Source organism: Castanea sativa, chromosome 4 (genome assembly GCF_040712315.1).
Source record: "Castanea sativa cultivar Marrone di Chiusa Pesio chromosome 4, ASM4071231v1".
NCBI classification, from domain to species: domain Eukaryota; kingdom Viridiplantae; phylum Streptophyta; class Magnoliopsida; order Fagales; family Fagaceae; genus Castanea; species Castanea sativa.
In genome coordinates this window covers 30,804,623-30,876,088 of record NC_134016.1, presented here as the reverse complement: position 1 = coordinate 30,876,088, position 71,466 = coordinate 30,804,623, and the positions used below count along the sequence as shown (strand labels likewise).

The 71,466-nt window shown below is 36.2% G+C and overlaps 5 protein-coding genes and 1 long non-coding RNA gene across 9 annotated transcripts; 3 read left to right on the top strand and 3 right to left on the bottom strand.

The window, feature by feature from the left end:
- Positions 1–11,142: 11,142 nt before the first annotated feature.
- Positions 11,143–13,043, top strand: LOC142631017 (exosome complex exonuclease RRP44 homolog A-like). The gene is made up of 5 exons (XM_075805076.1): positions 11,143–11,267; positions 12,021–12,141; positions 12,569–12,628; positions 12,721–12,826; positions 12,908–13,043. The coding sequence occupies exons 1-5, from the start codon at positions 11,158–11,160 to the stop codon at positions 12,922–12,924; spliced, it is 414 nt and encodes a 137-aa protein (XP_075661191.1). The 5' UTR covers positions 11,143–11,157; the 3' UTR covers positions 12,925–13,043.
- LOC142631014 (pre-mRNA-processing protein 40B-like) lies at positions 12,972–16,172 on the top strand. The gene is made up of 7 exons (XM_075805074.1): positions 12,972–13,110; positions 13,681–13,749; positions 14,166–14,234; positions 14,334–14,672; positions 14,760–14,957; positions 15,095–15,171; positions 16,047–16,172. Exons 2-7 carry the CDS (start codon positions 13,717–13,719, stop codon positions 16,069–16,071), a joined length of 741 nt encoding a protein of 246 aa, XP_075661189.1. The 5' UTR covers positions 12,972–13,110; positions 13,681–13,716; the 3' UTR covers positions 16,072–16,172.
- LOC142631015 (replication factor C subunit 1-like) lies at positions 16,068–18,366 on the top strand. The gene is made up of 6 exons (XM_075805075.1): positions 16,068–16,235; positions 16,363–16,484; positions 16,573–16,780; positions 17,254–17,307; positions 17,536–17,707; positions 18,271–18,366. Exons 1-5 carry the CDS (start codon positions 16,212–16,214, stop codon positions 17,653–17,655), a joined length of 528 nt encoding a protein of 175 aa, XP_075661190.1. The 5' UTR covers positions 16,068–16,211; the 3' UTR covers positions 17,656–17,707; positions 18,271–18,366.
- A 2,723-nt stretch (positions 18,367–21,089) lies between these two features.
- Positions 21,090–21,570, bottom strand: LOC142631042 (uncharacterized). The gene is made up of 2 exons (XR_012843494.1): positions 21,395–21,570; positions 21,090–21,288 (listed from the first exon to the last, which is right to left on the bottom strand). It is a non-coding gene; the product is annotated as an uncharacterized LOC142631042 (long non-coding RNA).
- A 24,482-nt stretch (positions 21,571–46,052) lies between these two features.
- On the bottom strand, positions 46,053–53,233 carry LOC142631538 (uncharacterized). Of its 4 annotated transcripts, none has more exons than XM_075805709.1 (10): positions 53,215–53,233; positions 52,974–53,108; positions 51,507–51,680; positions 49,804–50,203; positions 49,389–49,672; positions 49,224–49,292; positions 49,090–49,146; positions 47,919–47,971; positions 47,759–47,834; positions 46,053–47,205 (listed from the first exon to the last, which is right to left on the bottom strand). In XM_075805709.1, the coding sequence occupies exons 2-10, from the start codon at positions 53,015–53,017 to the stop codon at positions 46,281–46,283; spliced, it is 2,082 nt and encodes a 693-aa protein (XP_075661824.1). In that variant the 5' UTR covers positions 53,018–53,108; positions 53,215–53,233; the 3' UTR covers positions 46,053–46,280. The 4 variants fall into 4 exon arrangements, with proteins under 4 accessions (XP_075661824.1, XP_075661825.1, XP_075661823.1 ...); XM_075805710.1 differs by lacking the exon at positions 53,215–53,233 and having other exon boundaries at positions 49,804–49,930; positions 50,042–50,203; positions 52,974–53,162; XM_075805708.1 differs by lacking the exon at positions 53,215–53,233 and having other exon boundaries at positions 52,974–53,162.
- A 3,919-nt stretch (positions 53,234–57,152) lies between these two features.
- LOC142630357 (carbon catabolite repressor protein 4 homolog 3) lies at positions 57,153–62,982 on the bottom strand. The gene is made up of 13 exons (XM_075804348.1): positions 62,580–62,982; positions 61,913–62,076; positions 61,736–61,801; positions 61,245–61,297; positions 61,077–61,158; positions 60,892–60,978; positions 60,291–60,383; positions 60,180–60,212; positions 59,914–60,026; positions 59,101–59,212; positions 58,864–58,949; positions 58,693–58,777; positions 57,153–57,615 (listed from the first exon to the last, which is right to left on the bottom strand). Exons 1-13 carry the CDS (start codon positions 62,884–62,886, stop codon positions 57,526–57,528), a joined length of 1,371 nt encoding a protein of 456 aa, XP_075660463.1. The 5' UTR covers positions 62,887–62,982; the 3' UTR covers positions 57,153–57,525.
- Between the last annotated feature and the right edge of the window lie 8,484 nt (positions 62,983–71,466).

Genomic DNA, 71,466 nt, shown 5'->3' with positions numbered 1-71,466 from the left:
TCTTATTCACACCCTTTTACTATAAATTTGTCACTATCTCTTTCATTCTATACATAGTTTTCTCTTACCAAAAAAAAGGTTCTCTCTCTCTCTCTCTCTCTCACACACACACAAAATTTTTGGATGGATTTTTATTTTTTATTTTTCTTGCATCTTCGCTTTAGGTTGATAATTTTTTATATTCTTTAATCTACTTTAGGTTAATGCGATTCAGTTTTTATTTTTATTTTTTATTGTTGTGTTTTTTTTTTCTCTCTTTGATTGTTAAATGTTATCATGTTGCGTTATAAATGATTAAATATAGCATATAAAAACATAATATTATTCTACTACATAGCATGATTTGAATAATTTAATTTGGTAGTTATTGTAATTTGATAGCATGATTTTTACAAGGACACAATTCGAGCCTGAACCCACAGTCAAAAGGGGATGGGCCTGAAATGCCTTTTTACAATAAAATTTGTAGAGAGTGGGCTTGATCACAATGGTACACACAAGGAACCGTTTATATGAATATGAAAGAAATCCTCTCCTCGGACACAAGCCGAAGATGACTTATATTACTTCTTCTCAAGATAGATTACAATTATGGATAGTGAGGTTTGCAATGTTTTTTCTCTCCTTTTTCTCCCCCCCCTTTGCTGAAGGTCCCTTCTTTCTTTTATACTCCCTCCTTCCTTTTCTCTTCATCCTCCACGTCAGGGTTAGATTGCTAATTTAGATACTTGTCCCATCCACCTCCCTTAAAGTCTTTGGAGATAGGAGCAAAGTTCCACACTGATGTTCAGGTCTCACTTCTCCATTAATGCGGCCAAAATAGCAGTTTGCAGAGCATTCAATGTGGGGGTAGTGGTAACAGCTTTATCTCAGATATTCCACCGCCCTTCTCCTTATCCTTCACGTTTACCGTGTCTACCCTTACCTATAGGATTTTCTAGAACATAGCCTGTGGATGTTAACTAACCCTTCTCTTACCCCGGCTTCACATAGCCGAGGTCATAATCTTCCTCGGACTAACTTCTTGGACATACTTGCTCAGATATTATCTCTTTTTTATTTAGTATTTCCTTTATGAGTTAACATTCATACACCCTCGGACCGTTCAATGTCCTCGGACTGGGTCTTTAGCCCAAAGAATACTCTTGGGCCACCCCACACATATTTCCTGGGCCCAATGACCCTACAATAGCCCCTCGAGATTCTCATTTTGTTACCTTGAGAGGAAAGAAGGATCTCGACATCTGTCACCGTTAGCTTATGTATACTATACATCTTTGCTGACATGGATGGTGACTTTTGAACTGCCCGAAGCACATTCTTGACGTATCGGCATGCGGAGCGTCCTCAAATTAAATCCTGACTTCCCTCTGTCCCCCACGCTTAGCGATGTGATGCGCATCCAACGGTTGAGGATAACATAAAGTCATAGGCCGGAAATTTCCCGCTTTATGACTTCCACTGGTATAAAAACTAACAATTCAAACTATCCTACACATTACAACACCCATTCAACGTATCTGCCAACCTTTCGCAACCTACATGCGCCCTCACTTTTACCAAGAACTAGGCTGAGGTGACTTTGTTGTTCTTAAAGTAAGTTTTTCCAGACTCCATCTTTCATTATTTCTCTTATTCTTTCTCTCTATGGTGTTTTACTTCTCCTCGGCTCACTTGTTTTCTTAGTTCTTCTCCTCGGCACACCTCGCTCCCAAAAATGGGTAGATTTGCATCCCTAGTAGATTCAGACAAAAAAATAGAATAATTTAAGGCTAAGTATAGAATTCCATCAGGGGTGTCCCTTAAACACTGTAAGGAAGGAGAATAGCTCCTAAAAAGGCGAGAGGGAGAGGTAGTAATCCCGATGATCACCTCCATAGAGGGAGGGATGAAAATCCCCATGGGGACAGTTATGAGGGATTACCTTAGGGCCTTTGGGTTAGCTCCTACCCAATGCGCCCCTAACATGTTTAGGATTTTGGGTTCCATAGATGCCTTAAATGAAAAGATGAATCTGGGACTCACCCATCACGATGTGAACTGGGTTTACAACCTCCACCACCTAAAGGGACAAGGATATTACTTAAAATCTAGGCATCCCGAAGTTAGATTAATCCAATGCCCCCCTGATTCCAACAAGAGTTTAAAAAAAGATTTCCTAATCATATCAGGGGACTGGCACGATGGTCTTCCCTGTCCGACAAGGGAGGGGGAACCAAGTGAAGTTCTGGATTCAACTGATCTACTTCACAGTTACTCTTTTTTAAACTTGGGTTTATATAAAGCATTTACTTACTCTAACCTATTTTTTTCTTCTCAATGCCTTTGCAGACCCACACGCAGCGGATCGCCATTCTCATCTTGTTGATTTCGCAAGATTAGACAGAATACTGCAGGCTGAAGTGTTTGTACACTCAGATGGCCAACTCCGAGCAGCCCATTTAATCCTCGGCTACGATCCCATCTCCAAAGCTTTCTAGGCGCCGAAGTGTGTGATCAGAGCCAAGGACCCACGCTTACACCAGATAAGCATTGCCGTTGAAGGTTTTCTATTACCTGAGGGAGCTCCTATTCCTCAAGGTACCTTGGTTACACAACCCATACAACCCCTACAACCCATACCAGATGGTGTTCCCCTAGTCCCTCTTCCAACTCAACACACATTGGGCGAAGCAACCTCTTCTCAACCTAATATAAAGGAAGAAAAAGAGATTGTTAAAGTATCTGATTCTGAGGACGAGTACGAGGTTTTCAATCGACCTCACTCCCCTGAAGACCAAATTGCTGTTCTTGGCACATCCTCCTCAACCCTACAAGACACCACCCAACAACCTGATATCATGGGCATCAAACGCAAACCTAGTCAAAGTCTTAAGGATGTACTAGAAGCTCAAGTGGGGACCCAAGAGCTTCCTAAGGTACCTTAAACCAAGGCTAAAGATAAAGGTACCGAGAAGGTCCCTAAATCCAAGCTCCCTCCTCCTCCTCCTCCTATCCAATCTCAACGCACTAACCAAGCTAACCACAAAAGAAAGAGGGATCAGCAGAAAGGGAAAGAAGTGATGGAGGGAGGGAAAGACTCTCTTCCCAAGGAGCTTAAGCTTGAAAAAGGAGGAAAGCAAGCCCGCATAATGCAGATGAGGTCAGATAGACGGACCGAGTCTCATGTGGCTGTACATGCCCCAATCTGGGCCCCTGAGATGACCATGACCATGCAGTCACTACTGACGCATCCATCTGGAATTTCGATGAGGGAACAACCGCCTGCGTAGCAGACGCACTAGAGCAAGCTCTATTGTTACCCAAGGACATGGGTGAGCTCTGAAGAATGAGAGATCAAAATGTCTTCATGACTTTGAAGAAGGAACTTACTATGGTAAGGATCTTCCCTAAGCTTTGTTTACCTCCATTCTTGCTATAATTGAAAATTTTAACCTTGCTTTATTACTTTGCTATTTTCTACGCACAGGCCGTTCAGTCTGCTCACAAGGTAGAGGAGATTGTCATTAGTACGTACAAATCCTTCGAGGCTGAAGAATTAAGGCGCAGCAACGCCCAAAAGATCCTTGACCTACAGGAGAAGAAACTAAAAGAGGTCACGGCTAATTTGGGCAAAGTAGAGAGTGAGAAGTCTGGCTTGGATGCTGCTCTAAAAACAGCCGAGAAGCAGGCCGAGGACCAAAGACTGCAGCTTAGGCAAGCCGATGAGAACTTTGCTACCGCAAAGAAGCTGATTGAGGATCTTAAGAGAGATTTAAAGGAGTCTGAGAAAGCAAAGGAAGAGGCCATCAAGGCTAAAGAAGAGGCGATGCAAGCAAAAGAGGCGGAGAAAGCAAAGGACATAGCTGAACAAGAGGGTTACGAGGTCGATGTGGCAGAGACCACTGAAACTTTCAAAGCTCAAGTCCCTGAGGTATGTAGGCATTACTGCCTTCAAGTATGGAATGAGGCACTTTCCCGAGCTGGAATTGATGCTTCTTCCATCCTTTGGAAGGCAGAGAATGTTTACTTCCCCCCAGCCATCCGAGCCTCTACCCCTCCACAAATCAAGGATGGTGCTGTCATTCAAGGAGCAGAGGACAAACAAGGTGATGTAGCTGAAGATCTTGCCTCTACTGAAAGTCAGCTCCTAAAGCATGCTGAACTAACAGAAGGGGTGGCACCAGAGGATACACAGCCTCCCAGTGATCCCAAGGTATCTTCCAAGGACAAACAGAGTGACCAAACAATGGAGCTTGTCTTAGCAAAAATTCCAATAACTTTGAAGGAAGATCTGAAAGGCAAAGGGATAGCTGCTGACTCTTCGGCACAACCTCAGCTCCCAAAAGATCCCAAAGGGCCCTTAAAGATAAAGCTAAAGCCATGATTTCTCTCTTCTCCCCTGTTTTCCCTTTTACCTTTATCCTATGTAATTTTGACAACTTGCAAGTAATTGTATTTCCAAAGAAATTCGAATCAATGAAAAAGCAAGTTTATTTCTTTTATTTGATGCTTGTTTACCACACTTAGAACAATAGTCTGTTTCCTTTCATAAATTAATTAACAATTCTAAGGAAGCAATCTGGAATGAATTTAGGCAATAAATATGTTCAATATACTTGCAAATGCTTTAAGTGATGCTCATGGGCTTCTATCCATTTATCACTATATTTGGGAGTCTTCAAGTTTTGCAAGTAGAAGCGCAAACTTAGGCCTGGATTCAAGTTAAACATAAATAGGCCGAAGATCAATCATAATTAAATTTTAACCAATGTCCAATAGAATATCAACATACATGAGGTACACAGATAACAAGAAGTGTTAATTTCCCTAAAGTAAATGATCTGAGGACCAGACATAACTAAGGTTTTTGTCCGACACTTAATAAAAATATGAATTTAAACGAGGTATGTGGTCCGAGGAGCCAGACATGACCAAACTTCAGTTTGATACTTAGAAAAATGAACTGAAGTGTTAATTTCTTCAAAGTAGATGATCCGAGGACCAGACATAACTAAGGTTCTGTTCAACACTTAATAAAATATCAATTTAAACGAGATATGTGGTCCAAGGAGCCAGACATGACCAAGTTTCAGTTTGATTCTTAGAAAAGTGAACTGAAGTGGTAATTTCCCCAAAGTAGATGATCCGAGGACCAGACATAACTAAGGTTCTGTTCAACACTTAATAAAATATCAATTTAGACAAGATATGTGGTCCAAGGATTCAGGCATGACCAAGCTTCAATTTGATATTTAGAAAAATGAACTGAAATGTTAATTTTCCCAAAGTAAATGATCCGAGAACCAAACATAACTAAGGTTCTGTACAATACTGAATAAAATATCAATTTAGACAAGGTATGTGGTCCGAGGAGCCAGGCATGACCAAGCTTCAGTTTAATACTTAGAAAAAGATGATAATCAACGCAATATAGTGTCAATAAAAATAAAAATGGCAGAAGTGCCTTTCATTTAATAATAGTATATTTGTAGGTTATTTACATTTCAGGGACGTTGTACAACATATTCATCTAGGTCTTCAAGATTATAAGCCCCTATGCCCGCGACTGAGGTAATACAATAAGGTCCTTCCCAGTTTTCCCCATGTTAGGTTCTTTGCAGTGCCCAAAACTTTCCTCAGTACCAAGTCTCCAGGTGCAAGTGGTCATAACTTTACATGAGAATCATACGAACACCCTTTCCAAATAACGTTACTGTGCAAATGATTTCGTTAGTTGGCCGGTTTTGAAAGTATGTGGGAAACTAACATCTCGAGTTTTAGAAACTCGAGATTTAATTAAAACTCGAGTTTTTAAAACTCGAGTTGTCGTGTTTGTTCTTCGATTATGTGGACAAAGTTTCCACCTGGAGGAATTTAGCCACGTAGAAATCGAGTTTATAAGACTCGAAATATGTATTAAAAATCGAGATTTTAAAACTCGAGTTATTGGGTTTGTCGGAATTTAGCCACGTAGAAATCGAGTTTATAAGACTCGAAATCCACATAATATTCCCCCACTTTACCTTTCAAATGCCTAACTGAAACACTCTCAATCTCTCAACTCTCAGTACTCTCAATCTCTCAATCTCTCAACTCTCAGTCTCTCAAACGCTCTCTCTCAATCTGTCAAACACTTTCAAACACCGAAACCAGTCACTTTCAAACGCTCTCTCTCCTCTTTCAGAACCCTCTCTCTCTCGCTTCTCAGTTGCTGCTACACCGACTGCCGGTCCGCCGTAACACCGCCGGTAAGCCTCTCTCCCTTCTCTCCATTTCCTTTCATCTTTCTTTTCTTTGCTCCATCTTTATATTTAAATAGCCAAACCGAATATCCATTAACATACATTTTTTTGAAAAACATTCAGTTTTTGTGTTTCTTTCAATAATTGTACTTCAGTAACTTTGAATTTCTAACTTATCCATCGCTCTTAGCGTGTAATTTCTTTGAAAAAGTGTGTGTGTGTGTTTTTTTTTTTTTTTAGATTATGTATGAAGAAACTAAAGTTTTGATCTTTAGTACCAATTCTGGGTTGTGAAAATTTGTGGGGGGCAATTAATGTGGGTAATGGGTTTGTGATATTGTTTATCAAAGTGGGGTTTTGTGGGCATAGATGGATTGGGATTTATATTTGAAGTAATAGGTGTGAGAAATTAGGTCTAGTTTTAAGAGGCCCCGCAATTTTTTTGAAGTCATTGTTTGTAGTTTTTGGTTGAAGATTCTATATCCTTAAAAGAAATACCTTAGTGAGATAAATTTTGGGTTTTTGAGTATCTTAGTTTTGCAGGGAAGTGTAGTAGCAATATTCATACTTGCTATGTAGGTCATTGGTTTGGGGACAGAACTAGTTCATTAGCTAATGAAAAAGTAAATGTAAAAAATTGGTTAGATTTGTCAGTTCAACTGCCAAATTTGTTCACATTTATGCAGTATGTGTTGGTTTAGACCAGTTTAGAATTAGATCCCTGTAAAGGCTACCATTTTTCAAACTCGATTAACATTAAATTGTTCTTTGAAACTTTAGTTTCAGCCATCAAATAATCATGGCTTAAAGATTCACTTGGACAAATCACTTTAATGTCAAGCTTTATTTGATATGAAGCAGTTTCACTACGCACCATGTGGTCTCACTCCACATTACTACCCAAGTAGGTTGATATAAGTAGTAAGCAGATTTATTGCTTCCCTAAAAAAAAATTTCTTGTCAGTCTGGAAATTTGTTTTGCCATGTCTATTAGTAGATAGATTCACTCATTAGCATCACTTTGACCTGTCCTGAGAATTTCTGGTTAGTGTTTTGTTTCTCTTTCTTTTTAGTAACTAGACTGAGTGATATACACTACATGTGCACCTTATGACCATCTGTCCTCCTACCGTCCCCATTTCCCTTAGTAAGTATGAGAAGCTTATTATGTAGAATTTGATGGTGGTCTGATTTGTTTGGAAAATGGGTCATGAACTGACAATATTTACATACTGTTAAAATACTATTTTACTTGGAATGCCTTTTATTAAAAATGTTTCAGGGGATAGAAAGTGGTTTTTGGTCGGCACTAGACAAGCTTCTCTGCTTAAGATCAAAATTTTCCACCTAATTATCATTCTTTGGACACCCTCTTCAAATAACTTATTACCATTAGAATTCAATCACTTGAAGCATCTTAGTATCTTTTTAATTATTGTAGGAGGCATCAAATAATGTTACCTTAGAGTTATTTATGAAGACTTAATTCTGTGGAATATTGTTGCACTCTTTGCAGTATGGAGCCTGGGATCGATGAGGAGCCAGAGATTGTGCGCCCTGGTCCAGAAGATCCTTCATTGTTGACGCGACAACGAAATCATCGATCAGAGGACATTTGGAATGGCGAGGTGAAATATCTAGTTTTAACAACTGCTTTAATTTTTACGTTGTCTTTGACTTTTAACAAGTTCTTTGAAAGTTGTATATCTAATTCTAACGACCGCTATAATTTTTATCCATTTTACAGGACTCGGGCTCACTTACATGCCGTGGTCGCGCTAAGGAGATGGCAAAGATAACGATGCAAGATAATCGGGTGATTGATATTATCAAGTTGGTGGGGTTAGAAGGATTGTTTAGGGTCCCTTCCAGAGAGATAGATCATTGCCTAATATCGGCCCTAGTTGAGCGATGGCGGCCGGAGACTCATACGTTCCATCTTCCACATGGTGAGATGTCAATCACCCTAGAAGATGTGGAGGTCATTTTTGGACTTCCTATAGACGGTGAGGTCTTGGTTGGGCCGACTACTGTGGTGGATGGGAATTGGAGGCAACTGTGCGTGGAGTTGCTTGGTTTTGGCGTTCCGGAGAATGACAACAAAACTTTGGTGGGGTAAAGAATTCTCATTAGTCGCCTTGTTGAGCGCATTGCAGAGCCACTGCCTCATGATGCAACGGAGGAGCAAGTACATCAGTATGCCCGGTGCTATATTTTAGCGCTACTAGGGGATAAGATTTTCATGGACAAGTCGAGAGATAGGGTGCATCTGATGTTCTTGGAGTTCCTGCGGAACCTTCATGATCCGCCAAAGTATAGTTGGGGTAGTGGTTGCCTAGCATGGTTGTATAGGGAGTTGTGCCGGGCAAGTGATAAAGAGGCATCGCAGATTGGTGGGGCGTTGCAATTGGTCCAGTATTGGGCATGGGCGAGGTTGCCATTCTTGTGCCCGAGGATAGAGCCTCCACCTGGATGCGATTATGGCCCATGGCCAAAAGCTCCACTTGCATTTAAGTAAGTATTTTCCTGATATTTAGTGTGTTATGCAATGTACTATTCTTAGTAAGTAAGTGGTAATATCTTATGTTATTGGATCGTAACCGTAGGTGGGTGCGGGTGCCAAGCCCGAAGAGTAGGCCATCTGGCACGGCGTTGATCCATTATCGTGAGCAATTAGTTAGAATGCAGCCGGACCAGGTAATAATATACAAAATTTCTGTGGAAGTTATGTTAATTTTCCTTAAGAATATGTTGAAATCATTGCTTTAACATATCTTCTATTTTAATTTTTGTTTTTCCCTTTTATCTATGTATTCTCCTTTGTTTCACATTTTAAGATGTTATGATAATTGTATTTTGTTTCTACTGTAGATTATATGGCAGCCATATGAGGCAGACTTCGGCCACCTTCCTGACTTCTGCGTCGCAGGGAGGGATACGTGGACGTCAAGGGTGCCACTGGTGTGTTTTTGCATAGTAGAGACACACCACCCAGATCGTGTCCTTCGACAGTTTGGGTTGGCGCAAGAGCGGCCCGACCATGTTGTGTACGATGATAGACTGCATAGAATAGACTTACGTGGGAAGGTGGAAAAGAATTGGAGGGAGGAGCATGGACCGTATATCCTTACATGGGATACGAGACAACAACGAGTTTGCCATGCACCTCCTCAGACTGGTGAGATGCCTCGCAATCATGATTATTACCGCTGGTACTGTTCGGTCACTCGAAAGTATGTCGACCGCAACAGCGCTAAATTAGATATAATGGTAATGTGTTAGATTAGATTTTATTGCCTACTTTGTTTTTTCTTCAGTACATGTAGGAACGTAGAATCAATTGATTTCTTTTTTCAGCAAATCTGGTTTGATCTGACTGACCTCCAATTAAAAAGACTTTCTATTACATATAGTATTCTAATAACACTTTTTGTTCTTAGTTGAGTATTTGAGTAGATCAAATCGATTGTCTTGGTTCTTTCTCCGTTTTAGATTGAAAGCCATTTAGCACTGTTGGAGATGCTTCCTGTAGGCGGCCGAGCACACAACCATGTCCGACGTGTCCTAAATAATGTGGCTGGGCTTGGTGGTGGTCTTGCGGCAAATGGGCGAGCAAACAATGGGCATGAGGCGAGTCAACGGCTACGCAACCCCAAGCACAAACCCGGCACACGAAGTACATCAACCCATGGTCAAGGTGCTACCGCAAGCCCAAGCACAAGTGCGGCTAGGGGCCGTGGTCGGCTGCTACGGCAAGCCCAAGCACAAGTGCGGGTAGGGGCCGTGGTCGGCGTGCAACAACCCCTCGGGTTGTAACTAGTCCCGAGGTACCTGCACCCATCCCACACGCATCTCCTCCACCTGAGGTTCCTCCACCCATCCCAGATGCATCTCCTCAACTCGAGGTCCCTTCACCCACCCCTCCTTCGCAGCCTAGTTTTGATCTTGGTTTTGATTTTCATATGACCCCTCCTACGCACCCTGAGACACCCTCATACCCACCCACCAGCTCCAATGCACCCACTTTGCCCATGACAATGATCCCCACTCCTAGCTATACAGAGCATCATTACCCACCTACCTCATCCTCATCCGACCCTTTAGGGCCTCCGGTTGGGATTGACACTGATGTACCGGACGAGCATCCCCCTCAGCAGCCCTCACCCCCACAAGGTAGACCACAACGTACTAGAAGAGCACCCACTTGTGGGACTGGTGGACACAAAATAGGACACAAAGGCGGCTCTATGGTATGATAACATTACCAACAATGTAATGATATATCTTGTGGTTCACTTTATTCTTATCATTACACCGAATATTGATTGTATGCATCTAATTTCTTTGCAGCACGATGATGAGCCTAAGGATGATGCCCCACAGCCTCCTCCCCCCGCGCCCAAACATTACATAAGGGTTAAAAAACGCAAAATTGGTGAATCTTGAAAAAGAAGCAATACCTGAAATGTGGTAAATAATTTTATTAGAAATTATTGGAACTGAAACTTTGCTGAAGTCAAATTTCAAATTGACACTGAAACTCATGACCCTCTAGATATTGGTATGCTGTTTTGAGTGTCAAGTTTTCTTTTTCAATAGATCCAAATTTAGTAAATGGGTTTACTTGTGATGAAAATGAGACACCTGTCCCATTTTCTTGATCAATTTCTAAATAAACGATCTGGATCCATAAAGTATGTACTATTTATCAATGGCCCAATGATGCTTTAAAAGCATGGAGTTTTATTTTTTCTATTTTCTCACCGCTAATCTTAATGATACACTATATGTGGTTGGAAAGGTTGCAACATTATGTGGATTAATGATTCACTGGGATTTATGGTTTTCTTGATTGGTGTCTGTTTGAATTTTTTCTTGGGAATTTTTGGGAATATCGATATCCTTAAGACAGAGTTGAGTTGTTTCTGCAGGAATGTACCAGATTCGGGAAGCAAACCAAATGGTGGAGGAGTTTATGCTTGTTGCCAATGTTTCAGTTGCAGATAAAATCCTTAAACACTTTTCTTTGTGTTCACTATTAAGGTAAATTGCAGCCCCCCCCCTCCCCACTTTCTTTTTTCCTTTTCACTATTAACCTTGTCAGTGTGGGTTATGGTCTATCATTTGACTAGAAGATACATTCAGAATTTAATGTTTAGTTTGTACTGTAAATTCACAGAATAACAACTAGCCATGATGTTTGCTCATGAATATCACTAAGATATCACTCATCTACCATAGAGAAAAAGCTTGCAAGTTGCCTAATATGATTTAAAAAGTTTTGGCCAGGAACTGATGGACAACCTGTTTACTGATTTATATTTTTAGTAGGTTACTGGACATTGATATTGTGTTTAATTTAGGAAGGATTTAAATGCTTAATGGCCGACCAGAGGATATGATTTCTTTGTTTTGGCAGCCTTTTTATGCCCTTGGAGTATTTTATATTGGCTAGCTTGTCCTTGTTCTGGAGCCCAGTCAGTTGTAGGCCTGTATGGCTCAGGCCCCTTTTATACTTCTTTATACTTTTGTACTTTTACTCTTTTTTAATAAAATTCTACCTTCTTCAGTCAAAAAAAAAAAAAAATGATGGCGGGTGTAGCACATGCCCTTCATTTTAAAATTTGTTGGAAGAATATTGGATGTATTCATCTTTGCTAAACCTGTAGATTTTTTTTTATCTAAATGCTACTAGTAGATGGGGACCAATTTCAGTGATTGTGGCAGGATAATGTCATTGCTGTTATCAAACTGTGCCAACCTATGTTTCCTTATAAGCATTGATTCTGTGTGCAGGCGCCATCCTAGTCCAACCAGGGAGATGCTTGAACCTTTGCTGCGGACAGCTGCTGCTGTTGGCCTCAACTTGGATGTCTCATCATCAAAAGCATTGGCTGAGTCACTTGATCGTGCTATGGTTAGTCTTTGTATTTGGCTTATTTAAGTTATGAATGTTGTCCGACTCTGGATTTTTTCCATTTGAAACCTTGTGGATTTGTTAAACATACATCGGTTATACACTCACTATATACAAATGCGTTGGCATGTCAAGTTTCTAACTATGTTTTAAGAGAAATAGTCAAATCTCTCTCTCTCTCTCTCTCCACATTTGTTGAGGTAAAAAAACAAACTATATGTTTGCCAGGGATGCGAACGGTCTATCCTTGACATTAAAGCCTTCTTCTTTCGTACTTTATTAGATTGGGGTGTTGCTTTTCATTCTTCTCCTCATTTTTTTTTTAAAAATTTGTTTGATCATTGAATTTGAGAGTTTGATTGTTTCTCACCCTCAGTGTACTTGGTTTTCTGTTTTTTTATAAAATTTTTCGTTACTTATTTGCCAGGGTGATGATCCATACTTTAATAAGCTGATCAGGATATTGGCAACTAGATGCATGACACAGGTAATTTCCCCTGAATATTTGAGTGAATTCAGAATTATTTCTTTAAGAGATGTTTCTAATATCTATTCTTTTGCCGTGCATTACAAATTTAGGCAGTTTATTTCTGTAGTGGGGATCTCAGTCCTCCAGAATATCATCACTATGGGCTTGCAGCACCTCTTTATACTCATTTCACTTCCCCCATTAGGAGATATGCAGGTTAGTGTTAGATTTATTATGTGGTGCTGAGTTGGTGAATCTTATATTGTAAATTGAGTACGGAACTTACTTTTCTTGCAGACGTCATTGTACAGTGAAGAGGATGACGAACACAGTGAAGAGCATGATGAAGAAGAGCACACCGAAGAAGAGGACCTATGATTTCTGTGTTTCTAGGTTCAAGCAAAGATTTTTGGATGGCAATGGTGTGAGATGATTTGTTTGCATGGGCAAAGTTCATTATTGGCTTGATTCAGTGATGCAAGTCTAAAATCCATTCATGGGTAGCTTCTTTAAACTTTTCTTCTGCTTCGTCTTTTTTTTTTTATTAGAACTAAATATTGATTAATTATCCTACTCATCTGTCAAAAATTCCCTAAAAAAAAAAAAAAAAACCATTGGAAGCTAAATTTATAAGATTTTGGCCAAAATCTCAAAGACACCGACACCAATGGTTCAATCCTATGTTCTCTTTTGTGTGTGCTTTTGATATACGTATTAAATAACAACTCCTGATCACACTTCATTTATAATATTTTAAAATGTCCTGTCAATTGTAAGATCAATGACCTTTTATATGGAAATAACTACAAATAGGTCCTTTCGAGTACATTTTTAAAGTTGTTAATGCTTTAATAGGATATCTTAATCTCTATAAATTTGTTGAGTGACTCTATAAACAAATTGAGGTTCTGTCCACATTGATCTGACTTCAGCAAAGATAAACCTAATGTTTGGCAAAATTCATATTTTTCCATTTTCGTGTTACACTACGTGCTAATTTGAAACTTCAATCTTAGTATGCTATATCTTGGACAATTCTAAGGTGTTTGTGGTGATTGTTGGTTCTGCAGTTGTTTTTGCTTTCTAAAGGCTCGTGACTTTGCTTAATGGCCAATAATCCTCGATTTTCAGGTGTACAGGTAGTGTGCCCAGAGAACTGTTTCTTGTAGTGTTTATGTCTTATGAAACAGTTAGTTCTAGAGAGTATTTTCTTTTATTTCAATATAAAGCATTTATACCATAAGGCTTTTATACCTTAGAGTAACTTAAATTCTGAAGGAAACATCAACTGGGCTTCCCTTATAAATTTATGTTTCCAGGCTCATGTGTTTTAAAAGGTTGGTTTTCCAGGCTCATGAGCTTATATCCCTTGAAAGCCAAATTTTTTTTTCATAAAAAAAGGTTGCTTTCAAGGGATAAAATCCCATGCACGGAAGCTTTTCTTAGTTAGGATCTGTTACCATAGTGACCAAAAGATGGGGGGTTTTTATTGATAAAATTGATCTATTGGTTTTTTCTTTCTTTTGCTAATTAATTTTTCTTTTTGTTGGCAAAGCCTCTTCAGCCGCCAATAATTGGTTCGATGGAACCTCCCCGGAGTTTTGTTCCACCCATGTCTTCTCAAGTAATGCATCCTTTCTAGCTGAGTTTGTATCACCCGTATATATTATTAACAGGAATCAAAATAAAATCTTTTTAAATGATTTTTTTTTTTTTGCTGCAGTTCCGACAGGTGGTTCCAGCTCAGCAACCCCAGCAATTCAATCCTGTGCCTTCTCAACATTTTTATCCTGTTGGCAGAGGTGTTCCGCTTATGAATGTTGGATTGCCTCCTCATCAAACTTTGCAACCCCAATTCTCTCAGCCAATGCCGCAGTTACCCCCAAGAGCTGGTCAGCCAGGTCATGCTACACTGCCATCACAGGCAATTCCATTGCCAGTTGCTCAGCCAAACATGCACATTGCATCTGAAAAACCAATTCCTCAGCTTAATGCTCAAAATCCCAATAACTATTCACCTGGATTAGGTGGCCCAGAAAGACCTCTCACTCCGTCATATACTGTAAGATTTCAAAGTATTCTTATTTCTGAATTTTATAATTTATTCCAATTCTTTGGGCCTTGAATCTATATAATTACATTTATGCAGTTTGCACCATCTTCTTATGGTCAACTACATATAAATTTTAATGCCCCCACCCAGTATCAGTCTACATCTCAAATGCATCCACCCAGTATTTCTTCTTCGAGACAACTTAATTTACCATCTGAAAGCCAGAGCACTGCCCCTGTTACATCTGTGCAGCACAGTGTTGAACAACCTTCGGTTCCCACTTCTGTTGCATCGGTAAGGTCTTTCTTTTTCTCCTTTTAACACAGTTGCTGAGTTTTTCATCATCATGGTCAAATTGTTTTTGCTTCTTTGCTGTCTGAAGTGCTATTTATTTGGATTCTTGACATGTACACACTTATCAAAATTTTCAGGCAACAAGTATCCAGCCAAGCTCCACTAGAGAGGCCTCAACAGATTGGATAGAGCATACTTCTGCTGATGGAAGAAGGTATAGGATTCTAATCAATTAATTACCAGTAGAGACAGCCAAATCCCACCACAAAAAGGGGAAAAAAAAACTTTAACCTTAATGAATAAAGTCAATAAACATCTAAAAAATCATTGCCAAGAGCCTTGTGGTTCAATTAGTTGGCACCTCTGGTGTTTCTGAAGGAGACATCCAGGTTTCAAATCCCCCTCCTCAAACTATCAAATTATAAAACAAAAACAAAAACAAAAAAAAAAAAATCTTTGCATTGAAACACATTGTACTCCTTGTGTACTTGAGTTGAGCCCTTTCTTTTTAATTATAAAAAAATGAAAAGGCTCACCATAGTTTGAGGAAGTTTTTGGATGTTTGTGGAGTGAAGTTTTTAAGATGTTTGTGGCTTAGTGGGTAATGCTGTAGACAGTAGTTGACCTATTATTTGGATGGAGGAATTGGTGGGAAACACTATTTGAATGTTCGAAATCTTACTTTGTTATGTTTGATGTGGATAGGAAGGGAATAGCCGTATGTTCAAGGACATTGAGAGAACTCTAGATCAATTGAAATCCTTGTTGATTTGTACCTTGTTTGATTGGTCTCATGCTTGTTTTTTACACATTGTAATTCAGTTTTTTTAGTTCCTAAACTCTTTTTGCTTTTTTGTAATATTGAGATGTTTTGTGTTCATCAATGTGAATATGAAGGAAGATACTTTTTGTATTTATCAAAAGGGAGAAGGTTAACGCTATTGAAGAGTACACTTTCGAGCTTGCCTAGATATTATTCATCTTTATTCACCATTCCCACTAGTGTAGTGAATAGAATAGAGAGGTTACAGAGGAATTTTTTGTGGAATGGTTTAGGAGAGTTCAAACATCATTTGGTTGGATGTGCAGGTTAAGCAACATCATGACTGGTTGACAAATTGGAACAAGCAATTTCTTGATACTGGAAATAAGAAAAAGGGAAAAAAACAAACTGATTCTGGTGCCAAAAAAGCTGTGCTATTAAGTGGAACTCCTGGTATAGGAAAAACTACCTCTGCAAAGTTGGTTAGTCAGATGCTCGATTTCCAGGCAATAGAGGTGGGGTAATTTTTTACCAAGATACACATTTCTATTGAGCATCTAGATCATGAGTTTCACCCCCAAGACATATAAATCAATGGTATGATTTTTCATTTGCCCTCCTGATCTCCCTTATTTCGTTTAGGTAAATACTAGTGACAATGGTGGGAAGGTTGATGCCAAAATTGAGAAAGGAATTGGTGGAAGCAATGCGAATTCTATAAAGGAACTTGTCAGCAATGAGGCCTTCAGTGTCAACATGGATCGGTTGGTCTTGCATTTATTAATATCTCACATACGCGCATAGAATATGATTGTTTGAAATTTCTGCTAAAGTTTATTGTTGAAGTTGCAGATCAAAGCATCCAAAAACTGTGCTGATTATGGACGAGGTTGATGGGATGTCTGCTGGAGATAGGGGTGGAGTTGCTGACCTTATTGCTAGCATCAAGATTTCCAAAATTCCTATTATCTGCATTTGTAATGATCGATACAGTCAGAAACTAAAAAGTCTTGTGAACTACTATTTGCTTCTCAACTTTCGAAAACCTACGAACCAGCAGGTTTTTGTTCTAATTTCTATAATTGTTTTTAGAGTACTTTTTTTTATGCATGAAATTGAATGTAGTTGTGATCTTGTCCTTTCATGTGGTATTTGCTGAATTGACCTTCTCTTGTTATTTGTTTATGTGATGAAGTTTAAATGACTAGAGTTAGTGCTTATGGTTAGAATATTCCCTTTGTGCTTTTTACACAGGCACACTTGTTGGCATTTCATAGTTTGCCATTGATACCCACATGAAACTTTTATCCGAGATTTGGATTAGTTTTGTTGATGCATCTCGAATAGCATTTAAGTATGGAACTTAACAAATGGGAGGCCATGTGATCCTTGATATTGGGCATGCCTTGACTCTATATGTGTGTGTGGGATGCATATGCCCATGTGATGGAAAATAAATTTTTGGTGTTCTAAATTTTTAAGGCCACTACGGTCAATTGCCGAGTTACTAATGCCAAATTTGGTTTATGGTAGATGGCAAAGAGGTTAATGCAAGTTGCAACTGCAGAAGGGCTTCAAGTTAATCAGGTAAATACTCCATCAATGCTTTAGTTTATATTTGTAATTGGTCATAGCTGCATAAGTGAATGTTTATAGTGACTTATCAACAAAAAAAAAAAAGTTTATAGTGGTGAAGTGGATAGTTTTGCTGTTTTCTGACATGTAATATTTTATTTTTTTAGCCTTGTGAGTCTCCTTTTTATTAATTTTAAGCAATAATATATTCACTGAATTTTTCACTATTTATTGTTTTAGATTGCTCTTGAGGAACTTGCAGACAGAGTTAATGGAGATATGCGCATGGCAGTAAACCAGTTGCAGTATATGAGCCTCTCCATATCAGTCATTAAATATGATGACATTAGGCCAATGTGATTCTTAGCAGTGCAAAGGACGAAGATATAGTTCTTTTCACTGCTGTTGACAAGTATGCCATTAATGATCCTATTTTACTTTAGAAATGTTGACCATGTTCTGGTCTCATCTCAATTCATTGTGTAGTTTCATGGTTTTCCCATATTATTTTTGGATGAGAAAGGCTCTAATATCTTCAGAAAGGTGCTGCGACCACATAATATATTATTTCTAATAGTGTAATTCAAATACATACTCTTGTCATGACTCCTACTATTTTGGTCTGTATATATGGAATCTTTCTATTCGTGAGATTGGGATTCAGCTATGCATGTGGTGGAGATAGAAATGAGGGTCTAGACCGAGTGTCTAACTAAACAAAGCCCTATTAAGTATACCTTGATTAATAATTTTACCATTGAGGTTTGGGAAATGGTAGAGCTTCTAGACCCAGAATATGAAATTACTTTGTATCTTCTTGTGATGTTTCTGTTAGTTGGGAGATTTTTGGTTGCCCTGTTTTTTTCTAGTTTAAATGATCACATATATGCATGCCTCGTACTAATTTGTAGGCTTTGTACCTTGTCCTTTATCAAGTTTTGACAATTACACTTCACCCTTTCCATGTGATTGTAGGCTGTTTGGTTTTAATGCGGGGAAGTTGAGGATGGATGAGCGGATTGACCTGAGCATGAGTGAGAAGTGCATTAATGATTTCCTCTTCTGAGAATCTAGATTGTACAAGGCTGGTGTCTTCAATTGAAGGATCCTTCGGCTTTGGGTTCTTAATTTTCTGGGTTGGCCTAGAAAACATTCACAGTGAATACAAAATTTGTTGTGAAGATGATTAGAGACCATTTTATATTTGAGAATGGTTCATGTACCATATCTTGCTGGATATATTTATTATTCAATCTAAATGGGTTTAAGTAAATTGAAAGCTGCTTGTTGTCATCATAGTCTCTTCTCTGGACCAATTACAGGTCCGAACAAATTGATATATTTGCACCTCATTGAGGGTGGCGTTGTTGATTCATATATTCCTGCTCATTGGTCAATTATCGGATTTCAGATTTTAATACTTATATTTTAGTAAAGGTGATAAGCGAGTAAATTCTTTTTTCTTGTGATTCCTTTTTAGTGAATGGAAGATTATTTTTAATCCCTTTGATAAACCAAAGAAGAAGAAGGGGGGGAAAAAAACATCGAGAGAATCTAGTGAAACATTCATGGTAAATTTTAATTGATACCATCATTAGAAGAAAAGTAATAATATGGATACTTATTATCAACATCTCTTTTTAAGAATAGGATGGTTCAAAATTTTGTGAAAATGAAAGGGGGATATATGAAAAAGAAATCCTCAGTGAGTAAGTTGTGGACCTTGTGGTTATTGAAGGCATCAATTATTTAGTATGCTTGGTATTTAGCCAAAAGTAATGAACAATTCATCTTTAGATTTGCAAAAGGTGCACGTACAATAGGATCATTTGCCCTCACGATCAACAACATTTTGTATTGCACAAAACGTGTATACATCAACAACAACGTTGAATGTTCGTAGGTAGAAATTTTTGGAAGTCATCATTGCTTGAATCTGAGAAGTTTGAAATGTCACTTTCATCATCTAACGCAGTAATTTCATTAATAGACTTCTTGGCTCGCTCTTGCGCCTTCCCCTTTAGATGCTTCCTAGCTTTTTGGACTGCATGAAAACGGTCTAGCCGCCTTTGCATTTGATTGTTCTCTTGTTCAAGGCGAGCAAGTATGTTGGCAGGTTCATCTCTAGATAACTCGGCTGAGCGTGCCTTAGGAACTCGTAACCCGTGCCATCGACAATACACCTCCAACTCACACCTCTTCTCGTATAGGGTTGACCATGGTGGTTCTGCTACGATGAACTCCATTGCGGTGGTATCTGTACTTAGTTTTGTAGGTTTGCCGACCATGATGTGGCCAACGCTTCCAAGACTCTCGTACGTGTATATTGGCATATTTACGAAATCTCTCTTCTTTCCAACCCATTTCCCTCCATAGTGGTCTGTGTATGTTTGTAGTTGTTGATCTGCTGGAACTTGTGATAATTCATTTGTTGAATTATATTGAAACTTTTTTCTAAGTTTACTATATGATGTTGATTCGTTGCGACTCATAGCTTACTCAACCTACAAAGTTAGTGGTGTAGGAATAAGAAAAGAATTGTGGTACATTTATAACCTCATTCCACTGTGTATTCAATAATAAAATTTAATATATTCAGGCTTGTCATGTCAATACAGGCTGGAAAACCATTGCACGAATTTTTTGTTCAAATGTTCCCAATGTCACAGTGAGATTCTCTTATTCTGGGCAGTAGTTGTAGTGTACTGCCATGACTATTCAGCTGAACAGTATTCATGTGAAGAGTATTTAGCATGCTTGTGTTTCATCTGACATGAACTTGACAAGACAATACCGAGTTGTGTTAAATGCATCATAAACTTTTCAGGGGTCTTCGCATCCTTGAAAACAGTGCATTGCAAAATGATGCAGATCTGTGTATTGACGTGAGTGTGAATGATATGACTAGATAGGGTTCAACAGTGCCGAGCTATTGAGCAGCACATGTAGCACTATGAATATCAGTGTAGCAATGGTGGACAGCTAACCCCCAAACTCGAGAATTTGTTTTAATAAATTTAGATTTTGAATAAGGGCTCTCAACCTAAACTTGTTGTCTCCAATTATATATGTAAGTACACAAAGATGGATCTTCCTGACCAAAATGGAACAAAGTGGACTGAATGGACCAAATTAGACCAAATCAGACCAAATCAGACCAAATGAGACCAAATCAGACCGAATGAGACCAAATCAGACCAAATCATACCAAATCAGACTAAATTAGACCAAATTAGACCAAATTAGACCAAATTATCCAAATCAGACCAAATCAGACCAAATCAAACCAAAAAAGACCAAATCAGACCAAATCAGACCAAGTTAGACCAAATAAGACCAAATTAGACCAAATTAGACCAAATCAGACCAAATTAGACCAAATGGACCGATTTTATTTTCCACTATAACTCCAGTATTAAAGAATCGAGATACCAAAGGAACTCGAGTCTCTAAAACTCGAGTTCCACTGGGCAAATATTTTTTCCCCAACTGCTCTGTTTCAGGCAGAGAGGCAGAGAGGCATGCCCTGTTTCAAAAAAATTTGCCCAGTGGAACTCGAGTTTCTAAAACTCGATTTTTACTGGGCAAATTTTTTTCCCCAACAGCATGCTCTGTTTCAGGTAGAGAGGCATGCCCTGTTTCAAAAAAATTTGCCCAGTGGAACTCGAGTCTCTAAAACTCGATTTTCACTGGGCAATTTTTTTTTCCCCAGCAGAAAATGCTCTGTTTCAAGCATTGTTTTACAATGTAAATGCACTCAAATCACAACAAAAGTCATTCTCAATATATCACCATTCTAAACATGTCCAACCACGCTTAATTTGCAATTCTAACCATACTACTCAAATCACAATCTTCATAGAGGTACATTGGATAGAGAATTACAAGTACATTCAACAACAATCAAAAAGTTCACATAGAGCCAATACAACGTAGTCACTTTTCCTAAGATCAGCGGTCCGCATGACAAAAACGTCGTCCATGGAAGGATGCCTGAAAAACGTAGAGTATTTACGTTAGGAGACAAGATAGTAAACATTAGGTAAACATCGAATGAACAACAATTATTTAACCGATGCATAAATTTTTGCCAACCTACCTAGTGTGGAACATGGCCGCTTGTGGAAGCACCGCGGGACTGCGGACATTTTCTGCGGTTATGCCCGGAAGCATGACACAGTCCACATGTCTGCTTCGGTTGACTCTCTATCAAATCTGCGTCCTCCCTCCGCCATCCCGGTTCTTGATCCTTATTCCTTACTCCATCCATCTCATTCCTTATTCGTGACTTCACCGGTCGACCTTTGGCCCGCAACAATGCCGGACTAGGCAACCACTTTGGCCCCATGGGATCCCTCCATAATGATTGTGACTTAGGAACCACAAATGCATGCTCATAAGTGTTAAGGGCATGGTTCAAACCATAACATGGGTGAATATACGTGGTCGAATCAATATGTAAATAGTCACATACTCTAATTGCATGTGAACACGGGATCCCTATATTTTGCCATTTCCCACAACTGCATGTTTTTTCCCGTAACCGAACTTCGTAACTGTGGTTTTCCCCTCCTGCGCTACACATGTTGAGTTGGGTAACTACTTGAAATATCAGCTCTTCATTGCTAAATGGCTTGAGATAGTGTTTCTCAGATTTACGCTTATTTCCATCCCACATGGATAAGGCATATTCACTCCATTTCTTACCCTCTGACAACTCATAATGGTATTCTTTGTGCCGGTCGTGGAAATATTGAACAAGTTTGTTCCAAGTGAACTCAACCAACGCGGCAATAGGAAGGCCCCGTGCACCTTTCAGCACACCATTGAAACACTCTGATATATTGGTTGTCATTGCTCCAAAACGTCTCCCACCATCGTATGACTGGGTCCACATGTCCACATCCTCGCTCATTAGGTATGTGTATGGAAGATAATCTTGATTCTTTTCCTTACCATCCCTCCCCGTCACCTTCTTCTTCTTCCTAATGGCCTCAATTTCCACCTGCTTAATGGAGTCCATTATGGTAGCAAATTTAACTACCGACTAGCATATCCCGCTTTCAACGCCGCTGACTTTAGAGTCGAGTTCTGAAAATGGGTGTTGAAGTTGCTAGCAACATGTCGAAGACAATATCTATGAAATACCCCTGCTTTTCCATCATCCCTTCTAGGCCAGTTTGCAATGGCGTTTTTAATACCGAGATGTCGGTCAGAAATTATGCAAATGCCGTCGTCAGGTATCAGGTGGCCAATCGTTTCTCTGAGGCATCGTAAAAACCACCTCCAACTGGACCCTGACTCACAATCCACAACAACAAAGGCGAGAGGGAATACCTTGTTGTTAGCATCGGTTGCCATTGCGACCAACAACTTTCCCTGATATTTACCATACAGATGGGTCCCATCAATGCGATAACCGGCTTGCAGTATTTGAATCCTGATATGCATGGACCGAAAGACCAAAACACATAATGCAACAATACGGTGTGATCTTCATCGGTGGGTGTGACACGATAGCAAAACTGGATAGTCGGGTCCTGATCAATATACGCCATTAGCAACTTTTGCAGCCTTTGGTAAGATTCTTCCCAATCTCCAAACATAAGCGCAATCGCCTTTTGTTTCGCATCCCATACCTTGTAGTAAGAAGGCTTATGGCCATTATATTTCGCCTCTATCAGAGATCTGAGATGCTTAATTTGAGTGGTGTGATCCTCACATAACTTGTTATGGATTTCTGCTGCAATAAAATTACAACTCATCATTCTACCATCATTTCGCACCCCAGTCGGTATACACGTGTGAGGACCCACATACACGGTGACCATCCATAGATTTTGGAGCTCGGGCTTCATAACTGCGTAGACATACCACTTGCATGACTCATGCACGCATTTCGCACAAAAAATTTTCCTCGTTGACCTAGTGATCTTAAAGTGTTTGTTTTCCTTGAGGGCACAAATTGTTAATACGCGCTTCACCTCCACTTTACTGGCAAAAGTCAACCCTTTGCACAAATTCATCCCCTCTCTCCAAGTAGACACAAATGGCATCTCAATATGCGAAGGATCAACCATATTTTCCCAAGTATTTGCAGAGAATGACAACGCAGGAGGTGCGTAGGCAGGGATTGTGTTTGTAATGTTTTGGACACTAATAACATTTTCTGCATCAGGTTCACCACCGTCCAATGTCTCATCGTCATCAATGTCCCTCTCAAAGTCCCCAAAGTCCCCTCTCTCAATCATGTCTTCATAGTCATCTTTATCGGAAAAATCTTCACCGTTAATGGCAAGATTTTCATCAACATAGTCGTCATCATCATCGTCATCATCATCATCGTCATCATCATTGTTAACGACAGTAGTCTCATCAACATAGTCGTCGTCGTCATCATCATCGTCATCATCATTGTTAACGGCAGTAGTCTCATCAACATAGTCGTCGTCATCATCATCATCATCATATCCATCGGCATGAACATCATCATCCTCTACATGTGTAGAATACTCATATTGAGCATCCGGAAGCGCAACTTATAAGCTTGTGGTTGTTTGTTGGATATCCTCTTGCCATCCTGCACGCGGCTCAACTGTATGTACAACTCAATGTTACTTACTTCAGCTATACTCTCCAACTTGTCAAACATGATCTTCACATGTTTGTCTTTTTCTATCAGCATATACTTGTAATTAATCCGGTGCTTCATGATTTCATTTGGCATACGATAAGTAATTTGCATGTTGTACGCATCAGGATTCTTACACAACTCTTCCATGACAAATATCTTCAATTCATCAAGGGTTTTCAACCTACGATCAACTTCGGCATAATAGGTTTTCATACCCGGCCCCTCAAATGGCAATCCCTTGTTCGCATTGGGATTCTTAAGCGGACCACCATGGTATATGATTATAACAATATCAGGCATTGTGAACCTGTTCAAGTCAAGTCCTATGTTAGTTAAATCACATAGTCGTAAAGTGAGGGAAAAAAGTAATGCAATCTTACCAATGAACATATTCAAGCCAGGTTATAGAGTGCCCATTAATATCTAAAGGCCAAGACGTAAACCTTCTAATCCTAGTGGATGGAGAGACGGAATTATCTATTACTCCATTGTGTGGTGACCTATAATGCCTAAAAGGGTTCTGAAAGAACTAGGTGGGTAGAGGAGCATGATTACATACCCATTCACTACATTCATTCACTACCCATTTCATACCCAAACCAATGATAAATAAAGTCAAAAAAACTTGAAGATCATGATAAAAATAAAAGTCTAGAAATGATGAATAAAATTTTGATAATTACATACCCATTCCCATTCATTACATTCATTCACTACCCATTTCATACCCAAACCAATGATAAATAAAGTCAAAGAAATTTGTAAGATCATGATAAAAATAAAATGATGAATAAAATTTTGATAACAAAAACTATACAAATAAATACTCAAAAAATTAACACTAACAAAACAAAGTTCTATAATTCACAATATTGATAAATTAACTAAGTTATGTTAACTATCTACAAAATAAATGGTAAAACTCTTTAACCCACACCCATAGACAACATACCCAACTACAATGACAATCAAATTATGCAAACCCTTACCTTAGATATGAATTTGCTGAGAGGGAAGAGAAGTGAGAGTGGACAATGTGGTTTTGTGAGAGTGAGTGGTGTGAGAGAGTTATGGTGTGAGAGAGTTATGGGTGAGTGAGACTTAGTGAGGGTGAGTGAGACTTAGTGAGGGTGAGTGAGTGAGAGTTAGTGAGGCTGAGAGCTCTGTTTTAGGTTTTCTCTGTGTGTTGTTACTGAGGGTCTTCTGTGAGAGTTAATGCCACGGGCTGAGTTTTTAAATAAACATGCCCAGAGGAAATCGAGTCTATAAGACTCGAGTTACTATCATAAAACTCGAGTCTCTAAGACTCGAGTTCCATGCGTATAACAAACATAATTTAAAAATAAGATATAGTAAAACTCGAGTTTTATAAACTCGAGTTTTATCTAAACCCTAAAACGAGTTTTAGAAACTCAAGATCCAGGTGGCATTTTTTCCACCTCAGCAAGCCCAAAGCGAGCATAAAGCGAGTTTTTGAGACTCGATTTATTATGTGAATCTCGAGTTTCAAAAACTCGAGTTGTTATTTTCCTTTATAGTTTCAAACAATGCCTAACTTACTATATTCATGCCATCCACACTGCTAATCTGCACATTCCCCCGAATCATACCCCTGCTTGAGTGTGTGTTGATAATAAGCTAGCTGAATCATGGCATTCTCTCGCTGTTCCTCAACTAAGTCTAGGCTTTTTTTCAATAGATTGTCATTACTGCCTGGAGTAAAAGAGCTCGTCCTTAGCGTTGGAAAACCAGTTTCTAGAAGTATTACAGCCTCGGCTCCATAAGTCATAGAGAAGGGCGTTTCTCCAGTGGACCTTCGTGGTGTAGTTTGATATGTCCACAAGACATGTGGCAATTCTTTCACCCATCTTCCCTTAGCATCATCTAACCTTTTCTCGAGCCCATTGACTATCACCTTATTGACCGCCTCGGCCTGCCCATTCCCTTAAGGATAAGCTGGAGTGAAATATCTATTCGTAATGCCTAGATCATAACAATATCTTCAAAAGGCCTTACTATCAAATTGTAGGCCGTTATCTGAAATGAGAATATGAGGGATTCCAAACCTAGTGACAATGTTTTTCCAGAAAAACTTCCTCGCCGCCATATCCCTAATATTTGACAATAGCTCAGCTTCAACCCATTTAGTGAAATAATCTGTTCCAACGAGTAGCCACCTCCTATTCCCTGCTGCTTTTGGGAAAGACCCCACAATGTCCAAGCCTTATTGAGCAAAAGGCCATGGACTAGACAGAGGATTAAGGACACCCCTTGGCTGATGGATGTTGGGAGTGAACCTCTGACATTGGTCGCATCTCTTCGCATAATCCTGTGCCTCTCGCTGCATATTGGGCCACCAATATCCCTAGGTAAGAGCTCTATGAGCTAAAGACCTTCCTCCTGTGTGGCTTCCGCAAATTCCTTCATGCAACTCTTCTAAAAGTAACTTTGTTGCTTCTGGGTGTATACATAGCAAATATGGTCCTGAAAAAAAGCGCTTATATAATTTCTGGTCCTCGGACAGCCAAAACCAAGGTGCTTTCTTGCGTACCTTATTAGCTTCAGACTTTTCTTTGGGCAAGATATCATCTTTGAGGAATGTCACTATTGAATCCATCCAACTAGGTCCCACCCTAATTTGATGAATTCGGATGGCGTCACTACTCGTCCTAGTGGGTTTCCACAAATCTTCAACAAAAATGACCCGAGGTAGGCTTTGCGCCGAGGATGTTGCGAATGTGGCCAAAGAATCAGCATGAATATTCCCACACCTGGATATATGTAATAAGGAAAAAGACTCAAATTTGGATTGTATATACTTGACTTGGGTTAGGTATCCTTGCATTCTTAGATCTCTTGCTTCTAACTTTCCTTCCACTTGGCCTACCACCAATTGTGAATTCGAGAACATTTGTACGATTCTTCCACCCATTTTATGAACCATGTCCATCCCGGCCAGTAGAGCTTCATACTCTGCCTCATTGTTGGTGGCCAAAAACCCCAATCTCAAGGATTTCTCAAAAGTAATTCCCTCATGGGACACCAAAACTAGCCCCACACCAAATCCTCTTTAATTTGCTACTCCGTCAACATACACTTTCCACAACGAAGGTTCTTTTCACAAGATCATGCCAACTGATTTTTCATCCATGTCTGATCCCTTAACATTCCCTTCTAATGAGGGCTCAGCAAACTCCGCCACCAGATCTGCAATGACTTGTCCCTTTATAGAGGTGCGAGGCATATATTTGATATCAAAAGCCCCTAGGATGGTACCCCATTTGGCAATCCTTCTCGTGTAGTTAGCACTCTTAAGTATAGACTTAAGAGGGAGTTGAGTTAGAACAACAACTGTATAAGATTGAAAGTAATGGGGAAGCCTACGCGTAGCGTGCACCACTGCCAGGATTGCTTTTTCCAACGGTAAATAATGCACCTCGGCCTCATGCAGAGACTTGCTTACGTAATAAACTGGCATCTATACATTATTATCATCTCGTATAAGAACCAAGCTAATGGCATGGTTAGCCACCGCAATATATGCGAACAAAACTTCATAAATCTCTGGCCGAGACATAATGGGTGGTTGTGAAAGATAATCCTTAAGTTGTTGGAAAGCTGAAGTACACTCCTCGGTCCACTCAAATCTCTTCCACTTATTCAACAACTGGAAGAAAGGTCTACACCTGTCGGCGGATCAAGAAATAAACAAGTTAAGGGCAGCAGTCATCCTTGTCAACCTCTGAACCTCTTTGGGATTCCGAGGTGGGTGCAAATTGTTAATCGCTTTGACCTGAGTCGGATTAACCTCAATCCCCCGGTGAGTTACCATGTAACCTAAAAATTTACCTGATCCAACACCAAAAGAACATTTAGAGGCATTAAGTCACAACTTGTACCCCTTTAGCGTCTGAAAAGTATCATTAAGATCTTCCTTATCGTGGAAATCGCTTTGCTTTTCACCACCAGGTCGTCCACATATACTTCAATAGTTTTTCCCAGCTGTGGCTCAAATATCCTTGTCATCATCCTTTGATAGGTAGCTCCAACGTTCTTTAAACCGAAAGGCATTACCTTATAATGGTAATTTCCCATAAGAGTCACAAATGCAGTCCTCTCTTGGTCCTCCAAAGTTAAAGGTATTTGATGATAACCTTGGAAAGCATCCAAAAAACTCATTCGAGGATGCCCAACAGTAGCATCCACCAACTGATCTATCTAAGGCATTGGGAAAGAATTTTTAGGACAAGCCTTGTTCAAATCTGTGAAGTCCACACATACTCTCCACTTCCCATTCTTCTTTTTTACTACTACTATATGAGCCAATCATTCAGGATAAAACACCTCTTTGATAGCACCTGCCTTCTTGAGTTTAAGCACCTCCTCCTTAACAGCCTCTGAATTCTCTTTAGAGGAGCGCTAAGGTGGTTGCCTCCTTGATGCTACAGCTAGATTGACATTCAAATGATGACAAATGAAACTCGGATCAACCCCAAGGGCCTCGTAAGCATTCCATGCAGATACATCCACATTCTTCTTCAAAAACATAACCAGCTCTGCCTTTTCTTCAGGTGGCAATTGAACTCCTGCCTGAAAGAATTTCTCAGGGTCATCGTTTATAAGAACCTTATCCAATTCCTCACATGCAGGTTCTTCTACTGACGGTACCCTGGTCGTGGCCAGAGACATTGATTGCTATGGCCTTCCGTCAGCCGAGGCCGAGGACTCCAGTCCAGGCTGATGCAGAATTGCAGCTGTCATGCACTGTCTAGCCACAGATTGACTTCCAAGCAGTTCCTCTATCTGATCCCCAGATGGAAATTTGATTTTGACATGCAAGGTTGAGGACACAGCACCTAGAGCATGCAACCAAGGTCTTGCCACAATGGCTGTGTAGGGAGAATAGGCGTCTACCACAATGAAATCCATGTTTACCACTTCTGAGCCTGATTGCATAGGCAACCTAATTTGCCCCTTTGGTACGACAGCCTTCCCCTCAAAGTTTATTAAGGGTGAATCATAAGCTGTAAGATCTTCAAGCTTTAAGTTTAACCCTCTAAACAGGTCAGGGTACATGATATCTACACCACTACCCTGATCAACTATCACCCTCCTCACATCGTAGCCCCCTATCCTCAGGGTAACCATCAAAGCATCATCATGTGGTTGGATAATCTCGATTTTGTCCTATTCTGAGAAACCTAAAATTGGTAGGATATTCGCTTTAATCCTCTTCGGCTGATCCCTAGAATCCTCGGCCAGAGTCCGAGCCACAGACATCACCCTGGAAGGATGAGAGCCAGTTCTTCCAAGTGCAGCAAAAATAACATTAATCGTACCCAGAGAAGGCCTTGATGAAGTGCTACCCTGGTTCATCACCCCTGAGTGGTTTCCCTGCCCATTAGGCCGATACAAGAATTGCTTTAACCTTCCTTCTTTAACTAGTTGCTCCAAATGGTTCCACAGAGTCCGACAATCCTCAGTGGTATGACCCCTCTCCTAGTGATAATGGCAATAGAGGTTTTGTTTGCGCCTCACCGCCATCTTATTGGGCCATTTGAAGTATGGTTCATTCCTGATTTTCTCCAATAGCTATTGTACTGGTTCCCTAAAAACGGTATTAACCACCTGAGGGGAGGTAGGACCAGCTTGCTTGGCAAAATCTCTCCTAGGCCTGTTATTGTTGTATCTGTCCGACCTGAAATCCCTCCTCTCTTGAGGGATACCATTCGCCTTTCCTTTCCCTTGCTGCTGATCTTCCTCAACCCTTTTATATTCATCAATGTGATCCATGAGCCAACGTTCGCTCCTGACAGGTTTTTTGGTCAAAGATTTCCTCAAGTCGTGCTCTGCAGGTAGGCCGACCTTGAAGGTTCTTATCGCCACATCATCAAAGTCCCCATCGATCTCATTGAACATCTCCCAGTATCTGTCTGAGTATGTTCTCAGGGTTTCTCCTTCTCTCATGGCCATGGACAATAATGAATCCAAGGGCCAAGGAACCCTACTACATGTGATGAAGCGAGAGCCAAATGTCCTAGTAAGTTCCTTGAAAGAATTGATAGAACCTACCCTCAAGCCATCAAACCACCTCATCGCCACAAGTCCTAGGCTGGAGGGGAAGATCTTGCATATCAAAGTTTCATTTTTAGAATGTACTGCCATCCTCTGACTGAAATGACTCACATGCTTTACAAGATCTATTCAGCCATTATAAATGGTGAATGCTGGTTGTGTGAAGCACCAAAGGAGTCTCCCTTCTTCCAACTTGTGTTTGAAGGGTAACTTGGAGATTTAATGTAATGCCTTACCCATAGCATCATTTTCCAAGCCCTTGAAAGAAGAATTTTTACCCTTTCGCCTATGCAGGTTGTCTTCTTCGTAGGAGAAAAACTCATCCGGGGGAGTCCTTGACCTCTGCCTGTAATTATCATCCCCAGAGCCCTCAAAAGAGGGATCGGAGAAAGAAGGAGTTCGCCTTTGCCTCTCGTGACGTAACTTCTTTTTTAGGTGGTCAATTTCCTTCTGCATGGCCTTAGCATTTTCCTCGTAAGGAACTCTGCTTCCTCCTTGTGAATGACTCCTGCTTCTGCTAGTGTGCGTTGTCTGTACACTACCCTCCCAGTCTTCTTTGTGCTCAAGATGCAAGGAGTGATCCCCATGCTGGGACCCCACAGACTCCGCACGGTGTGTTCCTGAGCCTACCATAATGTTAAACCTCTTAAAACACAAGACTTCCCACAAACGGCGCCAATTGTAAGGACACAATTGTAGCTCGAACTCACAGTCAAAAGGGGATGGGCCTGAAAGACCTTTTTACAATAAAATTTATGGAGAGTGGGTTTGAAATCGAGGTTCTAATGATGTTTAGATAATAAAAATGATGGGCTTTGATCACAATGGTACACACAAGGAACTATTTATATGAATATGAAATAAATCCTCTCCTCGGACACAAGCCGAGGATGACTTATATTACTTCTTCTCAAGATAGATTACAATTATGGATAGTGAGGTCTGCAGTTTTTTTTCTCTCCTTTTTCTCCCCCCCCCCTCTTTGTTGAAGGTCCCTTCTTTCTTTTATACTCCCTCCTTCCTTTTCTCTTCATCGTCCACGTCAGGGCTAGATTGCTGGTTTAGATACTTGTCCCATCCACCTCCCCTGAAGTCTTTGGAGATAGGAGCAAAGTTCCACACTGATGTTCAGGTCTCACTTCCCCATTAATGCGGCCAGAATAGCAGTTTGCAGAGCATTCAATGCGGAGGTGGTGGTAACAGTTTTATCTCAGATATTCCACCGCCCTTCTCCTAATCCTTCACGTTTACCGTGTCTACCCTTACCTATAAGATTTTCTAGAATAGCCTGTAGATGTTAACCAACCCTTCTCCTACCTTGGCTTCACATAGCCGAGGCATAATCTTCCTCGGACTAACTTCTTGGACATACTTGCTCAGACATTATCTCTTTTTTATTTAGTATTGTCTTTATGAGTTAACATTCATACACCCTCGGACCGTTCAGTGTCCTCGAACTGGACCTTTAGCCCGAAGAATACTCTTAGGCCACCCCACACATATTTCCTAGGCCCAATGACCTTACAATTTTTATAGTGCTCAATTTAGATGTTAAACTATGAGACTTTAATCATTTTTTTTATTTTTTAATTATTTGTAGTGGACAAAGTACTCTTAATAATTGTATTAGAAGTACTCTATAATGTCATTTATTTAGAGAAAAGCAAAGGCTAGCTAAACAAAAATTATTGGATAAGAAACAAATTTTATCTTTTGCAATTTTACTTTAATTATTATTATTATTGTTGTTGTTGTTGTTGTTGTTGTTGTTCTTTTATAACAATGCATATATAGAAATTTAATTCTTAGATTTCACTAATAATTATTTATTTGATAATCTATTTTGGGTGGACGAAATTACAATTTCTGTAAAGAAAATAACCTTAGTAGATTATAAACAAAAAATTGTTTTCCTAATTGGTACAATTAATGATAGTTAAGTTTTATTAATTTTTTTAGTTTCTTTTTTCAATGTTTTGGATTGTAGGCAGAAAAAATAAGTTTGAGAAAGTTGGTTTAAAACTAAAAGAATAATTTCCAAATTTTATATTCTTCTTAATGATTCACAAAATGTTATAAATAATTTTTATTAAAAAATAAATATTTTAGTTAACTTGCCTTTTGAATTTCTGAGAAAATTTGTATTTTTTTCATTTTAGTATAATAAAAATTATTGAAGTTATGATTTATGATTGTTCCTATATTACATTTATGATTATTCTTATAATAGATAAAAATATAATTACAAAATACATTACTCTTTATTAAATTAGTTTAAATGGTATAAATTTTTTTAATAAAATGATAAAAATAATTATCATGCGCAACGCGCAGGTTCGCAACTTGTTTACTCCTTAAACTTTACACTTGTGTCAAATTAATACATTAGTTGGTGTGCTGTCAATTGACTAAAAGAAAACACACGTTAAGCTTAAAAATAGTAAAATACCAAAATCAACTCTCTGAACTTTGAAGTTTTGAACCTGATAGAAAGAAGAGAGAGAAGCATTGAGAGAGACACAAGCTGAAGAAGGTGAAGCCCAAAACCACTAGCTCAGGCTTAGAAAATTTAACGTACTTTAAATTTGATTTGGTATATTAGCCTTCGAGCACGCGTAGAGGCTCTTCTCTTTTTTAAAATACTCTAAATTTTTTAAATTTGAAGTACTAATGCGGTTTTTAACCACTAACTCAGACAATGATTTGGTGTTTTTAAGCTTCATGTGTGAGATTCAAGTGCATTTTCTATTAGTAAATTAACAGCAAACTAACTAAAGTATTAATTTGGCATATATGTGAAGTTTAAGGAGTAAATTGGCTAAAATAAAAGTTGAGGGGGGTGTAATAACCAATGCATTAAAGTTCAAGGGGTATATGAGCATTTTTCCCTAAAAAATACAATGATTCATCAGCCTAAGTAAAGTTGCAAAAAAGAATGTACAATATATATATATATATATATATATATATATATATATATATATATATATATATATATATATATATATATATATATATAAAGAGAGAGAGAGAGAGAGAGAGAGAGAGAGTAATCACCTTTTTTGGGAGAGAAGTAGAAAATAATGAGAAAAAGAAGCATCAAAATAAAATATATATAATCATAAGTCAAACACCAAATTATCCAAGCCATGATATATAATAGAATATCATTATATTCTTGTAAACTATATTTATATGCAATAGAATAACATTTAAAAATCATAGAAAAGGAAAAATAATAATAATAATTTAAAAATACAAAACCAAATTGCAACCCAAAGTAAAATTCTAAAGAACACATAAATATATCAATCTAAAGTAGAGATACAAAAAATAAAAAATTCACTCAAAAATAAAAAATGAGAGAGAATAATAACCTTTTTCAAATGAGAAAATATGTATATAATGAGGATAAGAAGAGTCAAAATAAAAGGAAAAGGAAGAGATAGATGAAGAATGACAATAAGGTTGAATGTAATGGGGAAATGGAAAGGTAAAAGGGAAATTATGGTTGAAAGTAGTGGAGAGAAATGGGAAATAGGTAAGTGATGTGGCACAGGAACGTAGCAACAATAAATGCTACACTTTAGCTTTTAGATATATATAGATATAGATTTGTCTAAGAAAATATTTATATAGACTTGAAATTAGAATGTATAAGTTTGTAAATAGGTTTATACAATATTAAATTAGGACAAAGTTTAGCTACAAAATCAATTGTAGCCTTAGGCTACAAACTCACTCAATATCTTTTTATTGGAGGTGAATTTTGACAAATCCACCATTGGATTACATCTTCTTCTTATATCCTCCATGTTTGCAAAATTTCAAGAAAATTAAAAATTAATAGCTATGTCATCAATACATTTTTAAATTGCAAGTTTTTGTGATTTAAAATTATGCATAAAATATAAGTTTATAGATTATATAGCAAATAATATTCGATTGACATAAAATTTGACATGTGTATTTAGAGCGTAAAGAACATGCAATTCAACGGTTGGATTTTCAAAATATACAGTAATATTTATTTTATTGAGTGAGTTTATAGTCTAAAGCTACAACCAATTTTGTAGCCTAAAGTTATAACCAATTTTGTAGCCTAAAGTTACAACCAATTTTGTAGCCTAAAGTTACAACCAATTTTGTAGCTAAACTTTGTCCATTAAATTATTATTTACATTTTATTGATAATATAAAAAATCTATTCTAGTAAAACTTTATAGGTTCGTGCAAGGATAAAAAAAAATAGTCACAGTTTTACTATGATCCAAATGCTGGTAACTTGCAGTTATCCATGACTTTAGTCAGTTCCGTTCTCTAAACCGTTGATGGTTGGTTTGACTTTGACCCCCTCCAATAACTTTTGAATATTCAACAAAAACAATTAAAAAGAAGTACCTTTGAAAATAGACTAGAGTGCGATGGGACTTGAGAGAGTGGCATAATGACAATATTTGTCTTTGTAAAAAATTAATAAAAGGGATGTATAACATAATGAAGGAATGGAAAACTTAATTTCAAGAAAAATTACAATTGAGCTTGATGGGTTTAACATATATATACACTATCCTCTGAGCACTTCTTCTATTCTATTTGGATAAAAGTTAATAATTTGTCTCTAATATAATTAAAAATATATTTTTTATTTTTAAAACAAATAAAAATAATAAATTTTAGAGATAAACATTAACTGTAATTTCTTTGTTGAATGTAAATGAAAAAATCCTAAATTTTAGGAGTTCTTTTTTTGAATTCAAAATGAAATTTGTTATTGACATTTATGACCCTATTTCTAAATGAAGTTACCATTTATTAATGAGGATATTTTTAAACTGTTAGGGACATATTTTATGTAATTGGCAAATCCTTTGAAAAAATGCAATTTACTTGTAATTGGGTAGATCTAGGATGGGTTTAATGCTTCAAGAAACAAGAGTTCAAGTCAAGTGTTAAAGCCATGAAGATCTGACCAAGAAACAAGTGAAGAAATAGTTGTCACTAAATCTCGACAGAAGTCTCGACAGAATCCTTTCTATTGAGATTTAATGTTGAAGCTCGACACAAGCTGTTTCTGTCGAGACTTACGAAATCAAAATTTATAGATCTGATTTTCGGCACATGCTTGAATATTTGTATAAGATTTCTTTTCTCACAACCCTAGACATATATAAGGCTTATTTTAAAGGTCGTCACACAAGAAAGCGCATGCAGAAAATGCATGCAGAAAGTGCCATAGTTCATTATTTTCTTTGAAGAAGCTACTGCGTTTTTACACCAAGGGTTTTGTGACCAATGAGCTTCCTGATCTTCATTGTTGATGAACTAAAGAACTTTGCAGCCAACAACCTCTTTAAGTTGTTGGAGTTAGTCACGTACTAGGATCCGTGCATCATTGGTCAGTCACGTACTGAGATTCATACATTAAACAGAAAGATTGCCGCTACAATACAATTCCAATTAGGTATTGGGGTAAGGGTTCAACTGTAAGTTAGTATTTCGGGATAGGCCAAAGGGTTTGGTAAGATTCCTTATACTTGTAACCACTTGTGATTGATAATAGTGGATTTTTGGGAGTGGTGACCTTAAAATCATCCGGTGGAGTTTTTGCCTCGATAGTTTTCCCCATTCGTAAACAAATCACCAGTGTCAAATTTATTTTCTGCTGCATTTAGATAATTTGGTGATTTGTTTGTGCTGCCAAGCTATTACATGTAATTTGATCTAATTAATTAACTTAGGTAATTAATTAATTTGCAAGAGGTCAATTCATTTTAACCTAACAAGTGGTATCAAAGCAGGCACACTCTGATTAGGTTTTAATCTTTACTGTGTGATCCATTGACCCCTGTTTCTTGCAGTCTTTAAATGACAAGGTCTGGCAAGTTGTGGAAATTGGCTGGATGAAGCCAAAGGAAGAGCCGGCTGATTGGGATAAGGCCAAGATTAAAGCGGCAAACTTCAACAACAGAGCATTGAATGCCCTATTCAATGCGGTAACAAATGAGGAGTTCAATAAATATCCTCAACTGAAACTGCAAAGGAAGCATGAACCATCCTCCAGACAATCTATGAAGAAACTACGGCTCACGACTAGCTTTGAGGAAATAAAGATGGAAGAGGATGGGACGTTCGATGAGTTCTATGCCAAGCTGAAGGACATAGTGAACTTAGCATTCAATCTTGGTGATCATATTCCCGAGCCCAAGATTGTGAGAAATGTGCTCAGATATCTCCCTGAGAGATTTCGTGCCAAGATAACAACGATTGAAGAATCAAAGGACATTGACACCATTCCTTTAACGAAGCTGATTGGCAACTTGCAAACCTACGAATTGGGTTTGACTAGACTTGGGAAAGGAACCAAAAGTAAGAATATGGAACTGAAGGCCAAAAGTAATGAGACTGGTGAGTCTTTAGATGATGAAGATTCCAAGATGAAGTCCTACATCACTAAACAGTTCAAGAAGTTCATGAAGAATGCCAATGTGAAAGTTTTTGACAAGGACCGTAAGTAATTCAGTTCTTCTCAATTCAAAAGTCAAGACAGAGGGAAGAAGGATGCTAAGGATGGCAGTCAGTATACTCTTCCCTTCGAACTTCGGATGTCAATGTTTTGGATACATGAAACAAGAATGTCCAACATATCTCAAGTCGATTAGGAAAAGCAAGGCTCTTGCTGCTACCATGAGTGATACTGAGCTTGAGACTGAGTCAAATGACAGTGATGACAAGAGAATCTTGAGTGCTTTCACTGCCATAGTGGATCCTACTGAGGAGCTTGTAGAAGTAGTGGATGAAGAAGAGGACTTGATGGAATCTTAGTTCAAGAAGATTGATGAACAAGATGACATCCATACAGCCTATGCAAAGTTATACAAGGTATCTGAAAAGCATGAGAAGTTGTATAGGCTATCTACTAAGAAGCTTAGTGAAATGGAACTGGAACGAGAGGAGCTATCCACAAAGGTTGATGAAGCAAATCAAACCATTGGAGCACTGAGGTTCGAGAACAACTTCTTGGCTGAAAGAACCAGGAAGCTTGAAGCAGAATTGTTCCAAGTTTGAGCTCCATTAGAGAGGACTTCCAGTGCAAAGCTGGATGAAATGCTGAATCTCCAGAAATTAGCTTCTGGCAGAACCAGCTTGGCATATGAACTCTCAAACTCTTCTCATATAGCCTCCTCTATTAAGACTGTTTTTGTCTCACCTGCTAATAATGAAAATCTTGAGAAAAATGAAACTAAAACTGAGATAGCTAGTGAGAACAATCTAGACAAAGGTAAATCTATTCTAGGAGCGCCCCCTAAGATAGAGAAGAAAGAGACTAGAAACCCTAAGAGCAATAAGGCTAAAAATAAGAAGTCTCAACCAAAGAAGCCGTATTTTTGTCATCACTATGGAGTTTCAGGACACACTCGTCCAAATATATATATATATATATATATATATATATATATATATATATATATATATATATATATATATATATATAATAGGTGAAGCAGAGAGAAACTCAAATTGCAATTCTAAATTAGATTCCTAATTTTGTGCCATGTGTCAAGATTCATGTGGCTCCATTTGTTTACATTTAAGTGGGACCAGTTGTAATTCCGGTGTGTTTTTTTTTTCTTTTTCTTTTTTCCACACCCACGTATTTCCAAGTTCACCTCTCTTTCTACAATAATAAAAACCCAAAATCCTTCCTCTCCTACTTAGCTAACGATGCATGTACCCAGTTACCACACCAATTTAGGCACCTTAATATACATCTCCTCTCTTCTTCAATAAATGCTATGGAATTTGAAAAGAATCTCTCGGTATCAATAATACATGTATTTGGGTATTTTTATATCTTATATAAGAAGAAGTTTTCCATATATTCCGATTATACTCATAATTTTAATGGTCCTGGTTTAAGCTTCCTAAGGTTTGATTACTTCTTTCTTTCATCTGCCTATACTTTCATTCATTTTTTTGAATAATTTTTTTTGTTTAATGATAATTTTTTTTTGTTTTCCTATCATTGATGTTGCATGTTTATTTTCTGTTTCACAACAAGTTGCAAGGAAACTTAGAATTTTAATGGTCCTGGTTTATGGTCAGCAAAACGAATTCCAACCATTTCTAAGGCTTGATTACTCATTTCTTTCATTTGCCAATTATTTTCGTCCTTTTTGTAAATAATTTTTATTCTTTAATTATAAAAGTTTTTTTGTTTGCCTATGATTGATGTTACATGTTTATTTCCTGTTTCATAACAAGTTGCAAGGAAACTAGGGAATTGTTTGAATTCCAAACTTTCAAGCTTGCCACAAAATTGGAATGGGACATTGGAACCGAGATGAACCTTATCTTTACAGTTATGAAGAATTTGTAGTTACGTGCAAAAAATGCTAAATCGACTTTGAAATGTTTAAGTTGGTGAATAGGCTTCTTTAAGTCTTTTTTATTGTATTTTTTTACCCTCCTTGTAGCATCACTTAAATAATAAGATGCAATTTTATGTTCCTTTGTTAAGCTTTGCAAAAGTTTTACAATTATGATTTCCTTAATGGTTTGCCAAAATGAATGATTATCGATTGTGGAAAATTCAAAGTGTAATCAACCTTATCCTTATGATTATCAAAAATTTGTAGTTACATCTCATTGAATATAAAAACCTGACTCTTCACTCGTTTTTTTTCACATCAATCCCAATCACTCTAAAATCCTTTCTTAATTTTTGTGCCTAAGGAATTATATATATATATATATATATATATATATATATATATAATCAAAGCTAAGAGAAAATAAAATTTAAATTCTAAATTGGATAGTTAATTTTGCATCATGTATCTTATCTAAAATTTTAAATTTTTGTGCATGCATTAACACCTAACATGGAAGTTAGAAAACCACAATAATCAAGTTCATTCACCTAAGCAAAAAAATTTAACTTGCACACTATAAAAATCCCTACCATCCAATTCATTGTTCGGGTAAGCATAAACATACAACCTTCTACAACATTCAGCCACATTTTCCACACCAAAAAAAAAAAAAAACACATTCCTACGCCTCCACCACTAAAAAGTTAAAACTAACACAAACTTTCACTCTCGCATAGATCTTCACATTTAGCTTTCGTCTATCTCTCAAATGCATAATCTTTACTCTGAGTTTTTAAAGGCATTAAAGGTAGTTTCTCTCTATCACCCTTGCTTTCATATTCTTATTTTTTCCCCAATTTGGTTTACAATTTGTACTTTCGTTTTTTTTTTAGTGGTATGATGAAGATCAAAAAGGCAGAGTCTCCATTAACCCCCACCCCCTCTTTTTCCAGTTCCTTTAAGTTAATGTTTATTGGCCATATGATTTCCTTCTTTTGTTCCAACCAAGCCCACATGAAGAAACCGAGTTTGCATGGGACATATATACCTTTTGAATGTTCCCTGCCAATCATGTTTTGTATGTACTTATTATATCATTATTATCATGTAAAATATGAGTGGGTTGTGGGATTAATTTGTGGTGCTTCTTCCTTTTTGATTGTTTACTAAAAGTCTTTAAGTTTATACTACTAACATGTTTGAGTCTAGAAAAACTTTGTTATGTGTTTTCGGGCTAAGCATTATTTGCTCCATTTGAATTTTTTGTTAGTTTTGTACACTATGCAAGTAAATTTATTCATTTGTTTGACTTGGTTCTATGTGTTATAGTTCAGAACCACCGAATTAACCAATATTATTGTCAAAGTTATATACAACTGAAATTTGTTTGCTATGTTTTATTATTTCATGGCTCTAACATCTACAATTCCCTTTCACCCCTTCTCATGTCCAGTATTAATTGTTGAAAATTACATTGATTTACATAAAATTAAAAGTAGATAATTATTAATTAGAAAACAAGCAAGCAAATACGTTTAAATTGCACAAAAGATATTTATAATAATATTATTCTAACTTATATATTCATTTTCAATATTGATTTCAATTTTTTTAAATCCAAATGAATAAAAAAATTTCGTTACATCATATGAAGTTTTCCTATAAATAAATCATAATTAAAAAAACATTATGAAGCAGACAATTATCACTTAGAAAATAAGCAAGCAAAAAATGAAAAAAAAAAGTGCTTCACAATATCAAAAATTAAGAATTAATAAATTTTAAACAAAAAAAAATATGGACAATTTACATTTTCTACCTGATAATATCCTTACAAGATTTTTTAAAGACTTAACAAAATATAAGAATGACTATTTATCAATAGTATTCAAATTATATATATGAGAATTATACTATGCATCTTAATGTGTATTTTTTAAGTATATCCATGCAAATGTAAAAAAATTACATAATGCTAAGTTTTGTTAATGAAAATTTCTGGTTAATAATATGAATTTAGACTTAACTAAGCCTTTTAAACATGAATAAATCTACCTAATAATATCCTTACAAGATTTTTTAAAGACTTAACAAAAATATAAGAATGACTATTTATCAATAGTATTTAAATAATATATATAAGAATTATACTATGCATCTTAATGTATATTATTTAAGTATATCCATGCAATTGTAAAAAAATTACATAATGCTAAGTTTTGTTAATGAAATTTTCTAGTTAATAATATGAATTAGACTTAACTAAACCTTTTAAACATGAATAAACTGATGATTAATAATAAAAAAAAAACAAAACAAAACCAATAGTATCACTTAAATAATAAAATGAAATATTTTTTTTCATTGTTTTATTAAATTATATCCATACCGCACGGGTTACATACTAGTTGCTATAAGTGGTTAGCCACTCAACAGAGCAATAGTGTGTTATAATCTAGTGGTCAAGGTTAGATTCCACCATTTTTGGGACCTCTTGGTGATCTTCTCAAGGCCCTCATGTTCCTTTTGAACTTGAACAGTTTCAATTCTTTCCCCTCACCTTCGCAACAAAGGTTCAACTCGAGGAAATGATCTTCCTCCAAAACCACTGTTTGGAAAGAAAAAATGCTCAAAGTGATTCAGTCACTTTTTCTTTCTCTCCTTTTATGTTTTTGCATTACTTGTTTGTTTTGCTTTCTGGTTCTTGAGTCAGTCTAGTTTTATCCTTTGTATGTTTCCATGTTTTTGTTTGTTTGCTTTCAGTTTTGTTTTAGTTTGTTTCACATAAAATGTTTTAAAAAAAATCATAAAAATACAAAAACAGTGTGTGTTTGTGTATATTGGTACTTGTGTACCCTGGATGGCCATTGAAACAAAGTTTTCTAAACTTTGTATCTCTTGTAGCTTAGATGAGCATCTCAATGCACAATTAAGCAAGTGAGCTTTGTGACTCGTGTTTGTGATAAGTACGATTAAGATTGTCTCTTATATCTCATACTCATATTACTCTTATTGATGGGAATGACTAGAAAATCCTAAGAGAAATGCATAAATAACCATCTCACCACTAAAACCTGCCAATCATGTATAACATCTGTATGCTTCGGCATAGCAAAATTGCGACGTTAAAGCTTACATAATTGGGTATTTCTTCGCTCTTATATGCCCATGCATGCTGTGCTTAAAAAAATGCAATGAAAATAAAAGCAAAAAGAATCAAAATGCTTTTAATATGATTGCAAGCGTGTTTCTAAGAGATGTGGGAGTTATAAGATGTACCTCGAAGGTGATAATCCACATCAAGAAGTTATGATTTTGTGTGAGTGTATTTGATTTTCTCTAGTCTCAAATCTTCATAATATGGACACTTATGCACTCTTGCTATGTGTCACACACAACACGCAAACTCTTTACTACTTTTGATACATATGCAGGTACAATGTGATTTGGACATCACAGGAGATATATATGTTAATATATGCTCACTAAACTATCTTAACTTGTTTTTGAAATATAAAATTGGTTAGACTTGTTTAGTGTGCGTGTGTGTGTGTGTGCTTTTGGATCTATATGCTTTGCATCTTGTTTGAGATGAGTTTTGAGAGCTTACTATGTAGCTTGGATGTTTTTTTGAGTTGCTTGTTTGTTGCATTCATCTCTATGTGTTTTTCCTATCTTGAAAAACCTTCTTTCTTCAAGCTTGACAGCTTCTCGACACATCCTTGACAGATTCCTTTTTATCGAGCTTTCTTCTTCAGGTCTCGACAGATTCTCGATCCATCGAAATTTCTGGGTTTTCTCTTGATAGCTTCTTGACAGTGTCTTCGATCCATCGAGCCAAATTTCTTTGCTCTTTGTCTGCTCGATAGACTCTCAACAGATTGTTCGATCCATCAAGGTGATTTTTGCCGTCGACAGATCCTTGACAGCACCTCGACAGATTCATTTTTGTCAAGATTTAGTGCTCGACAATTTCTCAATAGATATCTCGATCCATTGAGCTACGTTTTCTATATATAGCTGAGGCACGATTTATATTTCACTTTTCTCTCATCTCTCTTAACAAATCTCTTTCTTACCAAAATCCATCAACCCACTCCTTTCTCGGCCTAATCCAAGCTCGAATCACTTGGTAAGACTTCTCAATCCCTCTTTCTACATGCATTAATGCATTTTAGACCTAGGTTTTGAGTTTTTGGGAAATTTTTGGGGTTTTTGCGTTTTTTGTGAAATTTATTGGTTGGGGTTTATGAAATTGCTATCACATGCTCATGCATTGCATTCCATTTGCATTATAACTATGTTTCATACATATTTATATGTGTGTGATTGATTATTGTTTTTTAGTGTCGTTAGGTCTATATTGGGTGACCCCCATGATGTCTTTACTTTTACATGTCACATGTTCATGCATTTTTTCATGCATACGTTCTTTTCCTTCTTTCTATTCTGAACATGTGTTTCCTTATGCTCTCTCTCTCTCTCTATCTCTCTCTCTCTCGGATAGACTATGTTATGGCACCCAAACAAACAACACAAATCTACTCCGACTCGGAACCCTCGTCATGGTTCCAGGTCATCCTCTTCTTCTACTCCTCCCGTACCCTTTCATATTTAGTTCCGTGATGAGAAGGCCAAGATGGACTTCTTTGAGAACTTCCAAGCCTGTGGCGTTCATCCGAAACGCCAGGTTATTCTGTTGGATTTCTCTGACACTACGCTACCCGATGTCATTCGAACTCGGGGATGGGTATCTCTCTGTGAGAAACTCGTACGTTGTCCCGTTGTATTTATACAGGAGTTCTACTCCAACATACATGACATCGATACCTTTGTGCCTCATTTTGTTTCTACATTCAGAGGTACACGTATTGTAGTTACTCCGGATCTTGTTGCCGAGGTACTACGAGTCCTTAGGGTAGCGCATTCTGACTACCCTGGTTGTGATTGTCTATGGACTGTGTCCAGAGATAAGCTTATCTCTCACTTTTGTGAGACTCCTTCCATATGGGGTGGTAAGCTCAACACCCCATGCTCGGGTTTTGCAAAAGGCCCGAGATTCCTTAACATGGTGATGACATTCACTTTCACACCATTGTCTCACTATAACTCCATCACTGAGTCTCGTGCTCGTTTTCTTCTTTCTTTGATGGAGGATCTTACCATCGACTTTCCCTTTCACTTCATCACATCTATTATTGATGTCTATCAGGATACCGCTACTCATGATAAGCTCATCTTTCCTTCAGCTATCACACAGATCCTTCAGCACTTCTCCATTCCCATTCCTCCCTCTCCTCTCTTCACCATCATGGGTGCCATATGTGTTGGTTCTATTCGGTAGAGCGAGGCCTAGCTTTGACCGAAGCAGCCACGAGTGGAGACAACCGATCCTGCAACTTCTGCTGTTCCACCCTCTTCCTCGACTCTATCTACCTTCACTCCTTCCTCCTCCGCAGCTGTGTCACTTCCGATGCCATCATGGAGCAGCTACAGTAGATGCATGCTGATTTTGGTGGTCGTCTTGACCATTTCACTAATGAGATGTGTTAGATGAACACTAGGATAGGACGCATTGCACTCTGACAAGCTCGTATCGACGACTATGGACCTTCTCCCTCTCCTTCTCTAGAGCGTCCTGTAGTTTCTCCTTCTGAGGATGTTGATGATGATGAGGATGATGCTGACTCTTTCGGCGATTACGAGACGACGACCTCTCAGTGACTTTTCCTTTGTCATTCGTGATGAAAAGGGGGAGTAGTTTTGGGTTTGAGAGTAGTCTTGTACTTAGGGGAGAGTTAGTATAGGATTTTTTTTGTTAGGGGGAGTGTGTATATCTTTTTTAGGGATGTAGTAAGGTTTACATGTATTTTTCTCTTTCTTGTTACATTAGCCTCATGTACACCGGTCTTGTGACTATTTTTCTCTTTCTTTGTGCACATGTTTCTTTATGTATGCAATCTTTATTTTTGTTTCACACATGATGCCTTGATGAGTCTTGTTTAAGTGTTTTAGAAAGATAGATTGTGAAAGTCTATCTTGCCATGAACTCTCTTCTTACGAAGTTTTTCAAGAGTTTGTAGTAGGGATAGATTTATTTCATAATACAACAAATGGTTATGAGTTTAGTGATTTAAGACTTCTTTCGTGATTATTTGGTTTGTTATGGTTTTGTCACAGATTGCCAAATGGGGAGATTGTTAGGGACATATTTTATGTAATTGGCAAATCCTTTGACAAATGACAAAATGCACTTTACTTGTAATTAAGTAGATCTAGGATGGGTTTAATACTTCAAAAAACAAGAATTCAAGTCAAGTGTTAAAGCCATGAAGATCTGACCAAGAAACAGGTGAAGAAAGAATTGTTCACTAAATCTCGACAGAAGTCTCAACAAAATCCTTTCTATCGAGATTTAATGTTGAAACTTGACAGAAACTCAACACAAGCTGTTTCTATCGAGACTTACGAAATCAAAATTTCCAAATCTGATTTTCGGCCCATGCTTGTATATTTGTATAGGGTTTCTTTTCTCACAACCCTAGACATATATATGACTTATTTTAAAGGCCGTCACACAAGAGAGCGCATGCAAAAAGTGCCCTAGTTCATTATTCTCTCTGAAGAAGCTACTGCGTCTTTACGCCAAGGGTTTTGTGACCAAAGAGCTTCTTGATTATTATTATTGATGAACTGAAGAACTTTGTAGTCAACAACCTCTTCAAGTTGCTGGAGATAGTCACATACTGGGATCCGTGCATCATTGGCTAGTCACGTACTGTGATTTATGCATTGAACGGAAAGATTGCTGCTACAATATAAGTCCAATTGGGTATTAGGGTAAGGGTTCAACTGTAGATTGGTATTTCGGGATAGGCCAAAGGGTTTGGTAAGATTCCTTATACTTGTAACTGCTTGTGATTGATAATAGTGGATTCTTGGGAGTGGTGACCTTAAAATCACCCGGTGAGGTTTTGCCTCCGTGGTTTTCCTCATTCGTAAACAAATCACCCGTATCAAATTTATTTTCCGCTGCATTTAGATAATTTAGTGATTTGTTTGTGCTGCCACGCTATTGCATGTAATTTGATCTAATTAATTAACTTTAGTAATTAATTAATTTGCAAGGGGTCAATTCATTTTACCTAACATAAATCACATAAAAATCTAGTTGAAAGATAGGAATACTCTTATATATAGTATAAATAAGTTTAGAGATATGTCTAAACCTATCCATCTGATCATAAGGATTCTTGTTATTTGCTGGGGGAGGGTAATGGCACATATAAATGTCTTGAAATATTTTTTGTTTTGTGGTATAATTGCTTCAGTCTAGGCAATGGAGCAGGTACTGGTAGTGACCGAATAGTCTGGACTATGGAGGAAGCTGGCCTGTAGCAAGGTTTGACTTCCTGGAGAAGTTGATAATCATTGTTCTAGTCCTAATTTGAAGTACAAGTCATTTAATGCATCCAATTTTTTCTCTTTTCCTGATGAGCCAAACCTAAAGAGGACGTGTACCCAGGAATGTGCAGTCCATCTCGTTAAAAGTGGAAGCAACATTGTCTAATCAGGATGGAGCTCATGACTAAATTGCGAAGCAATAAAATGGATCAATTCGAACCCCTTTGGCTTTGGGAATTGGAAAACATTTCAGAAGCTTCTCTGCCAAGTAAGAGTAACAGAAAACACATTTAATCAATTCATCACTCTATCACAAAGTATACAAATTTTGAGTACAAAATCATTCCCCTCGATAAAATTGAAGGGAAAGATTACTGAAGTCCAGTAAAAATTGCACCCGTATCATCTACTACAGTAATGTGCACCTAAAACACACATGGTACAACAAACATGCCATGTAAAAAGCTGTTTTGGACGATCCATGGCATTAATTAACCTCACAGCCCTTTTTTCTTCAACCTCAGAGCCTTCTGACTAGATGGTTGTTTTGGAGTAGGCTCCACAAGCAGTAAGCGTGACATGACGTATGTCAAGAGTTCTTCACGATGGGAAAACGTGAAGTCCAAGTGGGCATACTCAAACTCATTGTATGATACATCCACACCTGAATTCTTCATTACTTTATAGTGCTTTCTTACCATTGATGGCCGAATTACCTTGTCCTTCTGTCCAGCAACTAGATCAACAGGGATATCCATGAGCCCATAGTGTTCACCCAAGTCCAATGGCTCAGGAGATCCATACACCTCCATGTTAGCAGATGCACTCCCATAATCATACATTCTAAACTTCCCAGTGTGCTTCATCTGTGCAAGGTGAAGCGCCACTTGAAATGAAACTCCTGGCATATCATTCATGTTGTAGTGTGGTAATCCTAACACACCAATCCAATTTGAGCTGTCTCCACCAACCACATAACTCATTAGGGTTTGGACTAGCCCTCCAACAGCAGGATAGTTGTGGAAATCCCTAGCCAACTTGTTGAGTAACATCCGGAAGAATCTGGTTGGTATGTAGAAGGCAGGTACAAAGGGTGCCAAAATAGGACCAAACATAAGGAAAAAATACTCAACCACTGTGAAAACAAAAGTAGAATCCTGATGGAACCCGGCAGGTGATAATAAAATCAATCTAGATAGTCTGTGGGGCTTTTCTTCTATCCGTCGTGTTATTACATACATCAGTATAGCTGCTCCTCCCAAGCTATGGCAGATTGCACAAAGTTTGTAAGGCTGATCATCACTTTCCTCCTGAAGAGAAGGTTGGCTAAGCTTCAATTCTGAAGTTTTCACTTGGTGAATCTTCTCTATCATTGCAGGAATATCCTCAGTGCCATGCTCATTGATGGAGTATTGCCAGTACCTAAATTGATGCTAACATTTAGTTACAGCATTACCATACCATAATAGTACCACATTATATAAGATATCTGAAATAATGTAGTCTCGTTCTCCTCCTTCCCCACCGTAAATTTCTTGAATGCAACTGATTGGATAGAGGCATTCAAAGAGAAAGATTTGGATTTCAACTTTTAGTTTAAATGACTTGAATAACAAGTTTTTGTTTTTGTTTATGTTTTTTTTTTTAATTGACGAAATTTGTGGATAGATTTAAATTTTAGTAATATCTGGATTTGAAATGATTAGTTGTACAATGTTATTTCAAATCTAACATTACAAGTGTCTTTTTTTTATGGGATAAGTAACATTACAAGTGTCGTTGTTCAAGTAAAATCTCTAAAACTCGAACATTCTTTTTTTTTTTTTAATAAATAAAACTCAAATAATCCTGTGTTGGTAAATTTATATTGAACAATTTATACTAGCAACCATTCTTCAAATCCAAACAGACTGAAAAGATATAATTCAATATTAAAACTGACAAACAAATACATATGGAACTCATTTGTACTTACCGTCGTGAGGAAATGTTCTTGTCAGCATGTTCCCTAGAAACCAAACCCCGAAAATTCCCTAGAAAAACATCATACCCTGCAAGACAAGCAAGCAATCACATATTCATTGCTCAATCGTGTTCTGCAAACTGCACATACTCTTAATGCAAATGTAGCAAACCTTGATCAAAGGCTGCAAAAGCTGGAGAACCAACAACCCCATTGGACACCCAACTGGGAAAAGAAAAAAAAAATTATTGGAATAAAAATTTAAGCAATGCATATGAAAAACAAAATTTTAAGATTTTGGAGATATAAGAAAACATAATGCAATAAGTTTATTAACTAAGAATGTGGTACTGAATTTACTAAGGAAGGCTTTAACAAAAGATATAGGTTTGGGCTTTCTAGGAGGGATGGGTGCAAACATGCTCTAAACCAACCTGTCTTTTATATGTTCTGGTCAATTTTTTCATGCATTCTGCTAAGGATAAAGTTAAGCTGCTGATAAAGGTTTGGCCATATTTATTAAAGAAAAGAAAATCGATTCTAGAGGACTAAAAGCGACAAACAGGAATGCATAAAGAATAAATATTAACATATTAATTCAGCCAAAACAAAAAGGAACATTCTAACATATTATGTTTTACCATTCTAAACATCTTTTTTTTTAATATAGTTTTTTAATGACGCACTGTAGAATTTGAAGGAAAGAAAGAGGATGCATCATGCAGAGAGCTAGTGTGGAAGAGGATGTAGCTCATATACAAATTTTTAAAAATAATGAATGACAAGATGACAAACTACAACAATTTGGTGGCACAAGGCAGAGAAACCACATTGTCTGATGATGGGGTCACAAGAAGACAAAGGCCAAAAAATGGTTGCTGATAAGAACAACATTTAAACTTTTTTCTAAATATACAAAGCTAAAAGAATGATCCCATATTTAGTAATCAAGTCCAAACCTATGTAAAGAAATCAATAATTTTGAATGTTCAAAGGTGGACAGAAATTCAATATTCCCACAAAATTCCATCCATTTTACCTACTTGTTAAATTGTTATTAGCTAAATTTCAATCTCCAGACTCCGACTAAACTCAAAGATGCAAAAATACATTAAAATGAAAAAACTACACTCCTGAGCCGGGCACCGAAAAATTATAACTTCAATAATTTTAATGTATTTTCTGGAGCACTTCTTCCATCAATCCACTCTCTTTTAAAAAAATTGAGAGAGATAGAGCAGATGGATCCTATCCCCTATGTTGAAACTAAATCGTATTTGCAACTGACTTTTCACTAGCGCAAATTACAACTAACCAAGGAAGAGAAAGATGGAAAAACTCACCCCATAGATGAATCGAAAACTCCATGCTGAAGATAAACTGCTTTCCGGGCGTCACGTCTGCAACATCACACTACAAGCATAAGGCACCATTCACCCAAAAATAAACCCAAAACCTGACAGGAACAAGTTTTTACCTAGGAATTCTTTCCAAAAGAAGAACATAACCATCAGCAGTGACCACATGGATAGCTTCATATGGGTACCTAATACAGGTAGAAACGTAAGGTACTTGCAGAAAATATGAATACTTCCAGAGAGAAACATAACTTGAATAAAGTTAGCTGGAGCATAGCCGTTACCCAAGTTCCGTTATGACATCCTGACATGTCCGGGCATCTGTATTTAGAGACTGATAAAAAGTCACATTCTGTTCTGTAGGAGCTGGATCATTTTCCCCAAGAGTATCTGTAGTAACAGATACTTCCACAACGTTACCATGATTTTCTTTAGTATGCCCAATGTAGTATGAAACCCATCTGAATAGTTTTCTGAAAGCCTCTGATGGGGAAAGAATAAAATGAGCTGCCTTGTGAACAATATCAAAAATAGCTTCGATGAAAATCTCTATTGCTAGATGAAGATCCTGGAGAGATAATGAGATACATAAGCAAAATGGAAATCATGCATGCAAATCAATCCATAAGATGAGAAAAACAAATGATAAAAAAATCACAATTTCCAAGATTGATAGGAGATAGAAGTCATTGCACAAACCTCTATGACTCCACGTCTCCTGTCAGTGGTGCGGTGAACAATCTGGTCCCTGAGGGTAAACACTCTCTTAATCGAATGTAAACCTGAATGCTGGTGGCTTCCAGAGAGAGCAGGGGCTTTTATTACCCTATTAAAGAGAAAACGATAAAGATAAACTGGGATCCCCATAAGAAGTTTTGCAGGCAACAGAATCCAAAAGAATATGCATCTGATCCATCCTGTCCGATGCCTATCATACTTGGTATAAGTACTGGCTCCTGAGACACGTGAACTTTGAGATGAAGGTGATGCAGGATATATGTTTCTATCACTATCTTCTTCTGCAGATGAGTAATCTACACTTGATGTATCAGAATCCACAGAAAGCTCATAAATGAACTGGTTGAAAGAGGACACACCACTACAACATCACAGAAATGCAGAAATGTCAATAACCAAGATATGCAAGCACAAAACAAAGACTAAAAATTGCACAACAAACAATAAACTTTGGAAACAAGTTTCTTATAATATGAAAAAGCTAGATATTCAGATAATCATATGTTGATAAAAGCACCATATAAGCCTAGCCTTACACACAATTGGAAAAAAAAAATGATTTTTAAGGATTTTAAATTTTTTTTTTTTTTTTTAAATCTTTCATCAACATGCAAAATCAATTCCGAATTTCTTCCCCTTTTGTCAGCACAAAGAGTTGAGATTCATTAGCACAAAGTTGTGAGAATTGCAATGGCATTGGTGAACAAACGGAAAGCCAAGTTCAAGCAACGGTCAAGAAGACAAGTAAATTGTAGTAATACAGAATTCTCAAGACTGAATAAACACAAGAACAGAAAAATTAAATTAAACATAAGAATCAGCACCCATGGTTGTTTGTAGTCAGCACCAAATGGGAATAGAAAACATATGAATCAAAATCTATATTGACTGGAATCAGCACCAAGGAATTAGGAATCTTACAATAGAAATTTTATCCATCACAAACTTGTTTCCATAGTATAATAGCAGGCTTATATAGACTGTTAGTACTAAGTCCTAACCCTAATTGACTTGGGTCAAAGCCTTGATTCTAGGAAATTATCAGCCCAATCAGCTAATAAGACCTAAAATAAAATCCAATAGAATAATAGTAAAAATACAATTGCCTTCTGAAATTAAATAAAACAAAATTAAAATTTTTTTTTTCACTCCTAGTGCTAACAACAAACTCAAGATCAAAGTTATTTGTACCCATGGGAGACTAAAAGAACCAGCTGGTCAAAGTTACTAGGAAAACCAGTCCATGATATTTGTAATTGCATACTTATGTAAGGTTTAATAATCAGTCCTTAATTTCCATGTTTTGAAAAATGAAAATGTAATTAGTATGGTCAAAATCTTAGTACCCACTAGATTTCATACCTAGGAACCTATGAAAGTAGTTAAGTCCTATCTAGAATGTCTAAGAGCATTGAATTTAAGCTAAGAAGGCAGCCTACTTTGAGATAACAATTATTTTATTTCTGGGAATTACCCCCTTTTCTGCCTGCTTAGGTTTAATCTGCTGTTTTTATAAACATATATTTGCAGCACTATGCAGCTGCATCACTACTTGTCAAGAATAACTCTCTCCATTCTGTTTAACAATGAACGATCCCAAGCCATCATACAAGCTTTGGATGCAAAACAACTTCGTAGGTACCATCAAAATAGTTAAAACTTACTTTTCCATCCAACGTGGAAATCGAGGTCCGCGAAAGGTTGGCCTAAGCTCCCAGCCATGGATACCTTCAAGGATCTTAGCTTTCCCTGGCAAAATTGTCAACAAAAGCGCTGACACTCCATTGATCAGCCTCACAATATTGTTCAGAGATTCGTAAGTGAATGTCTTCACTGACCTGCACTAAAAAAATAAAAACAAGAAAAAAAATACGAATTGCTCATTTCATGACCAAAAATATGCTATATCAAAAATGCTCAAGGGAAATAATCCTCTGGAGGGCACCTAAAGATAGATAGATAAAGCCATACATAATGTGGAAATATATGAGCCTTAATGACACCCAAACTATAACTAGTACCATAGAAAAACAACCAAAACACAATTTTTCTCAGCAATACTGAAGACAGCATAGGAAAATTAGACATACTTTGGGAAAAGAAAACGACCCCGGAAACCCCCACCACTAGAAAGCTAAAAAATATAATAAAATGCATGAATTTCAAACTTCTTCTCTATTATGAATAGTTTTATGATATGCAAGGACAAAGGATGAACCAGGCCGTGCAATCAGTCAAATAATTCACATATCAGTTCACGGAAGTCCCAAACTTTTGATCAAGGCCTACTTCTTCAGAAGTCTGAAGAGAACCAAACACAGCCATCATAGGCATTATATGAGAGCCATAACCTCCTACATATGCATACACTAACCCTTGTGAGTACTCTCAGCAAAATTGAGAATACTTTATCAAATTCTACTAATATGACGTTGCCAACAACCTTGTAACTCAGTCCACTTACCTAAAGAACAACCAAGGTTTAAATTCCCCTCCCCAATTATTGTAACAATTAAATTATGAAAAATGCTAAAGGTATTAAAAGTTTTATCACATAATGCTTACAAACTGATGTGGCGAATGGTGTGGGCTTCAACCACCTGATAAATGAATATTTGAATTGCCTTTTCATAATTAATAACACATCAATTTGTAAGCTCTAAGTAGTAAAACTTGTAGTAGCTGTAGCACTGATATGTTCCAGACAGAAGGAAAAGGCAAACCCTGCTGAATGCTGATCACTGACTATTCCTAAATCATATCAAAATTTTCACATCATTTTAATTTCTAAACAAAGCTAATAATAATTATAATGATAATTAATGTGGGTGGTGATGTGGCATAATCTAAGCCATTCCTTAATCAAGTTAGATGATCCTGGTTATTAATCACTACAGCAACAACAACAACAACAACCAAAAAAAAAAACCCAGAAATGAATCAACATTTCTTGATTGACCCAGTTGGTTAAATCATCAAAGAATCCCATATACACAAACAATAATAAAAACCAAAAAAATAAAAAACCTATAAGGCCAACCCAAGATGAGCAATAAATAAAGCTCTAAAAGAGAGATACAATCATTTTATTCAAATCAATATAGAATGAAGAAGAAGAAAATGGGGCTCACTCTTCTGCGACGGCGAGGACGTTGTCAACGAAGCGCTGCAACATTTAATTGAAACTTAAATTGTATGCAAAAGTGTTTTTCGGTTCTTGTTTGTTTTTTTTTTAGATAGAGATAAAAATCCGAGTTCTAGATTTTCTGCAACAACAAAAACACAAAACAAAATCTTATGGAAGCGAAAAACTTGGGAGCAAAAAAAAAAAAAAAAAAAGCAATGTGGTGGTGGGGGCTGGTGGTGCCTTACAAGTTGCAACGACGATTCTTGACGTAACAAGTAAGCGAAAAAAGCCGAAAAATAGGTCGGTTATTTGTTATTGGAGGAAAGGACACGTGGTGGGCTGTGATTGAGTGAACAGTCTAATGTGTCGTTGTTTTATGACTCCGTGTGTGACATTGTGGGATTTTACGGCAACACGTAATGTTCTTTTGACCATGCGGTAGTGGCAGATTACGGTGGCTCCACGTGCACTTTGTGACATCTGGACCGTTGATGAGTGTGGACGGTTGTGATGTTCGTGCTAGAGTTTTCTACTGGATAAGGCATAAAAGGTAGCGTCACGTTTATAATGGGATCAATTCTTTCCATCAAGTTGTTTGTAGAGAATTTTTTTTTTCTATTTGTTGAATTTGAAGCACATGTTTCAACTTTCAATATGGAAAAGTATATATATATTTTTAATAAATAATCATTGTATTCAAACAAATTTTGATTCAAAATTGTTTGATTTTATCTATAAAAAATTATTCAGTAGAATTTTATATGCACAATAATGTCCAAATATACCATTTTAAATTATTATTAATGGGAAGACAAATGCAAGCCACAATGATTCATGACATAGGAGTAGTTTATATATATAAAGTAAGGGGAAAGGGGTTTGATGTTCATATTTATTTTGAAAGTATTAGAAATTGTTAGCCTAATTATAATTTACAAAACTTTTGGCCTCGTAGGAGTAATTAATAATTACTTACATGTTCCAATAGAGCAACTTGGTACATTTTCTCTCACATTATAGTAGATTTAATTTGTTTTATAGGAAGATTATGTGAGAGGAATGAGTATTATGTAATTATATTTAAAAAAGGATATAATAGTTTTTCGTGTCATGATCATATGGAAGAAGAATTCTCCCCCATGTAATAGTAATTATATTATTATTATTGTTGTTGTTGTTGTTGTTCTTCTTCTTCTTCTTCTTCTTCTTCTATGAAGCACTGAAGCGGCATTTTGGCCGCCGAACTCGCGTCGGGCCGCATTTCGGCTGCTGAACCCAGGTCTGACGAGGCCTAATGCAGGGTGCGGCAGGTGACTCCGTTGCCTGCGTCAGTGCCGTGTTCCTTTTTTTTTTCTAGGTGCAATACATGCCACCTCGCTCGGAATTGGGCCGATTCGCGCCAAAACCACCGATACAGGCCATACCGACGCCAAACTAGCCAATTCAGGCCAAAATTGAAAAAAAACAAACAAAACAAAACAAAAAAGTGTGAAACGAACCATCTCACGTCTTAGCTTAACTCCTCTCACTCTCATCTCTCTATGCCCTTCCAGCTCCACACCTCCGTCGTTGATAACTGATAAGTTTTGTTAACTTCTGTTTCCTTTTGCCTTTGTTCCTTTTTTATTTTTATTTTTATACACTTTGTTCTGTTTCTTAAAAGGCATTATGTTTTTTTTTTTTTTGTGCCTAACCATACATGTGAGCCACATCTTCCCTTTTTCATTTTTTTTTTTTTAAAGCTACACCTATTTTAATACCTGTTACATATATCCTTTATTTTGTTTTTATCCTGCACATCTTTTTTTTTTAATTTATTTATTTATGGAAATCCTTATCTATTTTAATACCTCTATCAATAATTCAAGTGTCAAAAATTTTTGTGTACTTATTATTATTATTATATGAGTTTTCTATTATTATTATATAAAAAAGCATGCTTACCAATATATAAAACATATAAATAAAAATATTTGTAATAATCTTTTAATTGCCGTACCCCACTACACCCACACCCTAAATTTTCAAAAAATTGTTGAGTCTCTCACCTGAAGACAAATGCCAGCCATCATGATTCATGACAGAGGAGTAGTTTATATATATATATATATATATATGGAAATTTTTTTTTAATAAATAATCATTTTATTCAAACAAATTTTGATTCAAAATTGTTTGATTTTATCTATAAAAAATTATCCAGTAGAATATTATATGCGCAGTGATGTCCAAATATACCATTTTAAATTATTATTAATGGAAAGACAAATGCAAGCCACAATGATTCATGACATAGAAGAAGTTTATATGTATAAAGTAAGGGGATAGGGGTTTGATGTTCATATTTATTTTGAAAGTATTAGAAATTGTGAGCCTAATTATAATTTACAAAACTTTTGGCCTCATAGGATAATTAATAATTACTTTCATGTTCCAATAGAGCAACTTGGTACATTTTCTCTCACATTATAGTAGATTTAATTTGTTTTATAGGAAGATTATGCGAGAGGAATGAGTATTTTGTAATTATATTTAAAAAAGGATATAATAGTTTTTCATGTCACGACCACATGGAAAAAGAATTCTCCCCCATGTAATAGTAATTATATTATTATTATTATTATTATTATTATTATTATTATTATTATTATTCTATGAAGCACTGACGCGGCATTTTGGCCGCCGAACCCATGTCAAGCCGCATTTCGGCCACCAAACCAGCGTCCGACGCGGGGTGTGGCAGGCGACACCGTTGCCTGTGCGTCTGTGCCATGTCCTTTTTTTTTTTCTTGGTGCCAACACGAGCCAACTCTCTCGAAATCAGGCTGATTCGGGCCGAAACCACCGATATAGGCCGTACTGACGTCGAACTAGCCAATTCAGGCCCAAATTCACACAAAAAAAAAAAAAAAACAAAACAAAACAAAAAAATACAAAAGAATCATCTCCCGTCTCACTTTCTCTGATTCATTCTTGTCTCACGTCTCAGCTTAGCTCCTGTCACTCTCGTCTCTCTGTGCGCCTCCAGCTCCACACCTCCACCATTGATAACTAAAAAGTTTTGTTAACTTCTGTTTCCTTTAAGCCTTTGTCCTTTTTTTTTTTTTTCTTTTTTGATACACTTTGTTTCTATTTCTTAAAGTATTTTGTTTTTTTTTGTGCCTAACCAAACACGTGAGCCACTACTGAGCCACATCTTCCCTTTTTTTTTTTTTTTAAAAGCTACACCTTTTTTAATACTTGCTACATATATCCTTTATTTTGTTTTTGGGTTGCACATCTTTTTATTTATTTATGGAAAACCTTATCTATTTTAATATATCTATCAATAATTCAAGTGTCAAAAATTTTTGAGTACTTATTACTATCTATTATTATTATTATATGAGTTTTCTATTATTATTATTATTATTATTATTATTATTATTATATAAAAAGGCATACTTAGCAATATATAAAATGTATAAATAAAAATATTATTAATAATTTTTTAATCGCTGCACCCGCACCCTAAATTTTCAAAAATTACCGAATCTTGTACTCGCACCCGTACCGACACCCGAATTTGGATATGTACCCGTGCTCTGGTATAGGTTAGTGTAACCACTAACCAGACCTAGATATCCATTAAAGAGAGATATGGCTGGCATAAGCATAACCATACACATGATTTTAGACCGAGTACATTTAAGTTAGGCAAGTTAGGCTATAATTACTTTCTGGGGTCCCAAAAAAAAACCTTTCTAGGGCTAGATGGGTAGATTTGATTATAAAAACAGTCACACCCCCAAAACAATGTATATAAGATTCTTTTTCTTTTCTTTTCTTTTTTTTTTCCTTTTTTTGAGTTGAGAATCTTGAGATAAAATTCTACTCATGTCTAATCCTATGCGTGTGAATTCCCTTCTGAAAACTAGAACTCCGGCCTTTGCTCTCTACACTCTTCAAACACTTATATTTGTGGAGTGACTATCACACCAAATGTGCATGGTGGTTTATATATGCTAGAAGTACATCAACTTTCATTCAAGCTGGTGTATTGCATGTCTGGGAAATTAAATCAGTTAAATTCACCATTAATCAAGAGTAATTTGTGTATGAATATAAAGAGCCGTACAGTAAGCAGCTCATACTTGTGTGAAAAGCATTTACAGCTATCAATTGAAAACTGTACATGCCCATATTAACAGCACTAGAAATTACCAGAGATGAAATTAATTAATGTTAAATCCACATTGTTGTCAAAGCTTAATAAAGAAAACATTCCATCTAAAAATAATACTAATAAAGAAAAGCAAAAAGAAGTACAATGTTTATGAACTACCTACTGCTCAAACCCATAAACCTATAAGTTGGCTGAAAAATGCTACAAAGGGAAGTCCTTCATGATCTTGTTTATTTAAGCATGGAACTCAAATTTTGTCTTCCCAAATAAATAATCTATAGAGAGCGGTCATATATAGGATTCTTTTCTTGGTTGATCGAAGTTCACTTTTAGAAGCTCAACACAAAATCTGTCACTGACATATAACTTTATTCTCTAGATGCTAGGTCAGCTATACTTGAGAGTTGAAATTGTTGCCTTCTTTTGTTCTTGGTGTGAAGGCAAACTCAGAAACCAAGGCCAAGTGATCACTCCCCACTTTCTGCATAAGAAACAATGTCAATTTGGATAATAATGTACAGACATCAAAATATGTAATCAATTGAAAACCCATTATAAGTCAATGGAGAAGTGTATTACAGTAGGAAAAAATGAGGATTTCTGTGCTTAGAAATTCTATAATTCTATTAAAATGTTTTCAATTTTGCTAGAACCCATTGCCATAAAAAATTTAAACTTAGAAGGCCCCTATAAAGGGCAACAGTTATATGATACTTAACTTCAACAATTATAAAGACCAGTTTTCAAGAACAGGCACGGGCATATAGAAAAACTTCCAAATACATTCCAAGATAAATTACAACTTACCCACATGTGGTTTGACTGAAATTTAAATTGCCCACCTGTGGTTTGAAATTTGACACTTTACCCACCTGAGATTTGACTAAAATTTAAATTGTCTACCTATAGTTTGAAATCTCATGATTCAAGTGTTCTGATAGATTCTTTTTTTATTTTTTTTATTTTTATCTTATTTGATCTTGTATTTTTATGTTTTTTGTATTTTTGGAGGAGAGAGACATAAAAGTGGATCGAAATTATATATTTAGCTCTATTTTTAACAAAGATTGGTTACAGAACTCTAACTGAGCTAACTTTAGGGGGTAAAATGTCAAATTTCAAACCACAGATAGACAACATAAATTTTGGCCAAACTACAGGTGAGGAAGTTGTTATTTGCCCTACATTCTACCATACTTGCAATATGATTTTAGAAGTAGAGTTAGTTGACTGAATAAGGCTAAGAAGCTTTTCCTAGTGGATTTCAGAACAGATTTGGAAAGAACAAAAGTTCTTCAGCAGAATGTAATATGTCAACAAATTCCCAAGGACAATTGTTTGAGTTATCTACCAAAAAAGTTCTGCCTTGAATTTTATGTTCAAGATTTAAACCCATAATCAAGCAAAAGAATCCCAAAAATTAAAAAAACTAAATCCTCTCGCTTAATTCCCCATTATAATCCAAACCGTGCAAGTGTATATCACTCTAGTCATTGAAAAATTCCATAGAGTTTCAACTCAAATTGCATCTGGTGGCAGAGCTCTCGAGTCTTCTTACCTTGCAGGGGAGACCACCTGTACTCTGGAGAATGTCAAGTGGAATGGTATCCAGAACTCTTGTAGGTACAATACCATCAGAGTACCTGAATCAGTAAAAGACATTTGACATTTCCATCATCACCAACCACCATTAGAATCATCATCAAAACTTTCAGAGAAAGCTACTTACCATAAATAGTCAACAGTTCCAAGGAACTTTGAGTGGTAGGATGTAGCTAAAGGTTCGCCATTACATCCTCGAGTTTTTTTAGAACCCTGAGAATATATAGATGGAAATACAGTTAAAAAAAAATAGTGACTTATATGATGCATGAGATAGGAAAAGAGAACTACCAACCTAGGAAGAAGAACAGCAGCCAAAAAAAAATCTAAACAATGAAGTTGTAAAATAGTAGAATCTAATAACCTTCACTGTGGCATAGGAGCTGGCAATCTTCAAGGGATGCACAAGTAAATGGCACCCAGCATTTCCAGTTGCAACTTTTACCTCTTCATCAGTCCAGCAATTGTTAAATAATCTGAAATGAACAGCATTCAAGCATATGAAGTTCAATAATAACCACTAAGAAGTAAGAAATATAGTATATATTTTCTTTGTATAAAGTAAGAAATGACGAACAAGATGTTCTAATTCTAGTTATCCTAAATCAGGCATATACCTCTAGGTGTGATATCAACAACTCCAAGACAAGCATTACTATAGCTAAAATTGTCAAACAGGACAAGATCCTAAGATGAAAATAGGAATTGAAGTGAAATAATCCAGAATATTAAAGAAGAAGAAGTAAGTAGAGTAGTAATTAAAGTAAACGATTTAACTCATAAAACCACAGTACCCACAGATTTAATAAGCAGGACTAGATTCTGGCATCTAATGGGACGAATACATAATAAATAATGAAAATCTCACCCAAATCTGGAAGGTGACAAAAATGTTCCAATGTTTTGTTGTTTTAGAAATTCGGAAAGAAAAGAACCTCTATTCATATGGTTGAGAAAAAAAAAAGAAAAAAAAAAGCAGATGGTTTAAATTCTTATGATATTAAAAAACAAATCCCCAATGCTTTGCATGAGAATTAATTGTGAACTTACAAAGTAATGCAACTAGGCCAGCTCCAAGCACAGTTGTGCTGCTCTTAACCAAATCAAATTTACATACGTATACCAGTGCAGAATAAATAAAAAATCTAAGTACCTACCACAATTAAGAAAAGAATACCTGTTTGTCAAGATCAACGGACTCCTCATTTCTTTCTTGACACCCAAAACTTGAGAAGGATGACAACTTCTCTGCCCAGATAACTCTCTTTTATCATATAATAAGATATTTAGCTGCAAAATAGAAACAAAAATTAATTTTAATCAAGCACTTTGGCTGTGAAAATTGGTTCATAAAATGACTACTGTCAATACAATTTATATAAATAATTGACTTCTATAACCAAGATAATGCTCATGTGATTAATAACTTTATAAGAAATTCACCTCGGAGGATGACAGGAACTTGTATATTGCACTCTGTCAACGAGAAGATGAAGAATTAATCTTTATTAGTGCAAGATGTAAATTTGACAAATACAGTTTTAGATATCGCACCTGAGGGGTGCTATTAAAATCTCCAGCAAGCACAACGGGGGCATTACCCCATTTTTCTGAGAGGATCTCTGCCCTTGACAAGAGAAAGCGTATCTACAAAATTAAGTTATTCAATATCAAAGTGCATCAGCAAAATTGATGCATAACATTGATCTTTTTTTAAAATTTTTTTTGTTGGAGGGGGGGCAGAAAAGTGAATGCAAACCCCAGTTTTTTTGTCATTAACATTCAGTACACAAACGTTTATGCTAAAAGTTATTCTCTGACAATAGTTAACTAAATTTTCATTAAGAGGTTATTAAGAAAATAACTTAATGGCAGCAGTAAATTGGTACTCACACATGCTTTTCGAAAGAAAATTTTATTTATACTATTAATAACGATTCCTTTAAAGTTTCACACACTTTTTTTGTCTATGTTATAGTTCAAAATCAATTGTGAGAGGGTGCTATGAGATACTTAAGATGCACTTCACAGTTGACAAAAGATCATTATAAGAGACATATATATCAGTCTACTTATTTTATTCCAGAAGCATAAGAAAAGTAATCATATTCAAGTTATGCACGATAACATAGAATATCAAGGTAAAAGGACTTACTTGACCCAATTTAACATCTCCGTGGCTTGGGTTATAAAGGACATGGATGTTCCCAATCAGTAGTCTTCTTGATTCATCTTTACACATCTACCTGTACAGGAAAGAAAGTTAGACTCCAGAGTATCAATGTGATTGTTAATCATAATACTGCTAATACAAATCAGCATATCCTAATGGATTGATACCTCAAAAACAGAAAGCTGGGCAACATTGTCACGAAGACCAAAACCCTTGAATTCAATACTCTCTCCCTCTAATAACCGGAACCTAAAGAGTTAAAATTTGTTCATTTAGTTCAAGCTAGCCAGTATGTATCTTAAAAGATAATATGAAACAAACCACAATTTTCTTACTCATTGGCTTTCCAAAACATAGCACAGCCATCAATTGCATCTCCAGTGCGTCTCTACAATTGCAGGAAACTTAGAAATGTTTAGTTTCAACTTGATCAAATCTGTACATGAATAAAGTGACTTGACACACACACAGTTCCATTTACTCAGGTTGCGAATCCCAAATAAATAAGTTCCCAGTTATGAATTGAAAGACCACCATATGTTGGGTCCATTTTTAGTCAAGCATACCACAAATCAGCAATTTGATAATATTAGCTTTCAAGATGAACCAAATTCTTCTTAAATTTTTGGAAGAGAGAAAATAATTTAAAAAAATTTTAAGAAGAAAAGTTTCAAACCGGTTGGTTTTAGCAAAATTTTACTTTGCAATATACCAAGCAGGATTTTCAAAAGGCACACAAATGGAACTGTATGAAGGTCGAGTACATTTACATGAATCCGAAAATACTAAATTCATGGACAAAGTTGGCTCAAAATTAAAAAATAACCTTATAGGACCCAACATATCCCGCTTTCACCAAAATCTCTGATAGATCATAATACTTGTCCACTTCCTGACAAAATAATACCAGACACCATAAGTCCATAAGTTTACTATAAACTCCAATTTTAATGAATCACATTACTAACACACACACAAATAATAATTAAGAACTAAGCCTTACTTGCAAACAGATTATATCAGGGTTCCATCTCATGAGCTCTTTGTATATGACCTTCTTGCGATGTTCCCACGTCATATACAAACAAGGAACATTTGTGTAGAGATCTCTGTGTTTCGAAGCATTTCTATCCCCCAATATGTTATACGACGCCACTGTAAATCTTTCTGGCACACAGACACACAACCCACAAACCACAACAAATTGAATGCATTGCTCAATCAAAGTGCCAGATTTTTCACTATGTTATTCAAACTAGTCAGCATGAGCCTGTAAAAATTGTATGGCTACATCTTACATGATTCAAAACAGAAAAATTCTCTAAATTAAACAAGTCAACTACAAGTCTATAACCAGGCTTTAGTCCCAGAATTTTGGGATTGGTTGCTAAGAAAATGCAAGATTAAAAAAAATTATAATTGTTTTGAAATTTAAACCATTGGGTAAAAGAGATGAAACCCTTCGGCAACAAATTTTCACAATATTTTCAGTATTACATCCACAATATAACAATAATTTTGCAACAAACTCAAGTTGTTACTAGCAAGTGTTGTGTACAAATCTCATCATTTCTCTTTATAATTTAAGACACACATAAATAAGGAAGTGCCTTATAAGATAAGAATGGCAGAATATTCCAAGGAGAACATAAATAAATGAATATTTGTACCTGGGGATGCAAGTGGTTGATCGGGTTGGATCCAGTGGCGGACAATATCGGGATCCTGATCCAAGGATCTATGTGTTCTTGTAAGGGGGTTGTACCATGCACGAGAAGATAAGGAAGAAGATGCAGAAGACTCTGTGGGACCATTAATATTATTGGTGGTGCAGCAAGAGGGCTTCAACTTGAAGAAGAAAGAGGGGTGGTTGGTCTTGGTCTTGGTCGAGCCCATTCTCCAGCTAGAACCACTGGTCATGGCCATGGGCGCACGAGACAAGACCCATGAACTGGAACACAATTCCCAGCAGCTCATTCTAATCTCCAGCTTTCTCACCCAACTCAACTCAACTAAACTCAACTACCTTTGTTCAGTTCAGTTGAGTTTTGGGCGCGCCACAGTATTGTGTGTTGTGGAGGACTTTATCCTATTTACACTGACACGCTGTCTCTTCATTCACCACACCACTGCTCACTCGCCCCTTTCTTTATTTTTTTAGTTATTATTATAGATAGGCAAAATGCAGATAAAAAATCCAATTATATTTTAAATTAAAATTCAATTAGAGTCTAATTTTACCTTATGTATCTTATTTAATTTAAATTTTTGTGCCAAGTTATTTAATTTAGTGTAAAAATTAGAATTCAATTAGAGTTTAATTTTATGTCATATTTCTCATCTAATTTAAGTTTTTAAATTTTTGTGCCAAGTGAGATTAATTCAATATAAAAAATGAGGAGTTCAATATAAATAAATTATAAAAAAACCTAATTTTATATATATATATATATATATATATATATATATATATATATATATATATATATATATATACACACACACACTATCTTGTAACCTCATGCATATGCATGGATACATTTAAAAATATACAATAAGATACATAATATAATTTATATATATATATAATTTAAATACTATTGATAGTCATTTTTATATTTTGTTAACTCTTTAAAAAAAATTTAAGGATATTATTAGGTATAAAATGTAAATTGTCCATGTTTTTATTTATTTATTATTGTGAAGCACTTTTTTTTTTTTTACAATTCATTTATTCTAGACTCTTTAGTTTTTGTACTTAATAACTCACTTAGATAAATATTTATGATTGGTCCCACATTTGACTTTGAAATTAAAAAATAAAACTCTTTAAAAATAAATAATTTAAGAAACATGACGCAAAATTAGAATTCTAATTTGAGTTTCTCTTAGTTTCACTTATTATTATTATTATTATTATTATTGCTAGAAAATTTAATTAGATTCAAAATTGAATTTTGTTTTTGTTAGTTTTCCATACAAATTAAATTTTTTAGATTTTTACTGTTATTTTTTCTCTGAACTAATAAACATATATTTTATACTATTTCTATTCAGATATTTTCGTATGCCTGGATCTTGAACATAAAAAATTGCAATTGAGTTGAACAATCCTATGCACCTCTCCCCATTCAGTTTAGGAGAAACTATTGGACCAATTTGTTTTTAATTATTTATTATTTTGTGTTGTATTTAGTAGAATTTCATGGATAGTGATTGTAAAATAATATTGTATATGTAATATCCAATCATGATTTTCAAAATTATATACATAATTGCAGTGTAATGAAAAACTTAGCGTAACTAATATTATGAAAATTGCAAAAAAAAAAAAAAAACTACTTTAATACCTCCAAATGTCCTAATCGGACTAATATCTTATATGTTTTATAACCTAAGCTAATATCAATAACACCGCCACAATTTATCATTCTCGTGCGTAAGCACGGGTTATATACAAAATTTATATAGAGTGAGCGGTGATAGTTATACACTATGAACACTCTTGTTTTGTGTTTTCAACATGATAAACACGATTTTTAGCTAGATTGTGTATGGACGTGTGTTTCGTGTTTTAGTGGAATATTCTCACATGCATAGAGTATTTTAAATATAAACTAAAAATTTTAACTCTTGATTGAATTTCGGCATCTTTATGTACGTGTGTTGGACCATGTGAAATTACTGAAATCCAATCAAGACTAAACACATAAGCAATATAGGGATTTGAGTGTGGAAATGGGTTTGTCCCTAACATTGCTCATTCATTATTGGAAATAGAGAAGTTTTGTGGATTTAAAAAATGTTGAGTATAAAAATAAAAAGGAAAATTGTAAAAAATAAAATAAAAATGATTCTAGACCTGAGATTGACTTTGAATCTCAACCCTTGAGAGTGTTGCATAGGATTTCAATCCAAAATTTTAAATTAATTTACTGATCGAAGGGCTTTTTAATTTTTAGTGGTTAACCCACCCCCTATAATCTACGGATGCAATATGTGTTTCATTAGGTTTTCAATTAAACTCAAACACATGAATAAATTGAATATAACTGTCACTAGTAAAAAAAAAATGTTATTTGTGTTTCATTGGTACATACAACAAGTGTTTTATATTTAATTGAGAAAAATAATATACTATAACTAAAGTAATGTGCTTAAATTTTGCCCTATTTATATTTAGGCTTAAATCGCTTGAGCCTTGAGATGAATATGCTAATGGATTCTATAAGTAAACCACATTAAACAATGCGTCGTTTCTTCTTATGGGAATGGTCTGGCTGTGCAATGGATGAAGGAGACAAGGCATCATAATTATATTCGTATCTTGTAGGAGTATATTAATAAAAGACTTATTTATTGCGAAAAAGACAAACAGTTTCTGCTAAATTTTTTAACGATGCTTTTGTATATCCCTCTCTACTTCCATCCCATCAGGATATGCTATCTTTGAAAACCAATCACAAATTGTAAATGTTGTTGCATTTGAGAGCTTTTGCATTGATCACGACTGTTCCTTTTTCTCTGGAATGACCAATTTAGTTACTACAAATCATTTTAGTATAAAGGAACTGGGTTAATGAACTAAAAATTTATAGGAAATAGGTTAATGGACTAAAAAATTATACCTTAGCTTAAAAAGGTAAACGTAATTTTCTTTTTTTTAGCGAAGTAATTAAATGTGTGTACTTTTTTTTTTTTTTTGGTTTTTTTGTTTATATATATTTATTTTAGAAATGGTAAGTTCTAGTGAAGTAATTTTTTTTTAATAATTCAATAATTATAATGAGAAAAAAAAAAAGATTTGAATCCTAGATATCTTCGTTAAAAACACCATAAGATGCTAGTTAAGCTACAATGTTTTTTTATAGTGAAATAATTGTTAACTTTACTAAACCTACAGAATCGTTTGAGATCCTAAATTTTCTTCAAGTGAGTCTTTGCCCTGTTAAACCATACCCTCTCTAGGCAGCAGGCTCATTTGTTACATCAAATAGATCCACTTCTATCAATAGGAAATTACATAGTTGTCACTGTTACAGTAAGGCCCTATTATTCCTTGGTATAATGCAAAGTGTCTCAAAAAGTTTTTATTTTACTTATATCAAGTTTAAGACGGGTTTTTGAACCCTAATCCTTATAATAAAAAAAATTAGACAGTCACTAAAATACAAAAAACCTGACAACACCATCAAGTTAGAGCTTCAGCATAGGATGGGATTTTTGAGTGATTGATTATTCTAGTCTATATTAATGGTCTGTTCAAACTATAAATCCTATTATGGATTTTAATTTTTCTGAATATGTTAGGAGTTTGTGTTAGCTTCCTTAAGTATGACGTCCAACTGTTTCTTTCTACTAAGTTTTATAGTAAGAGCTTGAATATAATTAAGGCACACTCAATTAATTAGGGATGTGCAACCATTTAGCTTACTAACTTGACAAAACAGACCCAACCTAGCTTAACCCAACCTGATACTTTAGATTGATTTGTGTGGATTGGTGGATTTGGTTGGGTTGAAATTTGATTTAGAGCCTCAAGTTGGCTTAGCCAGTTTAGGTTGATAATTTTTTTAAGCCAACTAACTCAACCCAACCCCTTGTATGTATCAATTTATTTCATTATCCTTATTTTTAATAAACTTCGCAATTAATCAAAAGATTCTTATTAATAATCCTAACCACTCACTTAAAAAATAATTTGTTTACAGTTTCGACTAAGTGCTCAGTCATCAATTAATGGTAGGAAAATTCTTAAACAGACATGATTGGGTCTACTTGTTGAGCGACAGGTTGTACTTGTGACATCTCCAGACCACCCCTAGATGAAAATCACTTAGGGTCTGTTTGGATGGAGGGGTAGAAAAGTGGGAGGATAGAAAATAGTGACAAGATAGAAAAGTGGGAGGATAGAAAAGATTTTAATTTCCTTCATTTTTGTTGGTTGGGAGTAGAAAAATGGAGGGATGGAAAAAATTAGTTTGTGTAACTTTACGCATATACCCTTGTTAAAAAAAATGATACCCAATTAAAACCAAAAAACTGATAAAAACCCAAAAAAAAAACAATTACCTAAATTTTTTAAAAAAAAAATCATGTCCATAAAAAAATCACATCTAAACCAAAAAAAAAAACACAAAAGAAAGAAAAAAGAAAAGAAAAGAAGAAGAATACTAGACAAGCCTACCTAGTAAATCAAAAGAAAATGGGGGGAAAAAAAAAAAAGGATGCACGCAACATCTAGGAGGAAAAAAAGAAAGAAAAAAAAAAGTGTGAAGAAAAGCAGCGTGGGTGAAGGTGCAATTGTATATGGCATTTTTGTCCAAAAATGATATCCAATTTATCCCCTTAGTTTTCTCTCCATTTTAGAGAAGAAACTTTTTAGTGGGCCCAGGGAGAAAACACCTACGCCCTACCATTTATTTTTCTTCTTCCCCACTCAACCAAACGCACTTCAAAAAAGTTTTTCTTCCCATTTTGTCTCCAAAGTTTTCCATTCACCCTATTTCCCCTCCAAACAAACACACCCTTAATGTTAACTGTTTTACTTGATAATTCTCAACTTATTCTAGTATCTAAATAAGAAAAGGTAAATCAATGAGCTTAAAAAAGGCATTAAGTGCATAAGTAACATTGAAACCTAATAACCACCCATGCATTTTATCATTATTTTCCTTTTATTTTTTTACCATTAGATGTTTAATACTAAAATGAAAATCTTAGGTAGGCTATTTGGTAGAGTTGTTTTTTGATACAAGATAGAAATTCTACTCTAGCATAATCTAAGTGTATATGTGTATGAAGCTCCCTCTTGGAGACTTAAATCTTGACCCTTATCCTCCACACCCCAAAAACATTTATACTTGTAAAGTGACCACCACACCAAGGAGGAGCGGTGGTTAATACTTCTTGTTTCACTTTTGCACCTCCCTTTGATATTGAAGTCAAATGGATAGGCTTCCATTAATTTTACATTTTATTTAAGAAATACACACGGTGAGTTAATTTGAAGTGGCGGTTACAAATGCCACAATCAGGGATGGACCCAGGTGGGGGCCTGTGGGGGCCTATGGGGGCCCGCCCGCCCCCCCCCCCCGGGCCCAAAACAAAAAAAATTGTAGGTAAAATTTTTCAAAAAAAAAAAAAGGACTTAGGCCCCCCCTATCCCAGTCAGCCAGCCCAGTCAATAGCCCATCAACCCATGTAAGTCTAAAAAAAATGTAAAAAAGAAAAAGAAAAAAGAAAAAAAATGAAAACCTAGCAAACAGAACAAGCGAAAACTGAAAACAAAGGAAAACCGAAAACGAAGGAAAAATAAAAGAAAAGAAAAGAGGGGTGAGACAAACACAGTGAAAAAAAAAAAACTCACGTAGTCGTTCACTGTTCAAGCCCCACGCCGCCACCACGCCTCACGCCTCACGCTGCCATCGGTTCCCCTCGCATACCCAAATGGGAAACAACCACACCAACGCCGCCACCGTCGCCATGCCCACGTGAGACCCATCTTGATTCTTGCCGCCGGTTTCTCAATCTGCCCAACCCAGCTTCATTGCTCCAGCTCAACTCACAAGTATTTAATCTATCCTTTCCTAGTTTCCTTCAAAACCTAATATAATATTTGTGAATCTCATAATCTAACAATCTGTGCTTGTGGACTTGTGTTTATTGATGAATGATGAATTGAGTTGTTGATTGTGAATAATCTGTGCCTTTTTTTTTAAGGCTTTTTGGCTTTGTGACTCTCTGTGAATGTGTTTGTGAATGGATTTGTTAATGTGTGCTCCAAGGGCACACATTAACCAGACCAAAAAAAAAAAATAGTAAAGTTAGGAAAAGTTTACATAGTGTCGGAAGTGGTATAGGGTAGGGAAAAGTTTTTCTTGCTAGTGTAGAATAAAATCATAGTGTTGGTAGTGGGATTGGGTGAGTCTGTGAGTGTCAGAAATATGGAAACAAGACAAAGACAGAGATAAATAAAGGCAAAGAAAAAGACAAAAACAAATCATATAATATAGAAAATTGTCACACAAATTTAAGAAAATAATAGTGATTCACTTGCGCGTATTGTTAACTCATAATGCTAAACTAGATAAATTTATAAATTGAAAAGAAATGAGAAATACTAAATTTATAATTAAATGCATCATGCATATTACCGTTTGTGAGATAATATATATGATTCTTATTTTATTTGTAGATCATGAGTTCAAATCCTAATAACAACATATTTTAGTATTTTCTATTTTTTTCTTCAAAAAATTATTTTTTCAATTTCAACTAAACAAACATATTTTTTATTTCAAAAATATAAGAAAATTGTTTTTTCCTTATATTCCCAAAAACAAGTTTTTGAAAATAGAAAATAAAAACTGTTACCAAACATAACCTTAGTATTCTACAGAGGGCTTTTCGAATTTGTTGCATAATGAGCTTTAGGCCCCAACTTGTGAGACAATTGGATGGGCTTGATATCACCTTCTCTTGGTGTTGATGCCACCAGTAAAGCTTTTCAAGATAGTGGGCAATTTTCTAATGAGTTTCTTTGATAAGATTATCTCCACCATGTGGTTCATGCATTCTTTAGTAAAAAAAATTTGGATGCCATGGATCTACAAGTTGACATACTATAGAAATTCTTTGTTGCTAGAAATTTTGGGAAAGAGCCACTTCCCAAGCAAGCTTTGGCTTCGTTCTACAATGAAAACACTTTCTCCCAATGTATTTTCTGCTACATATGATTGTGGCTATAGCTCCTTTGCAGACTTTTTCCAAAAACTCATGATCGTGGTTCCTTTGTAGGTTTGATTGAGTGTAGACCCATTGTGAGCTTTTGCTAAGAACTCGCAATCATGGTTCATTTGTTGGCTTTTAGCCAAGAATTCATGACCACAACCCTTTTTCTAGCTTTCACTACTAAGACCCATATTTCATGTGTTTCTTCTTTGCTTGCTTTGAGTATGAGCGTATTTAGATGGAGCTTGCTTCTAATATAGAATTTTCCCATGACGTACCAATATCTTCCTAGGACATCATGCTTCTTTATTCCTGTGGCAAAATGCCCTTGCAATAGAATGCCTTCAATAAAAACCACGTAATAGTTTTCTGCAACTGTCGACACCCCAGCCTCAAGACGGATAATCGCCGTCGGGCCTTCATTTGACCACCTGCCTTGGCGACGCTCCCACGCTTGAGGAGCCCGTTGAAGGCCCCTCTAGAAATGATTGTGCATGTGGATTGCGCAGAGCTTTGGGTGCTCTTTCTCGGTGGAGGAGGGTAGGTGTCTACTTTTAGAGGTGTGGCAAGAATCTTGGCCAAATTTTAAGGGAATTACCAAAGGTAAGTGAAGCCACCAACAATCAAATATATTTATAGCAGGATAATGATTAGTTCGTGTCAAAAGTAAAATACGTAATAACAAAAAAATAAAAGAGTTTCAGTAGAAAATGTTTAACTAGTATAATAGCTAACACGGTAAATATAATAAAAAATGTGATACAGCAAAATAACTAGTATGGTAAATAAAGATACAACAGTAGGAAAACTGTTGCGATGAATGTGATTAAAAAAACGTGCTACGGCAAAAGGACTAAATACAGTAGATATAAGTTCTAACAAGTGAAATAAAATATATTTACAATCGAAATTAAGTATTGAATCTTCTCATAGAATAAGTATAACCAAGAAGGAGCCCAAACCCGAACTTGAACAACCTTGTCATAGGTTTTCGCCATCAAAGTTGTGCATTTTAGAGAATAGGCCTAAATGACTACTAGCTATTACTTTCGGAGGACTTTGAAGAGTGAGTTTGCTAAGAGTGAGGGAAAATATGGTTTATTAATGCATGCCCCTATTTACCTTGTCTTTTTTTTTTCTCCCTTAGTTCTTTTCCCTTTTGGATCGCCCACTCCCTAGGTGCCTCTCCCTATAAGTGCCTCCCTTAGGTGCATCAGATGGTCCCAACTATCTACTACCTCTTTTGGGTAAGGTACCATCCCAGTAGGGTATATTCCCAAAAGAAGTCATGGTTGGAAACCACATATAGACCCATTTTTTCCCCCACCACCAAACCACACCCTCAGAATCCCTTTAACCATAGGCCCACCTCCCTTGTATTGGCTAGGTACAAGTTAGTGGTGCTTTAGCTCTTATGTGCTTGCTCCACTATCTTCTATTTTTGTCTTCTTTCGTTTCCATAGCGTTTCTGCCATAGTAAATTAGTTTTGTTTTGTTCTGCTACGTGTCTCTGTCTTATTTCTTTATGTGTTTCCAGCTGTGTTTGTCATTTCCTTTGGTTTGACTTTTCTTTCCTTCATGCAATTCCTACTACTGACACTTCCTGCTATTCCTTGTTTCTTTATATTGTGCTTCTTCGTATTAGTTTTCACACCTATCCTTTTTATACAAAAGAGGCCTTTGTAGGCCAAATAATGTTGACTGGATCAAAGGGTTTTGGGCCCAATTTGCCTTGATCTATCGAAGCGATTCTGCTAAAGAACTATATTCTGCGGCAAATTTGTATTCTGTTGCATATTTGCATTCTGTTGCAAATTGCTTTCC

Bases quoted from the DNA above. Each gene is read 5' to 3' on its own strand.
- LOC142630357 (XM_075804348.1), bottom strand. From the start codon at position 62,886: ATGAGCTGCTGGGAATTGTGTTCCAGTTCATGGGTCTTGTCTCGTGCG. The intron at 62,077-62,579 runs GTACAAATATTC...TCTGTGTGCCAG, and splicing joins TCAACCACTTGCATCCCCAG to AAAGATTTACAGTGGCGTCG. The intron at 60,027-60,179 runs GTGAATTTCTTA...TCTATTTTGCAG, and splicing joins AGTTCCTGTCATCCTCCGAG to CTAAATATCTTATTATATGA.
- LOC142631017 (XM_075805076.1), top strand. From the start codon at position 11,158: ATGTACCAGATTCGGGAAGCAAACCAAATGGTGGAGGAGTTTATGCTT. The intron at 11,268-12,020 runs GTAAATTGCAGC...TTCTGTGTGCAG, and splicing joins TCTTTGTGTTCACTATTAAG to GCGCCATCCTAGTCCAACCA. The intron at 12,629-12,720 runs GTAATTTCCCCT...TTACAAATTTAG, and splicing joins CAACTAGATGCATGACACAG to GCAGTTTATTTCTGTAGTGG.
- LOC142631015 (XM_075805075.1), top strand. From the start codon at position 16,212: ATGCTCGATTTCCAGGCAATAGAG. The intron at 16,781-17,253 runs GTTTTTGTTCTA...GGTTTATGGTAG, and splicing joins GAAAACCTACGAACCAGCAG to ATGGCAAAGAGGTTAATGCA. The intron at 17,308-17,535 runs GTAAATACTCCA...TTATTGTTTTAG, and splicing joins AAGGGCTTCAAGTTAATCAG to ATTGCTCTTGAGGAACTTGC.
- LOC142631014 (XM_075805074.1), top strand. From the start codon at position 13,717: ATGGCCAATAATCCTCGATTTTCAGGTGTACAG. The intron at 14,235-14,333 runs GTAATGCATCCT...TTTTTGCTGCAG, and splicing joins TTCCACCCATGTCTTCTCAA to TTCCGACAGGTGGTTCCAGC. The intron at 14,673-14,759 runs GTAAGATTTCAA...ACATTTATGCAG, and splicing joins CTCTCACTCCGTCATATACT to TTTGCACCATCTTCTTATGG.
- LOC142631538 (XM_075805709.1), bottom strand. From the start codon at position 53,017: ATGTTGCAGCGCTTCGTTGACAACGTCCTCGCCGTCGCAGAAGA. The intron at 51,681-52,973 runs GTGAGCCCCATT...TTTTTAGTGCAG, and splicing joins GTCCTCGCCGTCGCAGAAGA to GTCAGTGAAGACATTCACTT. The intron at 49,673-49,803 runs GTTTGTGCAATG...TTATCTCTCCAG, and splicing joins GGAGACGTGGAGTCATAGAG to GATCTTCATCTAGCAATAGA.